This window comes from Prunus mume, linkage group LG4 (assembly GCF_029339155.1).
Source record: "Prunus mume cultivar Tortuosa linkage group LG4, ASM2933915v1, whole genome shotgun sequence".
Classification (NCBI taxonomy): Eukaryota; Viridiplantae; Streptophyta; class Magnoliopsida; order Rosales; family Rosaceae; genus Prunus; species Prunus mume.
In genome coordinates, this window is record NC_142701.1 from 3,657,458 (window position 1) to 3,729,115 (window position 71,658).

The 71,658-nt window shown below is 37.6% G+C and overlaps 4 protein-coding genes across 10 annotated transcripts in view; 2 read left to right on the forward strand and 2 right to left on the reverse strand.

Annotated features, from left to right (window-relative positions):
- Nucleotides 1-18,083, forward strand: part of ALA2 (aminophospholipid ATPase 2) — a 21,164-nt gene extending 3,081 nt beyond the window's left edge. Inside the window, exons 4-25 of the mRNA XM_008230788.3 lie at nt 526-642; nt 2,778-2,870; nt 2,992-3,166; nt 4,367-4,533; nt 5,552-5,656; nt 7,261-7,358; nt 7,464-7,606; nt 8,363-8,459; nt 8,583-8,692; nt 8,770-8,934; nt 10,427-10,581; nt 10,746-10,826; nt 10,994-11,114; nt 11,773-11,879; nt 12,315-12,446; nt 14,001-14,154; nt 15,468-15,585; nt 15,738-15,911; nt 16,062-16,113; nt 16,543-16,670; nt 16,934-17,084; nt 17,547-18,083. Of these exons, the coding sequence (XP_008229010.1) occupies nt 526-642; nt 2,778-2,870; nt 2,992-3,166; nt 4,367-4,533; nt 5,552-5,656; nt 7,261-7,358; nt 7,464-7,606; nt 8,363-8,459; nt 8,583-8,692; nt 8,770-8,934; nt 10,427-10,581; nt 10,746-10,826; nt 10,994-11,114; nt 11,773-11,879; nt 12,315-12,446; nt 14,001-14,154; nt 15,468-15,585; nt 15,738-15,911; nt 16,062-16,113; nt 16,543-16,670; nt 16,934-17,084; nt 17,547-17,885 (2,982 nt within the window). The 3' untranslated portion in view covers nt 17,886-18,083. The remainder of the gene's footprint in view (nt 1-525; nt 643-2,777; nt 2,871-2,991; nt 3,167-4,366; nt 4,534-5,551; nt 5,657-7,260; nt 7,359-7,463; nt 7,607-8,362; nt 8,460-8,582; nt 8,693-8,769; nt 8,935-10,426; nt 10,582-10,745; nt 10,827-10,993; nt 11,115-11,772; nt 11,880-12,314; nt 12,447-14,000; nt 14,155-15,467; nt 15,586-15,737; nt 15,912-16,061; nt 16,114-16,542; nt 16,671-16,933; nt 17,085-17,546) is intronic.
- Nucleotides 18,084-20,675: 2,592 nt separating this feature from the next.
- Nucleotides 20,676-22,375, reverse strand: LOC103328399 (zinc finger CCCH domain-containing protein 2-like). Its single transcript, XM_008230789.2, is given in 2 exon segments — nt 20,676-21,637; nt 21,640-22,375. Coding segments are annotated over 2 exon segments (1,287 nt in total). The 5' UTR covers nt 22,283-22,375; the 3' UTR covers nt 20,676-20,993.
- A 1,795-nt stretch (nt 22,376-24,170) lies between these two features.
- On the forward strand, nt 24,171-30,366 carry LOC103328400 (uncharacterized). Of its 7 annotated transcripts, none has more exons than XM_089050320.1 (11): nt 24,171-24,600; nt 24,882-25,052; nt 25,318-25,503; nt 26,185-26,370; nt 26,623-26,808; nt 27,052-27,237; nt 27,482-27,652; nt 27,891-28,126; nt 28,234-28,459; nt 28,858-29,034; nt 29,844-30,366. In XM_089050320.1, exons 1-11 carry the CDS (start codon nt 24,318-24,320, stop codon nt 30,179-30,181), a joined length of 2,346 nt encoding a protein of 781 aa, XP_088906446.1. In that variant the 5' UTR covers nt 24,171-24,317; the 3' UTR covers nt 30,182-30,366. The 7 variants fall into 7 exon arrangements, with proteins under 7 accessions (XP_088906446.1, XP_088906443.1, XP_088906445.1 ...); XM_089050317.1 differs by having other exon boundaries at nt 24,182-24,600; nt 24,882-25,067; XM_089050319.1 differs by having other exon boundaries at nt 24,182-24,600; nt 24,882-25,067; nt 29,853-30,366.
- A 23,066-nt stretch (nt 30,367-53,432) lies between these two features.
- LOC103328401 (double-stranded RNA-binding protein 1-like) lies at nt 53,433-58,559 on the reverse strand. Its single transcript, XM_008230794.3, has 6 exons — nt 58,196-58,559; nt 56,676-56,861; nt 56,168-56,403; nt 55,841-56,060; nt 55,296-55,475; nt 53,433-53,986 (listed from the first exon to the last, which is right to left on the reverse strand). The coding sequence occupies exons 1-6, from the start codon at nt 58,476-58,478 to the stop codon at nt 53,649-53,651; spliced, it is 1,443 nt and encodes a 480-aa protein (XP_008229016.2). The 5' UTR covers nt 58,479-58,559; the 3' UTR covers nt 53,433-53,648.
- Between the last annotated feature and the right edge of the window lie 13,099 nt (nt 58,560-71,658).

Below are 71,658 nucleotides of genomic sequence, written 5' to 3' on the forward strand. Positions count from 1 at the left end.
ATACAAAAATTGAAGAAAAAGGAAATCAATTGCCACCCCCATAACCAGAAAAAGGGAGTGCTAGTACATTGAAAGTGGTTGCAAGTTGTGCAATGCTTAGTAACTTATAAAGTGGATGATCATGTGAGGGCCTTGACATTTTTTTTCTTTCTGTTTTTCGTTGTTTATGTTATCTTATGATGTCTAACGTAAGATTTTACAACTGGGATGAATCTGTGGTGGGGAGGTCCCCTTTGTAGGAATAATAACTCCAAGCTGATTCAGTTTACTTTAAGAGATTCATGCACAAATGCTCATAGAATGTACTTACTGAACAAAAAGAAAGAAATAAAAAAAATGCCCATTATGGTATAGAAATAAACTAAGATTTTGTGTTATGTTTTTATAGAATAATTCTTTAGTTCTCAATTTTTTTTGATTCAACAGTCTCATGGATTAGATATTTGTCATCCACTTTTCCTTAGATTTTGCTGAACTAATAGCTTGATGTTTCTCTTTTCTTTGTCTGGTGTCATCTACTCTTAGATACAAGCGCAGGATATTCGTGTTGGTAACATAGTTTGGCTTCGAGAGAATGATGAGGTGCCTTGTGATCTTGTTTTGATTGGCACCTCAGAAGCACAAGGCCTGTGCTATGTAGAGGTAATAATCCAACCATTTGTCTGATTCTTATTGTGAATTTGGCAAAGTTCTAAGTAGAAATTTTATCAAGTCTCTCTCTCTCTCTCTCTCTCTATATATATATATATATATATACACTTTGTAGGCCCACTCCACATTGTATCTCAATGATCTGAACCGTCTATATTTCAACTCTTCAATCATAGATCATCTTTGAAATAAATTAGACAAATCTTTAACCATTATGATATCTAATTGTGACGAAATAAATAGAAAAACATTGTATGTCCACAAAAAACACTAAAATGACTGCCATTTAATCAAATGGTTATATGTTTTCCGATATATGGGTGACTTTTTGCAGAGATGATATTTGAGGGAAGACCTAAAAAATTGATCATTCAGATCATTAAAATACAATGGATCGTATGTCCTGCAAGGTCACATGTGAGCTTAACTCTAAATCTGCTGCAGTAATCCAAACCTCCCATTTGTTAGTATCAATTCAAGAAGCAACAATACAAAACTTCAATCAAATGAAAAATCATTAAGTTATCTTATTATGACCAAATAAATAGGCTAACACAGTGTTCCAATTAAAACTAAAATGTTCATGATAATAATTGAATGGTCAAACTATTTTCCATTTTGTTGATTTTTGCAGGCATAATTTTTAAATGGGGATGTAAAACTTATGACGGTTCAAATCAATGAACTGCATTGTAGAATGGCTCCAAAAAACATGATCCCTTTTAGATTCTCGTCTAAGGGGACCTATCTTAATGAGGGTCACCTTTGTAGGGCCCAAAATGTATTTTATTTTAATGACCCGAACGATTAGTTATTGAGGTCTCCCTTAAAGATGGCTTTTGCAAAAAATCTTCCAAACTAGAAACTATTTAATCATTGTAGTGTTTATTTTTTGAAAAGCCGTTTTTGTCTATTTATATTATCACAATTAGATGTCTTAATGGTTTACAATTTATCTGTTTTTTCTTCTCAAGTATGATCTATGAATGAGAACTTAAAAAATAGACGGTTTGGATCATTCAAGTACGATGCTGACTTGAGGGACGCATTGTGGGTGTGCACCTCCCAGTGTAGTTCTAGGATCTGATCATCCAATTTTTAAATCTCCATTCAAGAATCATCATTGCCAAAATTAGGCAAATGGGAAACCATTTAATGATATGATTTTTTGCACGGATGACCCTTGAATGGACTTGAAAAATGGACGGTCTGGATCGTTAAACCACATTTCAATATGGACCTACAATGCGATCCTTTAATAACGTAATTTAAGGGATCCCTCAATATAATGTTTGTGTGTGGACATATATATATATATATATATATATACAGTCCCCTTTTATTGAGGGATCCTCAAATAATTTTATTTAAGGGACGCCCTTTAGGATACCCTACAATTTTTTCCCCAATGATCTAAACAATCTATTTTTTAGGTCTTCATGCATAGATCATCCTTACAAAAAATTAGACAAATCTGAAATCGTTTCGACATCCAATTGTGTCTTACAAAATCAATGAACATGGTGCTTCAAGAAAGTATTAAAATTTCAATAACTCAATTGAGTGGTTAAATGATATCGGATTCAAGTGATTTTTTGTAGAGATGATCTTTGAATGAGTATCTACAAAATAGACGGTTTGGATTAGTGAAATACAATCCGGAGTGGGGCCTACAAGGGGTGTCCCTCAAATAAGCTTATTTGAGGGATCCCTCAATGGAAGCTCTCTGTATATATATATATATATATATATATATATATATATATATATATGATCAATGGTCCACATTCAAAGAGAACGTTTCCCATTATATATGAAATTAGTTAAGACAGTACCATTGAAAGCCAAGAGGACCCAAAATTTTAGAATCTTACCAAATATTCAAGCAAGCATGAAAAACATAATTGGATGAAATTCTAAAAGAGTTTATGTTGGGCTCTATTTTTTTTAGTTTTTCTGAATTATGATTTGAATAAGTCTAAATGTGACTGCAACTCTACAATTAAGTCATTACATTTTTTCCCTGTTCTTTTACTTTGTTGTAAGTATGATGTCCTTAAGTATTTGAAGGACCTAATATGTTTTTGCTCTCTTTGAAGGACCTAATAAGATAGCGTATTTTGCAGACTTCTGCCCTAGATGGAGAAACTGATCTGAAGACCAGGGTTATACCCCCAGCTTGCATGGGGATAGATCTTGAATTGTTGCACAAAATTAAGGCAAGATTTTCACATACCTAATTAATAATCAAAAGTAGAAGATTTCTTGTTCTGTTGGTATATTTAATCATCATATTATCATATTTTTTATTATTTACTTGTCAATACTATTTCCATGCAGGGTTTAATTGAGTGTCCTAATCCTGATAAGGACATCAGAAGATTTGATGCAAATCTGCGGTTGTTTCCCCCATTTATTGATAATGACCTGTGCCCATTAACCATAAAAAACACGCTACTTCAGTCATGTTACTTGCGGAATACAGAGTGGGCCTGTGGAGTAGCAGTCTACACTGGCAAGTACTTATAAACAAAATGTCAAGTTAGCTAATCATATGCTAGTTTGTTTTATTTGTGTCCTTCTATCTGGACTTTTTTTTTCTTTCTAATTCTTGGTGTAAAATTTAATAAGAATTGAAGTTGTTGAACATATTTAGTATTGACAAACATTTTCTTTCTTGACATTGAGTACTTAATTTCTTGGTACATTTTTCAGCCAATTTCCCCCCTGAACTTTACAGAACTGGTCAATCTACCCTCCACCATCAGAGTCCTGGCAATTCTTTCCAAGATGCCATCAAATAAAGTTACATGTTATCACTTTTGAAAGCCTTTTAGTCATTTCATGCCATATTCTTTACAAATAGTGGCCCTAAATGTCATTAAAATGAGGAAGTGATGAGTACCTGACTTTCCAAAATGACATATGACGCGAAATAACCAAGAGGCCATCAAAAGTGAGTCACGTGTGACTGCATCTTGGATGGATTTTCTAGGAATATGATGGTAGGGGGTATATTGACCAGTTTTGTATAGTTCAAGGGGGAAATTGACTGAAAAGAAAAAAAGAAAAGTTAGGGTGGGGGGAAATTGACCTCTTAAAGGTGATAAACAGGTTTTTGGTTATGAGTTTGTCCTACTTTTTGTTGGTTGACACTGTAAAATAAAGAAAGGGATTTGGGTTGCATGTTGATCCTGTTGGATGCAGTGAAGGAATGCATAGATTTCTTAGCTATTTCATGATTTAAGTTTAGCCTACCCCTTCAATTGTAGATTTGGTACTACCTGGTGCCAGCATGATAAATATGATTTCTTTTTTTTTCTTTTCAATTTTTATCCATTTCCTGCTGCGCTTTGCTTGCTTGATAAGGAAAGGAAAGTGGTGGGGAAAATTAACTTTCCTATATGTTTCCTGTCTTGCTTAGCAGGAAGGATGTGAGGTATATGCAACACAATTTTACCACAGGATCAAGCTTTCCCACAAATCTTATCGTGAAAATTTGATGGGTTTTTTGAGAAAATAGAAGAAATGTTATGAGTATCATTTTTGTAACTAACTTTTCTTGCCAAACAACCGTAATTTTATAAGAGTTTTTATCTTGCGAACCAAATCCAACGAAAGTACTCTTCTTTTATGTTGTTGTGCTTGTGATGATCTCATCAGTTAAAGTAGTTGTTGATTAACATCTCTTCTTTAATTCTGTTCTATCTTTTAGGCAATGAAACCAAGCTGGGTATGAGTGGGGGCATACCTGAGCCAAAGCTTACAGCTGTTGATGCCATGATTGACAAGTTGACTGGAGCTATATTTGTTTTCCAAATAGTGGTGGTGATGGTTCTGGGCGTTGCTGGTAATGTATGGAAAGATACAGAAGCAAGGAAGGTATGTCACAACTTGAAAGATTGCAATTCTCTTCGAGTGTTTGAATATAAAAACTAGTTTTGTATGCAACAGTTGAGTTTACATGTTTTAGAGGTGCAGACTATATATTGATCAAAGATGACAGTGAACTAAATGACCACATATGACACACTGAGTATAGGAGTTTCAGTTCACCTTCTATCATACTAATAAAGGCTTTCATGAATCATGATAGGAAGCGCTTTATGGCCACTGCTTGTCTATCATTAACTAGTTTCAATACATCACCAGCGACTTAAACTACAGGGATTATGGAAGTTGAGGGGGATTGGGAATTGTTCTTTCTTTTTGGTTTAATTGAAACTGGTTTTGATGCTCTTGGAAGTTGTCAGGTTATGGATGTTGTATTCAGTGGGCAGCTTGTCTGCAGTTTGCTGTACTTCTGTTTGTAGATTACAAATAAAATATTCGTGTTTCTCATAACAAAACTATTGAGTCTATTTTAATAAGATAATTTTCTTCAAAGTTGTGGAATGGTCAGAATTGAGCCATTCGTGAATTATAATCATACTGCCAATTAAACAGTGAACTTACTAATTGTGTGTGTGCATTGGTTTCCTAAGATGATTTCAAGCTTTTTCCACAGTTACGGGCCAGTTTTGTTCCCTACAAAGTTTTCACTTGAATAGCTGAAGTAATATGGTCTATCCTGTTAGTTAAGAATTGATTTGACAGACAAAATTATGTTTTGAGTGATTATGATTAATTTATTCTGGGCGTGTATCTGCAGTGGTATTATTGTGAGGATTGTCATCTTCAATTTTTAAAGCATTATCTTGTCTACTTGATTTTTTTAGCCGAGAGTGACTCAACTCTGATTTGATTGTTTTTTACATGCCCTATCTGAAAGCACATTGTTCTTCTCAAATTTTCATATACATGTACAGTAATTGGTTTCTAAAACGTCTTTTACCTTTCTCATCTATTGAATCTTATCATCAATCATATACCCAATTTTCATTTTTTGTTCTTTTTGTAGCAATGGTATGTTTTATACCCAGAGGAAGGTCCGTGGTACGAACTCTTAGTAATCCCTCTTCGATTTGAGCTACTATGTTCCATCATGATACCCATATCTATTAAGGTAAGCTTGTGAGTTTTATGCTGATAGTTTTGGTTGTGTGCACTGTTGTCCCGTGGTTTAGTATGTTGCCATTTGTTTGACATGCAGCCAAGGCCTGTTTTGGAAGAACATGTTTTTTTTAAGAGCTTAAGACTTTCTCTTATAAAAAAAGATCTTAGGACTTTCATCTTTTATTTTCTTTTGTTTTTGGTTTTTAACTATTAGTTCCCTGAGATATTTTTTGCTTGTAAAAATCAGAATATTGGTAAAATGGTTATTCTCTGTTTTGTATTTTAAATCCGTAACTCGTGGGCAGTGCAGTAAGTGACAATATATCTAGGGGTTAACTATGTACCTCTACCCAACAAAATAAATAAAGTTTGAAAAGAGAAATTTAAAAATTCAAAGGGTAAACTTTATACCTCTACCCAACAGCATGGACAACAAACCAAATTGCTACCTACCACAACCAAAATAATGATGATAATGAACAACAAGAAGAGGAAGTACAGTTACAAAGACCCCATATTTTCCTCATTTTGGATGGCAGATGTTTCTGATATGTGTCAATGCCGTAAAATTGTGTTTCCATAGATTGAAAGGACATACTCGCTTTCATATTACCAAGTTCCCAAGAAGATATGTGTCCCAGGGATTGGAATTAGTTGATAGGATAGTGAAAGAATGGTCTTTTCTCTCAAATATTGAAAGAATGGTCTTTTCTCTCATGTATGGACATAAAACTCTTACAAATCGTAGATAGTGTCCCAAAAAAATTTCAAACATAATATTAGGGAAGTAGAACTGTTTTGAGAAGAGTTTTGTCAACTGCACCCGTTTATGCATATAATGAGGGAGCCAAACAATCCTTAAAGGATGTACTTTCTCGGCAGGAAATCTAGGTGGTATTGTTAACATTTGATGAAATTTTTGGTTTGGTTTTACCAAATCGGTTTGAATTACAATTTGCCTGGACATTCCTGTTCCTATATAATTTGCGATTTCCAACTCCCACAGTTGACATAGGAAATGTCAATAAACATCTTTCATTCCCATATAAGAATGGGTTATGTGACACCCAAAATCAACTTCTTATCAAACAAATAGTTATAAGAAAGTAAACTTTGGAAAATAAATTCCAATATACTAGTTAATAATGTTCAAAAGATTTTTTCATCTTTTTAAATATATAGAGAACAACTTATTTTAAAAGTAAGAGTTTGTTTTGATCTAATGAAATTTAACTTTTTTTTATATTTTTTATAATACTTTATTTGTAGTTGGAGATAAGTTCAAATTAAAAAGCATAGGAACTGAAATTTATCAACTCTAAAGAACTGTAGCTGTTATGAGTTTGAGTTCTACATAACAAGTTATTAATTGCTGCAAGAACAAAGTTTTTTAAATTTCAGCGTAAGTTTGAATAACAGGCTGTCTGGGGAAGCCTGTTATGTCTTTCTTAGTCTGGATGTATTAACTATTAAGGTGATATTTATTCTTAATAGTTAATGCTTCTAAATCTGTGTTCTTTATAGTAACTACAGATTATTAATGAGTTTTTGCAGGTCAATTTTGTGGACTGCACTCCTTGCTTTTTAAAATAATGAAATGTTTTTTCCTCATAGGTATCTCTCGACCTTGTGAAGAGCTTGTATGCGAAGTTTATTGATTGGGATAATGAAATGATTGACCAAGAAACGAGTACTCCAGCCCATGCAACAAAGTAAGTTGAAGTGGTATTAAAAGAGCAAAGCCACTCATTTTTAGTTCATTAAATAATCAAGTAAGATTGTGATTGTATATAAGAGGTGTATGTTTTATGTGGCAGTACAGCAATAAGTGAAGACCTGGGACAAGTAGAGTACATTTTGACTGACAAAACGGGTACCTTAACCGAAAACAGAATGATATTTAGAAGATGTTGTATCAATGGGATTTTCTATGGGAATGAAAATGGGAATGCCTTAAAAGGTTTGGTTCTTTCTATTTTTGGAACTTTTCCTTGCTTTTCTGTTTATTGTCATGTGTTGTATTTGAACCTCTAGATTTGTTGTAAAGATATTATGTAACATGAGATGGCAACAATATAACTAAATCATTCTTATCCCGATATATGAGATAGCTAATAGATTATACGAATGACTTTCAAATATGGGCCACTTGGATATGCCTTTACTGATGAGTTGGCTAAATGGGTTTCTCCCTTAAAGAGTTGACTTCTGGTAGTTCAGAAATATTCATATTTTCATATATGTAGGGCATGAGTTGCTGACAATATTTTATAAATAAGTCTCTTAATTATTTTTCCATGTTTCCTGGTTGCGTCTCTGGTAGTAGAAGCTGGGATAAATATTGAAGAAAGCCGTCAAATGAGGTTGGATCTATAATTATAATTCCACCTGGTCATTGCTATGAAAATCTAGTGAGGCAGCCTTCTGATATTCTTAGGGGGTCTAACATTTGTTACATAAAGATTTGTTCCACTATTTTATTTTCCTTTTGGTTATTGTAGGATTGTGAAATTGTCGCTCTGTTAGGCGTCCATCCTATCAATGATCAATCTAAATGGAACATTAAGTGCAATGAAGCATATTCTGTTACAAACAGAGGAGATTCTTATTTGTACAGATGGATTTTTTTTTTTTGACAAATTTGAGGACCTCTTTCATATTTTCAGAACAATGTATGAACTTCAGTTTCTTATATATTCAATCCTTTGACATGCAGATGAGGAGCTCATAAATGCTGTTGCCAGTGGTTCTTCTGATGTTATACGTTTCCTTACAGTTATGGCAATATGTAATACAGTCATACCTATTCGAAGGTAACCCTCAGATTTTTCTGTTACTGATTGGATTTGAGGTACTGAGATTTTTTGTCTAAAACAAAGGCATACATTAATTACTTTTGATGCACTTATTGTATGCACCTCTTCTATTGTTTGTAGCAAAAGTGGAAGTATCTTGTACAAGGCGCAATCTCAAGATGAGGATGCTCTTGTTCATGCTGCGGCTCAGCTACATATGGTTTTTGTCAATAAAAATTCAAATACTCTTGGTAAAAGATTGTGGCTATTGTAGTAGATTGGTTCTACTTGTGGGAAAGATGATATAATTTTCACTAATAAATTGCAGAGATCAAGTTCAATGCTTCTACAATTCAATATGAAGCCCTGGAAATTCTGGAGTTCACTTCTGATCGGAAAAGAATGTCAGTAGTGGTGAAGGATTGCCAAAATGGAAGGATTATCCTTTTGTCAAAAGGAGCAGATGAAGCAATTCTCCCTCATGCATGCGCTGGTAATAGATTTTCTTTTTCTTTCTTTTTAGTAGTATGTACTTTGAGAATTCTACTTAGTGCTACTCATCACTTTTCGAAAAGTTTGTCTATGGAAAAATGTTAAATGTATTAGTAGGGATGCCATTCCAAACTAGGTTGCCAGATTTGATGATAAGTCATTCACACGTTGATTCTTATAACTGGCCTTGCCCGGCAGACTTAATATGGATCATATATTATCCTACTAGGTTCTGAGATTTGATGATAACCGACAAGTCAGTCACATGTTGATTCTTATAACTGGTGTTGCCCTCTGCAAGACTTTATATGGATTATATGTTTTCATAGTGTAGGTTTTTAGGGTGTCCTTTGAATATGTATTGTCATCTATAGTGATTAGAATAGTCTACTATTGTGGTGGGTAACTGGGAAAGGTAATATTTTCAGAGGATTGTTGGCTGGAGGAAGTTACTCTGTAGATGCTGTTTCCCATGTTGCATTCTCTTTCTAGAAAACATCATCTAAGTATTTAATGGGGATGCTATTTATTTTCCTTATAAAATAGGGATTAGGCTTTAGGAGTCTTAATTATTTGGAGGTGGAAGAGTTTGCTTCACTGGAAGGGGCTCATTTGTTTCCTTCAATAGCAGATGTTAGGAGTTGGAAGTTAGATTGGTGAGGGAGATTCCCTTGCAAATCTTATAATAGCTTCTTATGCATCAGAGCAGTTCTATCTCACTTGCCACCTTATACTCACATTTGAAAGTCAAGGGTTCCACTGAAAGTTAAAGTTTTAGCTTGGCAGGAGGCTTGTGAGAGGGTTAACACCTGTATCAGATACAGAAGAGAAGGCCCTACAATTTTTTTTTCCTCCTTACTGGTACATATAAAGAGGATGAGAAGAGTGTGGATCAAGTGTTTCTCCACTGTCCGTATCCTTAAATTTGTGGTGGAAGTTGTTTAAGGAAAGGAAATTAATGAGTGCTGGGTCATTCTGAAGGGGTGTTTCAAGTCTCTGGGGAAGGGCAGGATTGGATGCTTGCAATCTTTGGGTAATTTGGATGGACTGTAATAGGAGATTTTTCGAGGATTCCAAAGGGTTAGGTCTGGAAGATCTTTCGGCTATAGTATTTTGATCAGCATTGTTGGGATCAGTTTCTGCAGACTTTAGGGGGATTCTTTATTTGTCTATTCTGTTGGATTTGTTAGCTGTGGTTGCGTGATAATTTCTTGTGATTTGTTTAATTGTGGTTCAGTTTGTTCTCTGATGTGTGAAATGTGTTGTCAACTTAGGTTTTTTTTGCTCTAATTATTTCTTAAGTTACCTGTGGTTTTCTCATCCATGTGTATGTACATAGTTTTTTCCTTTACTACAGATCATCTCTTTTCCAGAAAAAGAAAAAAAAAAAGAAAAGAAAAGAGAAGGGGACATGTCAATTAGATTGAAAAGAACTTTTTTGTTACTGTATACCAATTACACTGTCATTCAATAATCCCAGTTTTATACTTCAGGACAGCAAACAAGGACATTTATTGAAGCTGTTGACCAATATGCTCAATTGGGATTGCGCACGCTATGTCTTGCTTGGCGGGAACTAAAAGAAGAGGAATATCAAGAATGGTCTTTGATGTTTAAAGAGGCTAGCAGCACATTGGTTGATAGGGAGGTAAAGTGCACATCTGAATGTGTGTTTCTAATATGTGATTACTTATGTATGTATTGTTACATACATATTTTCCATTACATTTGTGATTGGGTATGTACATACACTGATACACATCTATGTGCATCTATACATTTCCTTCTCTAATATAACAATTTTTTTTGCAGTGGAGACTAGCTGAGGTCTGTCAAAGATTAGAACATGACTTTGAAGTTCTTGGAGTTACTGCCATAGAGGATCGCCTACAGGTGAATGTTACCTTAGAGCTTTGAAATATAATTCTTCTTACATGTAGTTTGCTCAAATTTTTAGTGATTGCTGATTGTGGAAAGATGATCTGCTTAGTGTTGAATATTTTTTCCTGGTAGTTTTTGGATTCTTGAACTGATCATTTTGTTGGTATTTAAATTTTCAGGATGGTGTACCAGAGACAATTGAGACCCTGAGAAAAGCTGGTATAAATTTTTGGATGCTGACTGGAGACAAACAGAATACTGCCATACAGATTGCTCTTTCATGCAATTTCATTTCCCCAGGTAGTTGAAATTATCTCTCTTGGAGCACTTTATTGTATATTTGAGTTTGCACTTGTTCCAGTTTAATTGTATGTACTTTTTGTGACAAACCATTCAATGAATGAGTAAGGCTGTTTATAGCTGATTTAAAGCTGGAAGGGAGGTGTATAACTATCATGTTGATGACTCATATTTTAATGCCTCTTTTTCTTGAGAAGCTGGGCTAGGCAAATTGGTTAATTCCAATAAAAGCTTTAAGAAGCAATACAATGAATTCCAACCAATTAAATTCAGATAATATAATTTTCCAAATTGAGCAAAGCACCAACATTGGTGCAATTCAACAAACTCCCACCATTTATCTAGAAAAAAAAAAAACAAGAATTGGATAACAATAACAACAACATTATTCACAAAGTTGATGGCACAAACAAGACAAAAAAAAAACCCTAAGAACTCATGCATATAGTATTTCTTCTCAGTGTCAAGCTCATTTCTAATCATTTCACTACATTTGGTCTTTTTATATAAATTAACCAAAAGATAATTTCCTTATGGTGCAAAATTTTCTGGTCCATGTGACGAAGTAGATGCAAATGAAGTATTTGGTTTTTCCACTTCTACATATTCTTTGCACCATTAATCTTTGCTTCTTCATCCTCACTCTCTGACTGGACAGAGCCAAAAGGTCAGCTTTTGTTAATTGATGGCAAAACTGAAGATGAAGTTCGTAGAAGTTTAGAGAGAGTTTTACTTACAATGAGGATAACGACTTCAGAACCTAAGGTACAGCATTTACTGATGGCTTATATTATATATAATACATTTAAGTTTCCTTATTTCTTTTGCAATATAAGGGAAGTTGCAGATATTCTATGAGAAAATCTAAATCCTGAATTCGTAATTAGTTAGCCATGCTAGATTTTGGTGATTATTCTGTTCTGCTACAATTCCAGGCATTTTAGGCGATTGAATGTGAATATGAATATATATATATATATATATATATTTCTCTGAATTACTTCTGCAAAGTGTGTGCATTACGTTAGGCATATATGTGTGTATATATTTATATTTCTTTTTGGTACAAATGTGTAGCGGTTACACCATAATTTGTTCTAATGACTTCTGTTAAAAGTTTCAGGGAAGAACTTTCTTTAAAAAAAATTTTATCTCCCTATTTTATTTTATTTTATAGTTTATATTTTCCCTTCTTAACAGGATGTGGCATTTGCCATTGATGGCTGGTCCCTTGAAATCGCACTGAAGCATTATCGGAAAGATTTTACTGAATTAGCAATATTGTCAAGGACTGCTATATGTTGTCGCGTAACGCCATCACAAAAAGCTCAGGTGTTCTTTAGCTTTTGTTTCTTTGGTTTAATTTCATTTTTCTTTCCTAATGTCATTTTTCTTTTGAAGCTTGATCCATATATGCAGAATTTTAAGTGTTGTCAGTAGTTTTGTTTTTACTTAATCTTAGATAGTTATGTATTCTACAGTTCTAAAAGGGAAGTTTCCTATGCAAGAAAAATATGCACTGAATAAGAGCTGGACAATTATCCCGACCCTCAGTAGTTTACGAGTTTACGGCAGTCTCCTTTCAATTTCTCCCGTTAAGCCGTGTTGTGAAAAAGAAAAGGAAACTGAAACAGTTTTTGGCCTTGGACATAGATTTGTCCCAAAGATAATCAAAATGCGTTTTAGAAAAATCTTCTCTCATGGTAGCATGCTCGGTTCCATTGGAAAACTTTCATCGTTGGGCTAGCCATACACATTACATAGCAATTCACATTCTTTTTAAAAGAGAAACAGAATTTTATTAAGTAAGAAAGCTAATACAAAGAGTGGATAAGGAATCCACAATCTGAAGAGAAAAAAGAAAATACAATAAAAGACCACCTAAAGAGAGGTGAATTAGAAAGAAAGAAAAATATCTCAAGTGGTCTCACTTCACAGCTGCTGACAAATCCAACATTATAGAAGAATGCAAATAATCCCTAAAATCAGTAGAAACCAATGCCTATAAAGCTTCCCAAGACCTCACTCTGTCCCAGAGTTTGTAGCAATTCATCTGGCATCATCAACCTAGCACCAAAGAATGGGTCTTTCTTTTTGTTATCACTTCACCTTTCATAGGTTTTCCTAATCAATGAAGTCCTCTTCTAGCAAACTCATAACTCTGGTTTATACTGAACGGAAATGGGCTAGGCAAAGTCATGGGTCCAAATCATGTCATTTCTACCTATTACTCTAACTCTCGGAAGTAATGAGGCACCTCGAAACTAGTCGGTTTTATTGAGATTGGGGCAGATCTACATGAGCTTATCCCATTTTCAATATATTGATCTTGTAAACTTGACTTCTAGTTCATTGCTTAATAATTAGATTTCTCAAATAGAAAAGGCTTGAAAAATAAGAAAATAGACGTTGGTTCCTTTTTCCCTCTTATATTGATGATTTGCTGCCTGTGCATCTTTCTAGATGTGTAACTAATGTTTAAAGTTGCTGGAAATTAACAGTTGACATGCATCACAATGAACAGTATTCGTGATGAATTCTAGGATTTATTTGGCGATAGTACTTTCATTTTCTTGATATAGCATCATCGGTACACGTCCATTTTTTTAAGTGGTTTTAAGGGGCATCTGAATCGTGCTGGTTATAGATTCTTACAATTCTACTTGATAGATATGCTATTGAATACAGAATTCTTTCGAAACTATGAACATCTTTCTGCAATTGTAGAAGCTCTGTTTTTAATATACTGCAATATGTGTCATATGAATAATTTATGTTCTTAAATTGTATGATGGAACTGACTGGTATTTGATATTGTCTGTGTGATTCTGTTCAAAAGGAAATATTGGAAGACCATTTGATTTATGTACTGCTTATATTCTGCAGCTTGTGGAGATTTTAAAATCATGTGACTATAGAACATTGGCTATTGGGGATGGTGGAAATGATGTTAGGATGATACAACAAGCGGACATTGGGGTTGGCATTAGTGGGAGAGAAGGACTACAAGCAGCTAGGGCAGCTGATTATAGTATCGGGAGTAAGTTAACCGATACCTCTGTGTTTGTGTGGGGTGTGTATTTGTTTTCTGCGCTCTAAAGATATATTTTGTTCTGATTATATTCCTAGAATTTGGTTTGGCTATTAAGTTTGGACGCTAAGTGCAATATTTATGTACCTAGAAATAACTTCTCCACAACCCTTCCATTTGTTGTTATCTGTTGTATGTCTGAAGGACTCAACATGTTTCTTGTCCATGAACATCTCATGTTTGTTTGCAGTCAAAATATTAAACAAACATGATTGGATCATGTACATATGTTTGCTTTTTTGTTTTTTGTTTTTGTAAAAGCTTTTGTTTAGTATCATGAAAAAGAAGTAAGAACTGTTTACACTTGTGGTGTAGGGTAAGCTATTGAAATTGAGTTCATGTAAAAGATTTGTATTAAAAGTTGTAGATGAGAGACCTTACAAAGTACTTTTCTTGTAAAAGGCTTTACGATTCTTATTCAAAATATGATTGTCATATCACAAATGTAATTCAACTCTCCTAAGCATGACCTTTCCTTGCTTGGTACCTTTCAAACTTCTTTATGGGAAAATCAAAATCTTTATATGGCATTTTGATTATAATAGAGAAGGTTGAACTTGATGAAGGTGATAGTTATAGCATCCTAAATTCTTTAAAATCTTGTAAAATTCTCAATTCAAATAATTTGAATGCTAGGGAGATCTCTCTATCTCTGTCTCTCTCTCTCTCTCTCTCTCTCTCTCTCTGTTTTTGTTTTTGTGGTTCTTAGGAACTGTTACTCTTTGCTGTCTGTACTCTTTCTGGGTAGGGGAGTTAAGAATACAGTAGTAATTTAGGTGGTATGGGAGGAAAGAAACAGAAGGATCTTCGAGGATAGAGAAGATGTGGACTCTCTGTGGGACAGGAAGACATTCCTGGCATCTCTTTGAGCTTCCATGTCCAAGCACTTTAAGGATGTTCCTTTTAGTTTGGTCCATTTGGAGTGTCCTTGCTTTGATTTGGTGTGGGTCTTTGGGTTGTATTTTTAGGTGTTTGATTCTAATGGACTCCTTGTCCATTTTGTTATGTACTTATCTTTTCTCTATTCAATAAATGTATTGTTTCTTATTCAAACAATTAAAAAAAATGGGCACATGCCTGGTTAATTCTAGGATGAACACAACCTATGAATGAGATCAGCATTCTTTTCATCATATTGAATGCAGTTATCAATTGTGTAACTGTAACTATGTTTCCTGTCCAAAACATAAAGGATAAATAAAAAAATTTAAACTCTGTAATTGCAAGTCCCTGACTATATGACTGCTTCTCCTCATTTGCAGAGTTCAGGTTTCTGAAAAGGTTAATACTTGTGCATGGGCGTTACTCATACAACCGTACCGCATTTCTTGCCCAGTATTCTTTTTATAAGTCTCTGGTTGTCTGCTTCATCCAAATTTTGTGAGTTTCCATGTACAATTGTTATTATTTACAGCTTATTCTCAATTTCAGCTCTTCTCGATAGCATTTGTTGTTGGAGCTTTCCTGGAATCTTCTCTTCGTCTTCAGCATCATCACTATTTTCTGGTACACTGACTTTGGAACAATGTCAGTTTTTCCTTTGTTTCAGGTGTCTCTGGAACCAGTCTTTTCAATTCTGTTAGCTTGATGGCTTATAATGTTTTCTACACCAGTGTTCCTGTTCTAGTCAGTGTCCTTGATAAAGATCTTAATGAAGATACTGTGATGCAGCATCCACAAATTTTATTTTACTGCCAAGCGGGGAGGTTTGCTTTTAAGCTGCACTGTCCTTGTTCTGTTTACAGTTTATATGTGCAAAACCTTTTCACTTGAAATTTGTAGTGGGTCATCTGCTGTGCCTGCTAACTATTACTTCCTATTGGTCAATGTAAGTGAACTTTATGTTCTTGAAACAGGCTTTTGAACCCTAGTACATTTGCTGGATGGTTTGGGCGATCCCTTTTCCATGTGAGTGTTTGTGAACATAGTTTCATTCTTTCTGCAATTATTGTCACTCTTCTTGGTTTTAAGTCCAAAGTTTTCCCTTGAAAGTTTTGTAATCGCAACTGAACATAGAGGTTATTCCAGTGACTGTTCGTAATGGATAGATAGATAGTTGAACCGCACCGTTACTCATAAGAAGCTCATTAGAACTGTTAGAATTTGATGGTTACCTTGGTTAATGTGGAATATATATTTGACTTGTTAAAACTGTTGGATGTAGCAGTCAGATTCCAAAGACAATCTATCTGAGGTCACTCTGGCATGTCAATAAAAGGCTTTGTAACTCATGTCAAATCAGCTCTAGTTCCTATAAATTAGTTGTTCTTCTCTGGTTTAAATTTTTGCCCCTGTTACTTTTCTCCATTGATTCTAATACCAGTTATGGGTTGTCAGGCAATTGTTGTGTTTGTGATCAGCATACATGCCTATGCCTATGAAAAAAGTGAAATGGAGGAGGTTTCAATGGTAGCACTTTCCGGATGTATTTGGTTGCAGGCATTTGTATTGACATTAGAGACAAAGTAAGTTACATCATGACTGGCACTTGTATGGTGTTAACTTGTTTCCAAGTAATTATCGATCTTTCTAAGTCAAGGTGTGAGTGTCTTGGTAATCGCCAGATAATTGTTCAAGTCATCTCCTGATTAAAAGAATTATAGGAACCTTAAATGTAAACTCAGTTGATTTTTCTTGACTAGATGCTTCAAAAGCTTTAACTAAAAACTTCTGAGCAAAAATGATTTTGAGTTTGCTTTGACTGCCTGGGTTTGTTTGATTTCTACAGTTCCTTTACAATGTTGCAACATCTTGCTGTATGGGGAAACTTAGCTGCCTTCTATATCATCAACTGGATCTTCAGCGCCATTCCATCATCAGGGATGTATACAATTATGTTTCGCTTGTGTAGACAGCCATCTTATTGGATGACAATGTTGGTAAGTTTGCCTTTGCCATTTTTGCAGTTATTTGTTCAGTGTGGCTTCTTTCTAAATATCATCATCATTAGTTTCTCAGTTATGTATTTGCATCATTCAGAGTCATGTTATGTTGGGGTGTGTCTAGTCTCATAACTATTTTGTTTTTCTGGGCAATATTTTGTATTAGTTTAGTGGCTTCTTTTGGTTAAATTGGCGGGTGGTGATATGGAACCACCAAAATGGTCTACTGAGAGATGAACCATTCTTCACTCAGTTATCCTTAACTATCCAACGGAAGATTTGATTTCTACTTACAATTTCATGTTCTCATCTGAGTTTTGAGGTACCACAACAGTATTGAATCAAGGAACGGACCAATTGTACGTCCCCCTTGATGCAACCTGTGGTTGGTAACCTGGAAAGCCAGAATATGGTGCGTATAGTTCCTAGGGGCTGACGGAAACCTTACGTGCATTGCAGCTCATAGTTGCAGCAGGGATGGGTCCGATTCTAGCTCTGAAGTACTTCAGGTATACTTACAGACCAAGCAAAATCAATACACTTCAGCAGGCTGAACGGTTGGGAGGGCCTATCCTGTCGATTGGGAGCATTGAACCACAACCAAGAACCATAGAAAATGATGTTTCTCCGTTATCAATAACTCAACCCAAGAACAGAAATCCAATTTTTGAACCTCTACTATCAGATTCACCAAATTCTACTAGAAGGTCTTTTGGTTCAGGAGCACCTTTCGATTTCTTTCAATCCCAGTCCAGATTGTCTACTTCCAACTACTCAAGAAATTGTAAGGACAACTGAGTTGTATAATTCTTTTAGTGGCATTAAATCAAACACAACTCATTATACGTGCAGAAAGTTGGAACTGTAGTATCAATTTTTTTTGTAAATCAAGCATTGTACGTAGCAGGTATCGATGTGAATACACCTCAATTAAATTAAAGAGAGTAACCTCTTCATTTTTCAGGGTAGAATAAAAGACATTTCAATCACTGGAAATCTTGTGTCTGCTTCTCTTGTAGAAATTATTGTATGGTGTTGGAATACGTCTACGTGGTATAATCCATTTACACTTTATAACATGCATGGACAACATGGTTTACATTTCCCATTTTTAAGGATACATAATTAATAAATATTGACTTATATCATAACACATGGACTAGTTAAACCACATGGTCATATTCTAATACCTTCATATTTTGTGTTCTTGCATTTAAGAGCAAAATGGAATTGGGCACATTATTGTTTGCTTAATATTCGCTCAAAACCTTACCAATGTGATTTAAAAAAAACACAAAAAATCATTACCAGTTTGACTGCCAAGAAAACAAAAAAAGTTACCAATTTTGAAAGGAAAATGCCGTACTTCATGTTCTATGTTTTTTGGTTGCTAAATTTAGTGAAGTGGATGGGGAAACTCACACATACGGATACCTGTGGGAGCTTGAACTCACGTGGGAGCTTGAACTCAGGATCAATCCAACTGAAACCCTTCATATTGAGAATATTGAAAGCTAACGTTGTGAGGTGGCAATAATGAAACATAATTTATCTTGTAACAAAATACTTGAACAAAAATACCATTTACAGTTGCAAATGCACTGATTGGTCTAGACTAGAGGTATGCACTTCATCTTTTGGAACAAAATTTATCTTTTGACACAAGAAGTTTGGATCCCAAAACATAATAAAATTAAACACCCTCATATATTATGCTACTTGCAATTCAATTCATGTCATGAGCTCACAAGTTTGATCTGTCCATCTTTATTTGCATAAATGTCAGAAAGATTCACCATAAAAGTTCCTCTGTCATCTGTCCATGCAGAAATAGATGGACCATAAATGGCTGGGTCCACCCTCTTCACACAAAAATATACCCATTCACAAGTGTCAACCATACCTTAGCCATAAGCATTACTTATCAGCAGCATGGGCCTTTTGTCCCCAAGCAAGCACAGCTTTTAATTTGAACAAAAATAAAAAAAATAAAAAAATGCCAAGAAAAAATAAATTAAATAAAAATTGAAAGTTGTGACCCTTGGGGGTGGTCATTTTATCATGGGTTGCTCCCCCACACCCACACCATTTATTTGTGAGGGTGTTCCAAATCATCACCTAACTCAGCAGCAGCATTGCACCTAGCCAACAACAACAATAAACAAACAGGACCTACTAGAATTTAAAGTTGTGTATATTTTCTTTTCTTTTTTCTTTTTCTTTTCCTTTTCTTTTTCTTTTTGGGTACAGATGAGAGAAAAGTTGTATATTCCAAACACAAGGTCATGGGGCATTTCCCTACCATCCTAGCTGTGTTTCAGATAAGTAGCCCTCCTAGGAAACAAATAGTATGCCATAATAGAGTGGTATATAATTCCCAGTACTTGTAATCTAGTAGCACTGTTATGTATCTTAAGATTCTCACGCTCTATGTGAGTTTCAGTACTGGACTTTCATGCTCATATCATGGCCGTTGATGATCTCCGGGTTGTCGGAAAGAACAACCATGTTCGCGGACGAAAGGTAATAATGATAACAATACTCTTCGATCACTTTGTTTTGCCTCGACTTCAATTTGACAACTGGGATTTTCTCAATTTGATCATTGTGTTTGATTTTGAGAAAAATAAACTGCCGTAACCAAAATTGAAATCGAGGCAAAACAGGAATGACTAAAGTTGACTTTTAGTCTAAATTGGATTTTGATTTTGAGAATGATAATTCCTTATTAATTTGATTTGGAACATTACAAGATCAGAAACTTTAGACTACATGAAATTTGAAAAAGTAGTAATATTTTAGATATGTTAATTACTTTTAGTCCTTTTTTCGATTTTAGAAAGTCAAAATAATTGACGTGAACTTTTTAATATATCAAATGACAATATGAACTTAAAATATCTATACCTCATCCCTCCGATGTCATGAATTAGGACATGCCAATTGAGTGATAGGACTCATGGTGACAAATCGTTCATGTGAATGGGCTGCCGACACTTTCTCATTGTGCCGTGTTTGGAGAACACAGACGAATTCTTGTGTTCGATCGCGTGTGTTGCCAGAATATCGCTTATGTAAGAAAAAACTAAAAAGTCAAAACAGAAGAAAATAAATGAATAAAGCCCAGCTCCTCTCTGTCTGTCTTCCTCATCCTACCCTCGAGCAAAGCCTTCGGATTGTCGTGAACTTGAGAGAAAAAGAGGCGGCGGTCCGGCAATGATGCCGATGCCATTGACGGCTAGCTGTTGTGTGACTGCGATTTTTTTTTGGGGGGGTTGGGGGCTGGGAGAGAGAGATTATTTTCCTTTATAATTAGGCCATTTTTAGGCAAAAAATAAAGTGCATATGAAAACTTCAAATCAGGCCAGACCAAAAACGAAAAAGTACTGCATGCTTGCCACGTTGCTAATGATGAATCGCCATGCCACCTATTCACACAAAATCTCACCCCAATAAAAAAAAAAAAAAATCTTAATCTTAAGCATGATTTTCGAACCCATATATCTCAAGGGCTAATTAGGTTGGACACGCAATATATATGCAGAAAATTAAATTAACTCATTGAAAAACAAAAAATAAAGAAAGAAATGAAATAAAATCTCTTCAAGAATCCCAAATCCATACATCACATTCCTGTTCTCTAACTTCCTCTCCAACTTACAAAACAAACATCACAAAACCAAACATAGTAATCGACAACAATGCTTAAAATTTTCACACAATAACATCAAAAGCAATAATAATTTACACCCAATCCCGTACATATATGTACGGCTGGTGCAATATATACACTTGCAGATGGATGGATGGATGGATGGATGGATCGATCACCATCTTTTTATTCTGTGGCAGTGGCACATAATATAAATCATCACAGCGCCATGGCAGTCAGATCTGAGTCTTCCTTTACATCAAGAGCTCATTGACCCATCCAAGATCAGGGTCTGAGGAGCCAGATCCAGACCCTCCTCCTCCATTGATGATCTCATCATTAATATTGTTGGGCTTGTAATAATTGTCATCAAAACCCAACAAGCTGCTTTTTCTCGATGAGCCATTTTCATCCCCATCCGAAAAATTAATCCCACGTCCTCCAAACGGCCTGCTTGGACTCGGAGTAGACGGCGAAAGAATAAACTGTTGTTGCTGATCAAGATCATCAGTAGAATTGAATGAAACATCAACCCACCGCGGCGCATTTGGGTTAATAGGTGAAGCAGCAGCAGCTTCACTGAATTTCACTGCTTCCAAAGAGCTCATCAGCTCAGCTAGCACATCCTTGTAGCTCATCATTCCGCCCGTGCTTGCATGCATCTGATCCAACCCCAACCCCAACCCGCTACAGCGAGACATAACCGGTGAATTATGAAACCCGTTCACCGACGAGCAGTGGTTACCTGCTGGCGACAGAGGCGGCGACAAATGGGACATACCCAACAGAGTGGAAGTTGGAGACGACGTCGTCACGGCAGAGTGACAGAAGAGACAGCAGTACTTGTTCGAGCCCTGCGAGCCCACGGAGTTGCTCAGGTGGCCGTACTTCTTCTTGGGAGTGGGGAGAGCCCGGCCGCCGTATGATCTGCACAAGATTGAACTGGCAAAACCCGGAGCTGACGTGGCGTGTGTGCGAAGAAGCACACCTTCCTCTTGCACTGCTTCCCGTCTTTGCAAGCCTCGGTTCTGTACCTGGCCGGGTGGAGCCAACACTCGAACACTCCGTGAGCAAACTCGCAGCTGTCGCCGCGGCTGCAAGACCCACGGCGGTAGTCCGCGCACACGGTGCCCGAATAGTGGTAGCGACGAGGATCCCTGCGGCGGGCCTTCTCGCCTGGGTGGGCGAAGGGGCAGTCGGTCCAGTCGTGGCTGCGGCTGCGGGTGCAGCGGCGGACCTTGAACTCGAACATGCGGAAGTGGTCGGAGGAGTAGGGATCGGAAGAGTTAGCGTCGTCTTCATCGGAGTCGTCAGCTGCGGCGTTGTAGGGGAGGAACTTGCTGAGGAGGGCCTCGTCGGCGGTGGAGAAGCGGGGGGAGTACATCTCAGGAGAGGAGGAGGGGAAGTCTTGGGTTTGGGTGCGGCGGGTGAGGAGCTTTCTGGGTGGGATGTCAATGGTGGTGTTGTGGAGAGACTTCTTGGATGAGAGGAGCTGGTGGGAAGGGTGGAACTTGTGCTGCTGCTCAGCGCACACACTAGTCATATTACGTTGGGTGTGCAAATCAAATTCCAGGAAATAGCAGGTCAGAAAGAGAGAGATATTTGGGTGTGCAGAGTGATAATGAAGGTGGTGGTGGTGGTGTTGATGAAGAGGGGAACAAGGTGGGTTATATAGGTGTTTTGAGTTTGAGGGAGAGAATTTAGTGAGAGAGAGAGAGAGAGATGATGATGACAAGGATGGAGAAAGGAAGGGCATGGGATGGGCAGAGAGATACGTGGCTGCATAGCATTTGGGATCAGCATGCAAAATGGGGTATGTGGCAGCTTCACAGTTCACTTGGCACGCAATACTTTGGCTATGTGTTTCCTCAATGGGACATCCTCCATCTTTTTTCTTCTTCTTCTTTTTCTTTTTTATTTTGTTTTGTTTTGTTTTTCTTCAAGAGGTCGTCATCATTTAATTTATATCTCAGAAGAAAAAAGAAAAGAAAAAAAAAGGGTTTTTGGATTTTGTTTGGGTAATGTTGGGATTGGAGGGCTACACCTTACGCGTACTAATAAAATACATGGTCATATATATCACCAATCTCTGTGTTGGGATTTTTCACCCTAACATTTTCTTAAATCTTTCGACCAAACAAAAAACAAAAAACCTTTTCTTAAATTTGTCATTTCCGTTTTGGGTTACCGACTATCATGATCGACATAAAAAGGTTCTAAATTCCTTCTTTAGGGTCGGACCACCAATTGGGTAATTTCTAAAATACATTTTTAGTTTGGGTCAACTAAGTTGTTTACACTAACACATATTTTTAACTTCTTTCACACAACTCCTTATGGTTTCACAAATTGCATGAACACCCTTTGAGGATTCAAATTATTTTCCAAAAAACTACTTTTCATTTATTGTTCGTCCAAAACTTGATGTCATTTTTAAAAAAAGGTTAATTACATTTTTTGTCACTGAGGTTTGGTTCGAATTCAAATTTGATCACCATATTTGCAGTAATTAACAAATTCATTCCAATGCCTCAATTTCGTCAATTTGTTTAATTAAAAAATATTTAATATTTAGTTAAAAAAACAACATCAGTCATAGCTTCCTGTCCACCGCAGACGAGGCCCGACCCATCCCCAACCAACCGCAACTGCATACCAAACATATATTGTTCAAGTAAATTTCCGCAGGAATATTAGTAGGTTGATTTTTCACCCTTCCGCTTCCTTCTCTCTCATCTTCCACGATCCTGCGAAAAAGATCAGAGTAAATAGACCACTGAGGAGTGTTGGTCAAAGGTCATCAATGCATAAGTCAGTTATATGATCTTGAGAAGATCGAAAATAACAGAGAAGGTCAGTTTTCTCTACAATATGAGAGAGAGAGGAGCCATGTGTGAGGGTGGCGAGACGTGAGAGAGAGAGAGAGAGTGGCAAGAGAGAGAGGAGTTTCCAGGGCCAAAATTGGATTTCCTCGTATGTATGATGTAGCCGTGTATTTATAATGCTCCTGTCTTATGAGGTTTGAAGAATAATCCTACTAAATTTAAATTGAAACAAGTACAAACATCTCTTATAAATCAAAACAAATTGGACAATCAATTCAAAGTAATCAAACCAATAAAGAATCATATTTATGGAATACACTAAAACTAAAAATCAAACAATGTGCCTCCACCCTAATCGGGTGCAAAGATAAATATCCTGAATTATTTGAGCTACAAACTCTTGCACAACACATTTTGTAAACCCATGTTACGAAGGGTGAGTAAAATGCACATTTTGTTTATTAGCTTTTGTCCACGTGGTGCAAGTCATGGTACGAAATGGATCCCATCCTTACTAATCATTAATTTAACTGATGATGAAACAGTTGAATAATTTATGTCACATGTATTTCATTAATAAGTAAATCTATTTATTTAACGCAAAGTACTAATATTTGTTTTCAGATAACCCGCAGAGCACTCGACTTCAAGAAGAAAAAATAGTGATAGTACCATCTCCATCTTCTTCAAATTTCCCAAAACAGAGCAACCACCATTGCTTCATCAGTTGATCAACACACCAAAAGAGAGAGGATGTACAAGTCGAAGCTGCAGGAGCTGTGCCAGCAGAGGAAATGGCGCTTGCCCGAGTACAACGCCACAAAGCTTGGCCTCGACCACAACCCTCGCTTCTCAGCCTCCGTCACCATAAACGGCGTCGCCTTCGATTCGGTGCAACTCTTCAGGTCCTCCAAGGAAGCCCAAAACGACGCCGCTAGAATTGCCTTCGTTCACTTCTCTGATCCGCAACCCAGACATACCAATCGCAGTCCCAGCCCTTCCTCATTCCCTCAACCTTCTCTTCCCGCTTCCTCAGGTAAAAGGGTTGTAGGGTTTTAACTTTAATCTTTATACTCTGTTTGGTTGCTTTAAGTTGTTATTTCTTATTTTTCTTGATGTTTTTCTATCTAATCCTCTGTTTGGTAGCTGATTGGAAATAAATTTCTTCTGTTTTTTCTTTTCTATTTTCTTTAATTTATAACGGATCATTTTCTCTTTTCTTTTTTTCCTGAGCATTGGATATTTGGATTCAATAATTTTGTCTTGATGTGATCTTAAAAGAATCAGTTCATGTATCTTATGGGTGTATTATTCCAGCACTTCCTTCAACAACGGGCACCAATTTGACTGATACACATGCCACAAAACAGACATTGCAACCAGAGATTCAAGAAACACATGAAACTTCTTACGTGCCAGTTCAGTTGTGTGGTATAGCATCAGGTGGCAATTCTCAGGCGAATGGCAGCACATTGGGTATTGAAGATGGTAATCGATTGAGAGGTTAAAAATTTTATCTGGACACATTCTCTTTACTATTAATGATTGTAGGAACTGAGCTCCCAGATAAATTTTTTAATCTTAATAGTAGAGCTAGATTTTTTAGAAACTGTTGAAATTATACTCAGAGTTTGAAGGATATGTGAAAAAGAAATGGCACATAAAGTATATAATGCCTTAAACTCTTTCTCTTGATGTGATCTTATAAGAATCAGTTCATGTATCTTATGGGTTGTAACTTGTATTATTCCAGCACTTCCTTCGACAGCAGGCACCAATTTGACTGGTACACATGACGCAAAACAGACATTGCAACCGAAGATTCAAGAAACACATGAAACTTCTTACGTGCCAGTTCAGTTCAGTGGTTTAGCATCAGGTGGCAATTCTCAGGCGAATGGCAGCACATTGGGTATTGAAGATGGTAATCGATTGAGAGGTTAGAAAATTTTCTCTGGACACATCCTCTTTACTATTAATGATTGGAGGAACTGAGCTCCTAAATAAAAAATTTCATCTTAATAATAGAGCTAGCTTTTTTAGAAAGTGTTGATATTATACTCGGAGTTTGAAGGATATGTGAAAAAGAAATGGCACATAAAGTATATAATGCCTTAAACTCTCTGTCTTGATGTGATCTTATAAGAATCAGTTCATGTATCTTATGGGTTGTAACTTGTATTATTCCAGCACTTCCTTCAACAGCGGGCACCAATTTGACTGGTACACATGACACAAAGCAGACATTGCAACCAAAGATTCAAGAAACACATGAAACTTCGTGCGTGCCAGTTCAGTTCAGTGGTATAGCATCAGGTGGCAATTCTCAGGCGAAATGGCAGCACATTGGGTATTGAAGATGGTAATCGATTGAGAGGTTAGAAAATTTACTCTGGACACATTCTCTTTACTATTAATGATTGAGGAACTGAGCCCCTAAATAAAAAATTTCATCTTAATAGTAGAGCTAGCTTTTTTAGAATCTGTTTAAATTATACTCGGAGTTTGAAGGATATGTGTAAAAGCAATGGCACATAAAGTATATAATGCCTTAAACTCTCTGTCTTGATGTGATCTTATAAGAATCAGTTCATGTATCTTATGGGTTGTATTATTCCAGAACTTCCTTCAACAGCGGGCACCAATTTGAGTGGTACACATGACACAAAACAGACAGTGCAACCAAAGATTCAAGAAACACATGAAACTTCTTACGTGCCAGTTCAGTTCAGTGGTATAGCATCAGGTGGCAATTCTCAGGCGAATGGCAGCACATTGGGTATTGAAGATGGTAATCGATTGAGAGGTTAGAAAATTTTCTCTGGACACATCCTCTTTACTATTAATGATTGGAGGAACTGATCCCCTAAATGAAAAATTTTCATCTTAATAATAGAGCTAGCTTTTTTAGAAAGTGTTGATATTATACTCGGAGTTTGAAGGATATGTGAAAAAGAAATGGCACATAAAGTTTATAATGCCTTAAACTCTCTGTCTTGATGTGATCTTATAAGAATCAGTTCATGTATCTTATGGGTTGTAACTTGTATTATTCCAGCACTTCCTTCAACAGCGGGCACCAATTTGACTGGTACACATGACACAAAGCAGACATTGCAACCAAAGATTCAAGAAACACATGAAACTTCTTACGTGCCAGTTCAGTTCAGTGGTATAGCATCAGGTGGCAATTCTCAGGCGAATGGCAGCACATTGGGTATTGAAGATGGTAATCGATTGAGAGGTTAGAAAATTTTCTCTGGACACATTCTCTTTACTATTAATGATTGGAGGAACTGATCCCTAAATAAAAAATTTAATCTTAATAGTAGAGCTAGCTTTTTTAGAATCTGTTTAAATTATACTCGGAGTTTGAAGGATATGTGTAAAAGCAATGGCACATAAAGTATATAATGCCTTAAACTCTCTGTCTTGATGTGATCTTATAAGAATCAGTTCATGTATCTTATGGGTTGTATTATTCCAGCACTTCCTTCAACAGCCGGCACCAATTTGGCTGGTACACATGACACAAGACAGACATTGCAACCAAAGATTCAAGAAACACATGAAACTTCTTACGTGCCAGTTCAGTTCAGTGGTATAGCATCAGGTGGCAATTCTCAGGCGAATGGCAGCACATTGGGTATTGAAGATGGTAATCGATTGAGAGGTTAGAAAATTTTCTCTGGACACATTCTCTTTACTATTAATGATTGGAGGAACTGATTCCCTAAATAAAAAATTTAATCTTAATAGTAGAGCTAGCTTTTTTAGAATCTGTTTAAATTATGCTCGGAGTTTGAAGGATATGTGTAAAAGCAATGGCACATAAAGTATATAATGCCTTAAACTCTCTGTCTTGATGTGATCTTATAAGAATCAGTTCATGTATCTTATGGGTTGTATTATTCCAGCACTTCCTTCAACAGTGGGCACGAATTTGACTGGTACACATGACACAAAACAGACATTGCAACCAAAGATTCAAGAAACACATGAAACTTCTTACGTGCCAGTTCAGTTCAGTGGTATAGCATCAGGTGGCAATTCTCAGGCGAATGGCAGCACATTGGGTATTGAAGATGGTAATCGATGGAGGAACTGAGCCCCTAAATAAAAATTTTCATCTTAATAGTAGAGCTAGCTTTTTTAGAATCTGTTGAAATTATAATCAGAGTTTGAAGGATATGTGAAAAAGAAATGGCACATAAAGTATATAATGCCTTAAACTCTCTATCATCTGCACATAGTTTTAACTTTGTCTTGATTATCAAAAAGTTATTGAATGACAGAGAACTTATAATCTTCCAATATGGTATGTAGATATACAGCATTTGTACAAGAATCAACTGCAGACTTATGCACAAAAGAGAAATCTTCTTCTACCTGTGTACAGTTGTGAGCGGGAAGGTCCGCCTCATGCCAATCGTTTCAAGTGTAGGGTAACAGTTGATGAACATACCTATGAGGGTCAAGATTTTCTTCCTACAATGAAGGAAGCTGAACATGCAGTTGCAAAAGTTGCTTTGATGTCCCTGTTGCCAAATGGAATACAAGAGGTGGCCAATTTTATTTATATTCTCTTCATAATTTTCCCATATTCTGATAGTATAGAGCATCTCTGAATATATCTCGTGTCTTTGTGGTTTTCTTTTTCCTACCCTAGGATTATATCGGTTTATACAAAAACGTTTTACAAGAATTAATCCAGAAAGAAGGTTTTTCTATGCCAGTCTATAGCACAAAGAATTCTGGCGAAGTTCATGTGCCAATTTTTGTTTCAACTGTGGAGATAGAGGGAGAAACTTTTACAGGTTCAGAAGCAAGAAGCAAGAAGCAGGCAGAGATGAGTGCGGCAAAGGTTGCTTACCATACCTTGAGAGAGCGTAAGAGTATTTTTCGTCAACTTACTAGCTCCAAATTTGTGTTACCCTAGGATATTTATACTCTTTGTTATTTATTAGGATGTTGTCTCTTAGGAAGTGTAAGTGCTTAAAAGAGGTTAAGTTTCTTCTATTATTTTATCTCATAAAGTTGTATTTCTTGTAAAATAAAATAAAACTTAATATCATCATTTATGTAAATTTGTTTTCTCAATTCATTTGTTAGTCAAAGTACATGCGATATATTTCCTTTAGGTTTATGGAGTTCTTTCCGTTTCATGTTTATTTTCAGTAATTATTTTATGAAATAATGCTCACATGATGTGCATAGTAAGACCTTTTTAATTCAAAAATAATATCTGATGATCTAGGGAAATAAAAACTTACACATCCTCACACTCATTCAGGTAAGTCAAGTAAGATCCCTTTGGTCCGGCCCCCTGCTCAGAAGGGGCTAGAAAGGCCAGAGATCTTATCTTCAAGCTTTCATTCAAACCTAGCTACTGATTTACAACAAGGCAGGCCTAACGCCCCCATGATCGTAAGTCCGAGTGCGATTACTGGGGAACAGACAGAGAATAGTGGTATTGTTTTTCCCCCATAAGCTCTTTTGTTTTCCTAAAGCCTATTTCTATACTATCGTTGCCATAATGTCTCGTAATGTCTGTGATAGGATCATGTCCTTTATTGTTAAATTCTTTTAAATCCAGGCACTATATCTGTATGATGATATGATGTTTAACAGAAAGATGTACAATCTATTTGAGCATATATGGTTACATCTAAGATATAAGAGGATGTCTTAAATAGATAGCTAGAGATGACATATTTTTAACCAAGCTTTCAAATGTCTAAAGGAGCTCTGGTTATAAGGAGAATAGCAACTACTCTTTTTATCCCACAACTTGAATTTGTGTTGTGAAAATATTAATATTTACCTTTTGCTTAATTGATATATTTTTTTTGACGTTCTTTATCTGATATATTTGTTCCATCTAACTTCACTCACAAAGAATGTTCTAGTCAGTCTCACATTCATTCAAACTATTGTGTTGATTCAAATAATATACAGTTTATTCGACGACATGTAGTATAGATCATTGTCAAGTATAGATGCTGAAAATATAATTCCAGAAAACTGAGTTATTGAGTGTTGGCTCAAGATTTTGGGATACGTATGTATACTTTGAAACTGCTATGGCATGAAGTGCTCAGATGCAAACAAGCATCAATTGGTTTAGCTCAGAATTGAAATACAGTATGAAGATTGATAAAAGTAGATGTTGATATTCGGACATCCTCCCCCTTCTTTTTTTATGTACTCCATAAAAATAATACTACAGTACATAGAGCTTAATGTTTAAATCATTGGCCTTATCTTCTTTGATGTCAGTAAATGAAGAAGGGTACAGTCATCATCCTACCACAGTATCTTCACGACCTGGTGCTCTTACGACAAGCTGTGGATTCTCATCTTCTGACATTCTGTATGGCCGTGCACAGGAGTCAAACAGTTATAGCCTTTCTGTGTCCCGAAATGGCTCTTCTTCGACTTTGCCTTCTGATGCCTCCACTAACTTAGCTATGGACTATACTCTTGAGCCACCAGCTAAAAGGAGCATGTATAACAAGGTTTCTGTTTATCCATACAAGTCAGATATGAAATTTCCTGAGGGAAACACTGTGCTGCCCACGAGTGATGAAAAGTGGGTTGCTTTGTCGCATAGCTGAAGGAACGGATATATAGGCTTTCTCAGTTCCTAGTTTAATGGGCGATGCCCATAGTTTTACAAAGTAAATTGCTTGTAATGTTGTTGCTTTGCACACATTCATGAACTCAGCTGCGAATGGTTTGTTAATATACTATGGCCGTTGCCTTTCTGAGTTCTATATTGATGGTGGTGCTTTGCTTGAAATTCTTCTCAATGGAGATTTTGCATTCATTATACACTGCTGAAGAAACCATTAAAATATTGTTTCGTTTTATACCTGGAACTGGAACTGAGGCATGTTCCTGGTTAGGTAAGTAGAATGGGTCTCCAAGACGTTGTGCCTCTATTTTGCAATGGTTGAATGTGCTTGGAAAAATTTGCAGAAGACTTGTTTTTATGTCCTAAAAATTTTGCCGTCTCAGGGCTCAACAAAGTGGATTATAATTTCTTTCATTCTACAGAGTTACTAGCAAGGACAGTTAAAAATAGTCTAGTTAAAAAAAGGGAAACTTGCCTCCAACTCACTTGAAAGAAAATTGTCATAATGAGAAAAATTCTCTCTTGTAATTTGCATATGGACATGAAATCAACATTAATTTTGGTGCATTAATTTCCTCCAACTCTCACATACAGCTTCTCCTCTAACGTAATTCGTTCACTGCAAACTGCCCAAGAGTTCTCATTTTGATGGAAGAACAAAACAGAGACCTCATTTTGACTACGTAAAACTCAAGTTCAATTATGGTTTTTTGGTTTTTGTTTTTGTTTTTTCTTTTCACATTTGAGTTGGACAAGGTGGGCTCAGGTTGAGTCTAATTGCCTTAATAAATAAGAATTTTTGTTTTCCCTTTTTACCCCTCTGCTAATTAATCTACCTAGGCTTAGGCACGAGTCGGAACGGTAGATGGCTCAATCCGTTAACCGTCATCTAGGCTTAGGCACGTTCATGAATTCTGTTGTGAACGGTCAGTTACCAGATAGTTCGATTCTGGTTTGATAGGCTGATAGTACCATTTTTTAAAAAAAAAAAGACATACTAATTAGGTAATAAAAAATACAATTTATAACTATTTCACATGACATAAATTTCTGAACAAGTACTCAAAATTATATATATTTTTTTAGAACCAAATCATAACATTGCATTAAGAAGCAAGGATAACATCATCATTAATAATGAGAAACAACCATTCACGTCCGTCTTCCAACCAAACTATAAGGTCCGAAATAGAAAATGCAAAACGTGCAAGACTATAAGTCGCACGATTATAAGTACGAGCTCGAAACTAACCAAAACAACTATGAAATGAATTAGCCAAAACCTGAATTTCATTTACTAAAACTCCTTCGTAGCTTAAGTCTGCATCACATTGGAAAGCCATCTGTATACCTGCTTGTGCATCCGACTCTAAATATATATGTTGATGCAAACCCAAGTCCATAGCAAGTTGAAGGCCAAATCTTGTTGCAAATAATTCAGTGACGTTGGCCGTAAACATGCCACACACTGGTTTGGCTGCTGCAGCAATCAACTCTAATAACAACTCCGAGTCCTCTCATACTATCATCTGTCTTTAAAGCCCGTCCACATTAATTTTAAAAAATTGAGTAGGAGGCCTCTCCTAATTCACCACCAGATTACTACATTCTTGAGTGGAGCATGAATACGTAAGATTTTCATGATAGAATTCTTTTGCCATCTCATGCATATATTGATAACTTTGCAAAGCATTGAACTTACATGTTAGATTTCTGTAAGTGTCCATGATCTTTCACACAAGTTGAAATATATAGAAGACAAATATGGTGCCATCTTTCTTGAGTACACAACCTCTGAACTCATTCAACGCAGCAACAACAGGAGCAAAAAAGCATGAACGGCTTAAGGCTTCTGCTCTATCTTAGAAACTGTTTCAGCTCTCTTTATGATGAGATTAGGGGTTAGAGAACGTGTCTGATGAGAACAAGGTCTTAAGCTTATATAGGGTTAGGTCAAATCGTCTCTAATCATCACCAATAGCTGAACTTGACTAACACTCTAAGTACATTAAACAACAGTTCACGCAAAACGAAATACATAGGACCCCTTTAATTGGCTACAAAATTTCCTTATTTCACAAAGTCTTGGGCCTCAAGATATAACTTAATCTAAACTCTTATCAAACTGATATAACTTAGTATCTAGTGCACCTATCTAAATAGTAATATAACATTCTCCCACTAGATCAAGCACTAGACACTAGGCTTTTGTATTGCAAAAGTTTGATAATCTTTATTGGCCGTGAGATTAATTGAAACGACCTGACCTAAATTCCACTTTGGAATCCGGGTCGAACTTGTTTAAAACTGACACTGGTAACCGTGGGTCGTAAATGACCAAAATGCCCTGAAAACAATAACATAAACCTGAGCCCTAACTCGTGGCTGCACGATAATTGTAGGCTGCCTCGTACCTTCTTGAGGATCAAGCCACACATAGTTCTTTCTTACATTCTGATTTGTAAGCTGAATTTCTGTAAACCTAGTTCTAGGGTTGGCATTCTGGAGTATCAGGACTCCATTTTATGATCCGTCAAATACTATACGATCCTGGGAACATTTAGATTAACCTATCTGAAAATGGTTACGATCCGATGGTACAAAACTATTGAACCCGGAAATTACACCAGATGCGAGATCCGTTAGGGGTTCAAACGTTAACCAAATTGAGATCTGCAAAATCCTACGCGCTCGTGACTACACAAGGATCATTCTAAAACTGAATATGGTCTCCACCAATCTGCCCACGCGCCGCCACACGCAGGCAATGCGTGGGTGGCTTGATCAATTTCTGGCAATCGAAAAAACTCCGAACCACCAGCCCAAATTCCTAACTTAGGTAAAACACCCCATTTGGAACAACTTTTGTTCTTAGACATACCCCAAAAAGTGGCCGAAATTGGCCGGAACTGTGCTCTCAAAATCGGTGAAACCTAACTCGTAAATCGAGGCTATTTACGCTTGAAATTTCTGAAATCCTACCCAACCAGAAGCTAGAGCATGAAAAATAGATAGAAAACCATACCTCACTCGTCTGATTTGGTGGCGGACGACGGAGAACGAAAGGTTGGAAGTTCTGTCAAAACTGCTCTAGCACCGTCTGTTTCGTGGCTGTTTCGGGTGACTATGGCGGCGGATCGAGGCTGCGAAAGGCTGGGGCTGGAAGAGGGAAGTTTCGTGGTTCATTTGGCACTGGTCTTTCCTGAATCGGAGGTCGGAGCTGAGAGAAAACAGCTCCCAAAGTCGGCTGGTCGTGCCATCGAATCCAGAAATTTCTGAGTTTGTATAAACTGAAGTTCGAAATATTTACGGTTATACCATTGAACTTCTTTTAATCATAACTCCTTCGTTATAACTCCGATTTGAGCCCACTACGTGTCTACGGACTCATCTCGCTGAGTTCTATGCAACGGTATAACTGAAATCTCGAAATTCCTTCTCGGTCAAAAAGTCAACTTTTATACCATTAAAATATTCTAGGGATATAGTGGTCTTTTATTAGAATAAATTAATAATTAAATATTAATTAAGGACCGGGTTGTTACATTAATATAGTTAAGTCCTTCCCGTCAAGGTACAAAGAAAAACGATTAGACAAAACGAACTATAGACAAGAACTGCTCTCCTTTATAAAAAACAAGTCATGTATAATCACATAATGCTATCTCAAAACACATGAAGCACCTACAAATACGAACCTTAACTTGTATTGATCCGTAATATGAATCTTTATTCTTTTCAGTACACATACACCTTTATAACTTAGCAAAAGTCAATCTGCAATGTTATTAAAACAATAGTATCTCAAAAGAGACTATAAACTCACATACATAAACAAAATGCATAATAAGTTTAAACAGTTAAATAGTCAAAATGGTAGAAATTATTCTTGGGGCAATGCTCCTTCTTCAAATATCTTTTAGCTAACGGAACTTTCTGTTCAAAACACATACTCATGTCAAAACGTTTGAGTCCCCTTTCAATTTATGTTTTCAGTGACAAGCCTAGTAGACCTCAAGCTCTATCTCTCTAAATTTCAATGCCTGACACAAAGGCAGCTTCTCTCAAATCCTTCATCTCAAAAATGTTTGAAAGTAGCTCCTTAGTGTCCTTCAATAAATTGTGATCATTTGTAGCCAAAAACATATTATCGACATACAACACTAGAAAAATAAATCGGCTCCCACACTTCTTCATATAAATGCATTGATCAGTTATGTTCTCTTCAAAACCATACGATGAGACAGTTTGATGGAATTTTAAATACCACCTCATGCTTGCTTGCTTCAGACCATAAATTGCCTTGTCAAGTTTGCAAACCATATTCTCTTTTCCCTCCTTTGCAAACCCTCATGCTCACAATTCAAGAAGGCAGTTTTTACATCCATTTGATGTAAAAGCAAGTCATAATGTGCCACCAATGCCATAATTATAGGGAAAGAATCTTTGACGGAAACTTAAGAAAACGTCGCAATGTAGTCAATTCCCTCACTTTGGGTGAATCCTTTTGCTACCAATCGAGCCTTAAATCTTTCAATTTTTCCATCCTTATTCTTCTTTGTTTTGAACTCCCATTTCAAGCCTACCAATTTCTGGCTCTTGTGATGTTCAACCAATTCCCATACTTGATTATTCTTCATGCTTTAGAGTTCATTCAACATTGCTTCTCTCTATTTGTCCGCATTCGGACTCTCCATAGCTTCTTTAAAACTTGTTGAACCAGCTTCATCTTTAATGTCAAAATCTGTTTTATGTAAATACACATAATTTGAATTTGCTATGAATTTTCTTGGTCTGTCACATCTCCTCAATTGCACTGGTTCTTGTTGATTATCTGGCTCAAGATTTTTGATAGCTTGTTGTTGTTGTTGTTGATCCACTGGTTCTTCAAATTGAGGAGGTTCCAATGTAGTTTCACTTAAAGGAATCAAGGGTGTAATGTCTTATTCATCATTCTCGATCACAGCTATATCACCTTCTTCTTCAAAAATAAAATTGTTAATCCCAGTGGCATTCTCCTCTTGCTCTATCAACTTTGTAAAGCTAGTCTTAACAATTTGGGTACAATAATTTGGACAGTAAAATCTAAAACCCTTTGACCTTGCAAGATAAACAATAAAATCGCAGCTAATCATTTTAGGATCAAGCTTCTTCTTTTGTGGCTCGAGCTCACAAGTTTGTAGATATGTGGTGGGCCCAAATCAGAGTTAAAACCATGACGTTTTGATCAATAGAAGTGCGGTGGCATAACCATAAATATTTCAAAATTGGAATATATTTTTTTTTTTAAAAAGTAGGACAAGCTAGCCCATTGTTGAGGCTCAAAAAGTCACGGGAAGCCCAAAAGCCCGATATAATATATAATGTCGGTCATGCGTTAATCCAAGCTGTATTTTGCGATTTAATTTATTAAATAAATATAAAAATAGTGTACATGTCATGCCAAACTAATAATGCATTTTTCCATGCCGATCACCTATCAAGCTCACATGAACCCAAGTCATGTGGTTTACGGGGCTTACATGAGGGATTGTGGTGTGGAAGGTTATGGAGGTCCACAAGGCCTACGGAAGCTCTTGGATAATGGAGACTTTGGGCTAGCTACTTGGGAGCAACAAAGTCCAAGCCCAATACTTAGAGTTCTCCAATGTGGGTGAACAAATGAGATATTTTTAAAGCACTTCATTTTACCCATAGGAAATAGTCATTGTCCAAATACCTAGTGTAGGGGCTTTTTCTTTCGTGCAAATGGGGCAGCCGTAAAGAGAAATTGCCTCCTGTGTCTGAGTTCCAAAATCAAGCCCCAAAGGCTTGAAAGGGAGTAGAGCCTTAGGAAGGCGTTAGTTACCTTCACCAACGAAAATAAAGGCTGCTTACAGATGAGTTCTTGATGCTTACAGATAAACTTTTAAGCTTGACATGAGAGGCATGTGGCATGGAAGCAAAATTAGCATGAGTTGAGCACCAAAAAGGAAATATGGCTTCCTAGGGAGAAAAAGGAGTGTTTAAGGTGAGGAAGAAGAGGTTTGCAAGCAGATGTGGCTGAGAAGAGGAAAAGAAAGAACCTTGTTTTTCCAGCAGCTTGCCAAAAGAAGAAAATGGGAAGGAGGGTGAATAGTGCACGAGGTTCTTGGGCTTTTGCAGGCAAGAGAGGAAGCTTGCTCTCAGGCGTGGGTTGATTTCGTTGGGTATAAGAGGCCTCATTTTATAGGCGCTGGAAACCATCACTTCCTAAGAAACCTTTATGGCTTCTACCCATTTTGGCCAAGCTTTTCCCTTCCTTTCTCATGTCCTTCCTTGACTTTCCTTATCTTGGTAACATTTACTCTGCCTATTTGCACAAGATCATAGATATTTTGGAGCTCAAGGCCCCTTTTCCGCGACTGTTTCAGTGGGAGATTTCCATTCTCAGCCATTTTCTTCCTTTCTTTCCTCTTCTTTTCTATGGCCAGGTCTGATGGGGGAAGGAATTGGGGTATATATGCTGGGTTCGAAGAGTGCTTCTCTTCCTGGCAGCTTGCATGTTAATATCCTTTGTTTTTTTAGGGTGTTTTGTGCTTGGAAATTGTTCCTTCCCATGTGCTAGAGCCTTCCAGCAGCTCTACATATATGGACACTTTGCTCCCTACGTGGCTTCTGTTTCTTTTAGCAAAAGGGCTGATGCTTTTGCTGCTTCTTACCTCCAATTGTGTGGGCCTTTAAAGTAGCAAGTCAACCTTCCAAAAAAATGGGCTATCTTCATCTAACATTGGGCTATATGGGTTAATTTTAGTGGATCATTTTGGTTGGGCTTTTTGGTTGGGCTATTTTAGTTGAACTATTTTCCCATTTTGTGCTCACCCATATGTTTGGGCCTAAGAAATGGGCTTGGGTTCCGAGGCTCTTAAGCAACCCGAAACCTCCACTTCTCGGTCCATCAATAGGCCTCATGACAATTTAGTACCATCTATACCACAACCCACTCAAGCAAGCCCCGGGCATTTGAGTGGCTTGGGCCCACTTAGGCTTGTAGCGTGGTTGGGAGTGTAATAATGATTTCCTGTTTGGCATGGCATGTCGCTTGGCATGACTTATCACTTGGCATGCTTTTAATTATTATGCTCGACGGGATAATTAGCATGGATTTGCAAAGATAATGCATTTTATAATCTTAATCTTGATCCCTAGCATGATAGATTATTTCTTTGGCATGGCACGTGGAGTGTGACTCGTGCATGGCGAACTTTTGTGTGCTTCAAGTCGGGTTTTTTCTCAATAAAGTATTGCCTGGGCTGAGAATTCATTTGGGCCATGCCGTGGATTTTTTTGGGCCTTAACACCTAGCTTTACCCGTTGGAAACAAGCCTTTTCCAGCACTTCATATTACCCACTAGAAACAAGTAGTTTCCAGTGCTTCCTTTTACCCATAGGAAATAATCAATTTATGGTACCTAGCTTTACATGCTGGAAAATAGTATGCCCCAGTGCTCCCTTTTAACCACTGGAAATAGGTTGGTTCCAGCACCTCCCTTTACCTATTGGAAATAAAGGAAAACCCTCACCCTCTATAAATTGGCATTCATGGCTCAAGCAAAAGGGCACCAATTTTTCTTCAGCCAACACTCCCTCACTCGGTTGCTGCAAGCATCCCACAGCCACCAACCACCATAAAACATCACCTAGCTCCAAGCTTTTCATTCTTACCAAGCTTTATACACCATAGCCTTCAAATCTCAAGCTTTTCCTTCCATCCTCTTTCTCTTGACTCTCTTAAATCCATAAAGCATCACCTAGCTCCAAGCTTTTCCTTCCTTCCAAGCTTTAAACACCATAGCCTTCAAACCTCAAGCTTTTCCTTCCATCCTCCTTCTCTTGAAACTCTTAAATCCTCATAGCTATAGCCACACACAACAAATTATCAACGCCAAACTCAAATATATCCAACACCAAGCCAAGCACATGCATTCTCATTTGCTAAACTTGTGGGTCTTTAGCTCCCACACTCCAAGCTCTCATGTCAAGCCCATATAATCTCATATCAACATCAGCAAGTCATCTTCAACTCTTCGTCGAGCTACTGGAAACATCAACACAAAACACGCAGCCGCTGGAAGAAGAACAAAGTACTCCCCTAGGACTTGCTTCTCCCTCGGGATACTTTGGGCCTAGTTCTCATAACTCAGACAAAAGGGCAATGAAGTCTTCATTCATTACTCTATGGCGATCCAAGAATCAACAAAACTTGGATGAGCCTTCGAAAGAAAAAGACCCCAACACCCACATACGCGTCAGTTCTCCTTCTCTCTCTCTCCCCCTAACCTTTTCCTCCTATCTCTAGATAGTGTTGTTGGCGCCACCATGGTGTTGTCCGGTGACTGGTGAGGACAAGACAAGTAAGAAAATGACCGGCCAAGGTCAGGTATTTCGTCAGGGCCAGAGCGCAGCCCACCCAGCCCATCCATGTGACGACGTGAGCTCTAAAAGGTAGAGAGCGTTCGACATTTTCCATTGCCATTTCCAATGACTATGGTAGTTGTTGACGTTGATCTAGGTATGGATTTTGATCCTCTCTTCATGCTTTTGCTGATTGCAGAGGTGGTTAGGGTTAATTTTATTGATTGAGAGATTGAATTTTAACCCCAAAGTTGGCCAATGATTTCGGCCGTGATTTACCCCGTTCCGGCCACTTTTTGGGTATGAGAACAAAAATTTCTTCCCTTGTAAGTTTGATTGTGTTGGTATAGGGCTTCACCAGCGATTTGGAAATTTTTCGATTGTCGTAAATTTCTCAAAACACATACCACTGCCAGCGGTGGGTGGCAACCCATTTCATCCTAAAATGTTCCCCACGTCGTCCTGAGCACTACGGTATGCTCTGATTTGAAGTTGGTTACCATTTGACTATCGAACATATATTGTACCTTTTGTGCGATATCTAGGTTCGATAGGTTCGAATCGTTAGATTGGTTTCAATTTTAGTTATGTTGTTCCATGTACCTCTAGGATATTGTGGGAACTTATGGATTGAGAATCAGTGTCTCGAATACTTCGAGTCAATGATTCTCGGGTTAGGTAAACAATTATCGTCCGATCGTGCGACTGGCTTACATCCGACAGCTCGATCAAGACCACACCTTCAGGACTTGTTTAGTAGACTTTGTTGGTTGGACTAATAGGAGCTTTTGGATCAGAAATCAAAGGTTCTAGGCCTTGCGGGCCTAATTGACCTAGATGGTGGGCTTCGTCGGCCCGATTGGGACCAATTGGTTAGGAGGTGTTTGTGGTTTGGTTGTTTAATTTTAAAATAGTTTTATGCTATGAGAGTTTTATTAACTGTTCATGAACTATTGTTCAATCGCTTTTACTTTCCAAGCATGATATATCTATATTTATTTTTATATATGTGTTAAACGGTTTGAAATTGGATTGTGCTGCCTTCGGAAATATGGTTGCCTTTAGGAATATTTTTGTCTTCGGACATCCTGAATGCCTTTAGAAATATTGATTTCTTTGGACATCCTAGTTGCCTTTGGGAAATAAAAGTGTCTTCGAACATACAATTGCCTTCAAAATGTCTTTGGACATACAGTGGCCTTCAGAATGTCGTCGGACATATGATTGCCTTCATATTGTCTTCGAACACCCCAATTTCCTTCAGATTGTCTTCGGACACTTCAGTTGCCTTGGGCTTTGTCTACGCACGTATAACATTGCCCCACGAGTATCGGGAAGCCCAAACTCTATGGGGCTAGGATTTTTGTTCTCAAGTTGAGTATGTCTCCCTGAGTTCTACTAGGATTTGCATTCCCAGGTTGAGTATATCTCTCTAAGTTCCTCTAGAATTTGCATTCTCAGGTTGAGTATATCTTCCTGAGTTCTACTAGGATTGCATTCTTAGGTTGGCCATTTGTCCATGAGTTATGCGAGGATGTGCCACACATGTGGAGTGGACCGTTCCACATGTGTAATACTTAGAATTCTAAGCTTAGAATTGACGGATTGTCTATGGAATTGACAAATTATATTTGGGGTACACATATGTGCATAACAGTGCATTACTGGTATGTTTTGTAGAGTTAACAGGATATTCCTAGCCACCCTGCTCATGTTATCTGCACAGAGTTGGCCAGAATCCCTAGCCACCTGCCTAACTTGTCTACATAGGTGGTTGGCTTGTTTTCTCTTTCCCCGTTTGCCTTTAGATTTGATAGTATTCCCATAAACCCCTTGGTGGGTGATTGCAGGACATATGCACTATGCGGATGGTCGCAGATATGGCTTTCAGGTTAAATGTGTGGTTACATATGTGTTTGGATGTACAATGATAAACTAATTGAATAGTTAGGTACATAATTTCAAGACATGACATTCAGTTTATAGCTTGTTGAAATTAAGTGAAAAATGATTTTAGAATTTTATTGTTGGTTTTACCTTGAATATTTATGTATTATCTTAATTGTGGTTTTTGGTAGAAAGAACTACACGTGGCTTGATCCCTCAGTAAGGGTACGTAAGCAATCTAGGTTAACCTAGGTGCAGCCGGAAGTTTAAGATTTTTTTGTTATGTTCAATTATGACAAGAGGATTTTGCTGACTTATTTATGTTGGTAAAGGGGGGCTGAAAGCCCATTAAAACTTTTGATAATTGGTGTGTGGTTTATACTTTGTACTTGTCAATAAATATTTTTTGGTTTTAACACTACAACATAGAAGAAATAGAAAAGGATCGTATAGAACTATTTTCCCCTGCTTAATGGATACCATTTGCTATCAATGGAGAATTAAATTGTTTTTGCTGTGTTAGTAGGTTTTTAGTTTTAGAACCATTTTCAAGGGAAACTATGTCAATTTTCCAGTAGAAGTCAAACCCTAAAGTTGCTTTGGAATTAGGGCAAGAAGGTTATTTTTGTAATTTGGGTTGACAAATGCCTGGTGTCGGATAGGGAGAGTGTTTGTCATAGATTCCAAGGGGGAATTCTAGGTGGGTCCTTTCAACCTGGATAGTGGATTCAGGAGATAGCAGACACGTTTCCAATATATTGCAAGGACTAGCAAATGAAAGGAAGTTGTCAAAAGGGGAAGTAGTGCTATGTGTCGGAAATGGTTCCCAAATCTCTACGAAAGTAGTAAGCACTTTCCTCCTTAAGCTACCACATGGAGAGACACTTGAACTTAAAGATTGTCTTCACTTTCCAAGTTGCGTAAAGAACTTAATATCTGGTTCAGTACTGCTAAAAGAAGATTTCACTATAACATTCAACAGAATGGGATGTTCTTTGCATCAAGAGAGTTGAATCATATGTAATGGTACTATGATCGATGGTCTCTACCAAATACATAACATGGAAAATAGCATAGTTATCTAATAGACATGGAAAAGCCAGGACTTAAGAGGCCTAGAGAAGAAGTCAATTCGACTCAAGTTTGGCCCTTAAAGTTAGGACACATTGGCCAAGATAGAATTCAAAGGATGGTCAAACGTGGATACCATGAATCGTTGGGTTTAGTACCTATGCCCACCTTCAAATCATGTCTACAACACAAAATGCCAAACTTACCTTTTTTAGGAAAAGAGGATATAGCCACTGAGCTTCTTGAACTAATCCACATTGAAGTGTATGGACCATTGTCTACTACATCAAGAGAAGGCTATTCCTACTTCATCATGTTCACAGACGATTACTCTCGGTTGGGCTATGTATATTTAATGAAGTACAAGCCTAAGGCCTTTGAAAAGTTCAAAGAATTCAAGAATGAAGTGGAAAAGCAAACAGGAAAGAGTATCAAGACTTTAAGATCAGATCGAGGAGGAGAATACTTAAATACTGAATTCCTTGAATATCTCAAAAAATGTGGCATCCTGTCTCATGGACTCCACCTGGAACTCCACAGCTCGATGGTGTCTCTAAAAGAAGAAATCGAACACTGATGGACATGGTCCGATCAATGATGAGTTATACTGACTTACCAGTATCCTTTTGGGGATATGCACTCTAGACTATGACATATCTACTAAATAGAGTACCTTCCAAATCCGTGCCCAAAGCTCCATATGAAATGTGGTTGGGAGGAAGCCAAGTCTTAATCATCTTAAGATTTGGGGTTGTCCAGCTTATGTCAAGAAGCTTGACATTAGCAAGCTAGATGCTAGATTAGAAATGTGTAGATTCATTGGGTATCCAAAAGAAACTTTGGGATACCACTTCTACGATCCAAAAGAACAAAAAGTGTTTGTTGCAAGACGTGCAAGATTCCTTAAAAATGAATTTGTAGTGGATGGCACATGTGTGTAAAAGGTTGAGCTCAAGGAAAAGTCTAAAGAGCCTTAAGAACCTCAAGTCTCTGATCCAGTTGACAATCCAGTCCTTGTACCCACACTTACCCAACCTCTACGTAGGTTTGAAAGGATCAATAGAGCCCTAGAAAGGTATCTAAGTTTACAACATATTCTTCTCATGGGAGATTATATTGAAGATTCTGAAACCTACACAAAGGTAATTGATAGGACCTGCCCCGAATTTTTCCTCTAAATCCATGACAAACCCTGCTTCCCGTCTGACATCTAACCCATGACGGACCAGCTTTACCAAAAAGCCCTTAGCCCCAATTTAAATTGTAGACAATAAGACATCTACCGAAATTTCAGCAGTCTCCCCTGTAATTGAAACATTTCCCAATTACACTACCTGCAAACAAGTGCTTGAATAAACCCAACTTCTAGCATGCACAACAGTTAATACTATTCAAATGGGCTTCATGCCCTCTACCCAAACTCAAACGAGCAAGCAGAACAACTAAAGATTAAGTTTACAACCCGGGGAGAAATAAAATGTACAGTGATAATAGCACACTCCTACAGAGCAGATATCGATAATGCCTCGACGTGGTGGTCTCGTCTTGACCTCAGCTATCTAGAACTTGGGGGCGCAAAACAGAAAATGTGAGTGGACGAAAACAAATGTTAAACACCAGTTATATTCAACATAAATAACCCCTCCATTTTAGAAAATAATGTAAACTTGTTAATTTAATCCTTATTGTAAAACCGTAAATTCAACACCACCAAAGTAAACCCATTAATATGAAATATAATCATCAAAACCCAAAATCCTTTTTCCCGTAACTATACCCTTGTAAAAATACAATAAGCCAATAAATTTCCAAATATCTCATCTCAATTCCGAAATTCATTTCAAATGTTCATACCTGTGCAGAGTGCTCTCAATGCAGATGCCCAAGAAACCTCAACCTGGAAATAAATCCACATATACCCGTATACATATACATATAGACATGCACACACATTCACCACAACAAGATATGTACCAGGGGAAACAATCCAACTCGGGGATTGTTTGTTCTCAACCACATGTCGGGATCCTGCATCATACATGTGGCTAGGGATGAGCAGTCCAACCAGTCATATGCGTAGACTAACATCCTAACCCATCTCCCCAAAAGTATATGTGTGCCCTGATGGGTCCCAAACATCAACTTAAATTATTTTCCACAATTCCATCATCTTTTCCATAACGAACTAGGGGAAGGTACAACAAATGGTGTGTAACCACATAAATCTCATATTCCAAAATATATCCAATTTCATAAACATAACCACAATCCCAAATCCAACATCACCATAGTCCGAAACCCAAATCCATATACTTTAATAATAATAATAATAAATAAATAAATAATTCCTGGAAATCCCTTAATCTCATTAACCCCAAATAAACCAATTTCCAATCAAATCACATTTCAAACCCGACCAAAACATAGTTATGCATACACTTGCCAATATGAAAATAATATTCATTTGAAAACAAAGTCCACTCACAACAAGTCAAAAGCTAGCTCAACTGTGAGCGAGTTCAGCCTGAGCGATACATTGCGCCTGGGTACCTATTTGAGAGAATAAATAGACTTAATTAATTAACATACCCAAAGCAAACTTTAAATCAACACTCTAGTTCCCGGGTCTCAAAGTGTGCCTAACCCTTAAGAAGGTTAAAGGGTCATTCCAGCACTTCCTGAAGGATGAGACGGCCTCAGAAGACTCATCGTCAACTGAATGGTCAAACTTTCCATATTGGTCAATCGGACCCGGGGGGTCCATGACCTTATATTTCTAATCCGAAAGTTCTTATAGGTCCAACAAATTCTACTGATCAAGTTCCAAAGATTTGGTCTCGATCGAGCGGTCGGATCTAAGCCAATTGTACGATCAGACGTCGTTCCTTTCGCCTACTTAAAATCATTGATTTGGAATATCTGGAAAACCAATTCTCGATCCACAAGTTCCTACATAATCCTAGAGGTACATGGAATAATATACTTCAAATTGGAACCAATCGAACGGTCCAAACCTATCGAACCCAAATATTGCATAATAGGCGCAATATTCTTTATATAGTTAAACGATAACCATATTCAAATCCAAGCATACTGTTGTGCTCAGGATGATGTGAGGATCATTCCAAGTCTGAAAACAAATCATCGAAACAAGGAGCACAAGTCGCCACGCGCCACCACCAATTGAGTGTCTTGAGAAAATTTTGGCAAAGGAAAATCTCAACCAAAACAGACAAAACCTATACCAATGGCACGACTAGGGGAGCATCTTTCATAACTGCACAGACCTCCAATTTGGCCTGGAAGTGGCCGGAAAACCATCAAACTATCGATAATTATAGGGTTTTTAACCCACTCTCTCAAACTCCCAAAATCAACCTAAACCAATTTCATAAACAGGTATAGCACAAAAATTAGGTGAAGTTTCATACATCATGCATCGGATTCCGTGGTTGGAGTTGCCTGAAACGGCATCAGAAACTTCAAAAATCGTCGACACTTCCAGTCTTTCCAGTTCAAAATTCTTGGGTTTTCAAGTTGCGAAAAGGGTTGGATTAGGTAGGGGATGTCGATATGAAACTTTTGGGACCAATTTCGCCATAAATAGCCAGCCAAAGTTTTGGCTTGTTATGTGAGAGAGAGAGAGAGAGAGAGAGAGAGAGAGAGATGACAGAGAAGAAAATGTTCTAGCTTTTTAAAATCTGACTTCTCAAAAATTACGGTTGTGCCACTGCATTTCTGTAGATCATAACTCCTTCGTTTTAAATCAAAATTGAGCGTGTCACATGTCTACGGACTCATATTCACTAGCTCTAAGCAAAAACGCTACTCAATTCTCAAAATCTTTCCGAAACAAAAAGTGACTAAAGTGCCCCTACTCCTAAGGGCAAAAATATAATTTCACAATTAATTAAGTAATTAACTAATTATTTGGGATAAATTCTATGTATCCCAACCAAGTCTAGACTCTAGTTGATCCACCCAAAGTTATTGTGCCAATAGGAAACAAATGCATCTTCAAGAGGAAAAAGGGCTAATATGGTAAGGTAGAGACCTACAAAGCTGGATTAATAGCTAAAGGCTATAGACCAAGAGTAGGGATCGACTATGAAAAAAATTTCTCTCTGTTAGCAATGATAAAATCTATCTCGATACTTCTCACCATAGTAGCATATTATGACTCTGAAATATGGTAGATGGATGTAAAGACGGCTTTTCTGAATGGCCACCTTCACAAAGAGATCTATATGGATCAACCAGAAGGCTTCATATATGAAAATGAAGAAGGGAAAGTATGCAAGCTTCAAAGCTCAATCTATTAATTGAAGGAGGCTTCAAGGAGTTGGAATATTCATTTTGATGAAGCAATCAAGACTTTTGGTTTTAATCAAAATGGAGATGAACCTTGTGTATACAAGAAGGCAAGTAGGAGCACTGTCGTATTCCTCATACTATATGTAGATGACATATTAATATTTGGAAACAACACAGGCATGTTGACCTTGGTGAAATTATGGTTATCAAAGACTTCTGAATGAAGGATCTGGGTAATGCATCTTACATATTGGATATCAAGATATATAAAGATAGATCGAGAAAACTATCTTAATCCTTGTATGTAGATAAGGTACTCGGAAGATTCCGTATGGAACAATCCAAGAAGGGTTTTCTACCAATTGGACATGGTATCCACCTATCTAAGAATATGAGCCCTAAACCTAGAGGAGGTAAAGCAAATGAGCAACATCCCATATGCCTTTGCAATTGGGAGTCTAATATATGACATACTATGCATAAGACCTGATATCAACTACGTTGTGAGCATCACAAGCAGATATCAATTGAACCTAGGATTAGAACACTAGAATGCTATGAAGGACCAAGGACATGTTCCTAGTCTATAGAGGGAATCCATAATTGCTAAAGGATAGATACACAGACACAAATTTTGAATATGAAATCCACTTCTTGATATGTGTTCAGATTGAACGGAGGGGTAATTTGTTGGAGATATTGCAAGCAGAGCACTATTGCAGACTCTATGATTGAAGCACAGTATATAGTTGCATCAGAGGCAATAAAGGAAGCTATTTGGATGAAGAAGTTCATTACTAAACTTGAAGTGGTTCCAAGCATTGAGTCGCCAGTTATCTTATATTATGACAACAATAAGGCTATAACACAAGCCAAGGAACCAAGGTCTCATCAAAGATCCAAACAGATGCACTTTCACATAGTCAGGGAATATTGCTGATGGTGAAATCAGCGTACTCAAGGTGAAATCAGAAGACAACATAGCAGATCCATTGACAAAGCCTATGAGTCAGCTTCATCTAGACCGACACATGCAGAAGATGGGTATTAGTACATGTCAAATTGGCTTTAAATTGCAAGTGGAAATTGTTAGAAATATGCCCTTAAAGCCAACTAATTATACAATAGTTAATGTTAATGACATCTTTTATAATGACTTATTTAAGTAATTTATGGGCAAGACCAATTGTTTTAATTCATGATCATGTATCTTATGAAATACGAAACAACTGTAGTCCTAGGAATGTATAAGCGGACATGAGAATTATGTAATGAAATTGCATACACCGAGACTTTTCATGATCCCTAATCCTAAACATGTTCCTGGTCATAAGAGTATCAATTGGGCATTGATATTCTGCCAAGACCAGTACACACAGTATCTTCTTTATATGTAGAGAATGATGAGGTCTTGAGTCATTGAGTTTATTGACACAAAGATATGTGTATACACTGAACACTATCAAACACATGAGTTCTAGAATGGAAGTCTTTGCTCACATGTCAAACTAGAACTCATAGATTGCAATGTTGCAAACTAATCCTTAGACCTGAGACATCATAGATGTCTTGTGGCTATGTTGTTTGTCTTTGAGAACAATATATAGTTGTGTTGAAGAAGACATGACTTAAAGGTATTTATCATGACTTTGAATAAAGTTATGAGGGAAAATAAATGTACTATAAGGGATTTCTACTCTTAGTAAAGAGAGTGAATACTCCAAAGATATGATTGATCAAATCTTTGCGAAAAGTAGTACATAAGATTTGAAAGAAGAGCTCTTCAAATCTTATCAGGATAATCATATAAAGGAATAATTCACATTAGAATATTTGACATTAGATTCCTTTATCTAATAATATGAATAAAGAGTATCGTATAAGAGAAGGATTCAATTGCACAATCATTCCAATTTGATTAGGTTCTTCCCTATACCCTATTTAGCTCGGATAACCATGACATGTTGCTAGGCCTCAACCATGGTTTGTGGAAGTCCTGAAAGAATCAAACTTAATTGACCTTCACCAATAAGAAGAATTAAATAGTGAGATTTAATTCACAAGTAAATTCAGAGAAGTTGAGCCTACCCACTACCTTCCTAAAAGGAACCTATAGATTGCATACCCAAAAATGAGATTAGAGGAAGAAATGAAGAGAAAAGAAATTAGGAGTTAAAAGTCAACGGTCATGTCAAAGTCAACATGATTGACCGAGCAATTGACCAAGTCAAATGGTTTGATCGAGTCAAATAAGTAAGACTATAATAGTGATTTAAAAGTTAAATCATAATTCATAATTAAGAGTTAATTATGGAATTAACTTTGACATAAAGAAAAGGATTGGACTTTCAAATATTATTTAAAAGAAAAAGGCAAAATACCCAAAAGCCTATTGCGCTCAAGGATAAGTGTTGTATGACAACACAAATCCAATAACCCAAGCCAAGCCCATCTTCTCTCATGGCCGGCCATAGGGAGAGGATTGCTCTCCTTTCCCTTCGTGTGCTTTTTTTCCTATAAAAGCCAAAGATGACTCAACACCTAGTTCGGATTTTTGGCATTGCATTGTAGTGTATTGATGTGTAGATGAGACATCCTCCCTCTCATCTTCCTTAGCCAAAAATCGGACCAACCCAGAAGAAGTCTAGCATCTAAGTCTTCTAGGTTGATTTCTCTTCATCTCTAGTCCATTTTGGTGTAGTGAGGTAGAACGTTTCTACTTTGCACCTCTTGGTTGAGGTATCTATATTCTAAGAGGCCTTTCCAACAAAGTGATCATTCTTGGTTCTCCAAGAAAAAGGTACAAGGGTAAATGCTTAAACCTTTCTTCTCTTTTCTATTTTGTGCTCAAAGAGACTACATCATAAGATACTTGGGATAAATGAAAAAGGCTTAACGCAATTAGAATAAGCAAAATTAATCCAGCATTATGAATGTTTTTGTGAGATATGTTGTGACTAAATTCATTTCCAAGAAAAAGATATTTGTTTCCTTCATTCCATGCTCCAATTAGCATGATCAAGAGCATTGATTAAGAGAATGATTGTATTGCATGATAATTTCAACTCAATAGGTTCACAACCCCATTCTATATTGGCCTTGGGCAACCATGACTTGTTGGTAGACGTCACCCACGGTTTGTAGAAGCACTGAGAATAAAATATAATCTAGTTCTCATAAAGGGAGAATTAAAAGGGAGTTTTAATTCAAAATCGATCAATAAAGAGTTTTAAATCACCCACTACCTTGCCGATTAGAACCTAATGGATTCCACACCAATAAGGTTAGATGAAAGGAAATAAATATGATGTGCATAGACTTATTAATTTAATAGAGATTGAATTAATTAAGATAATGTTGTAAAAGAATGGTTTGGGCCTAAACTATAAAATCGGGTTGAAGGCCCATTGGGCTTGGACCCATTGGGTTAGTTAAGACACGTGGGCATGGTGGGATGACCACATAAGCCCAATGCAATTGTGACACCCCGACCCAACTTTAATTACCTAATTAAATTATTTAATTTAATTACTTATGAAATTACAATTTTGCCCTTGGGATAGGGTTATTTTGGTCACTTTTTAATCTGGTACGATTTTGGAGAAATGAATTACACTATTGTGTAGAGCACGTTGATACGAGTTCATAGACATGTAGTGGGCACAAATTGGAGTTGTAACAAAGAAGTTACGATCAATAGAAGTGTAATGGCACAACTGTAAATATTTCGAAGTGAGAATTTTAAAAACTTAGATTTCTCTTTCTCCCCCTCATGACCTCAACTCCCTCTCCTCTCACGCAACAGATTCCAACCGGCCATTCTTCGGCTGGCAGTTCTCTCATTCGATCACCAAATTTGAAGGGCGGTACCAAGCGTTGATCAACCACCATCTTCTTGACCCACCCCACCTCGACAAAGCCTGCAGCCCCACCATCGGAAAACCTCGAAATCCGGCCGATTTTCACTAGAAACTTCCGACATCTTTTCCAACGATTCCGGTCACCATTTTTGTTGATCTAGGTATGCTTTCTCATCTTTTCAACGTGATCTAGCTAATGGATGTGTTGGTTAGGATTGATTTTGAATTTTTGAAACTCGTCTTACAACTCAAAGTTTTGGCCTGTTTTCAACTCGAAATTCCGGCAAGTTTCGGCTAATTTCTGGCCGTGGCCCAAGAACAAAAGTTGCTCCACTAGTTGTCCTGATCACGTAGGTATAGATATTAATGTGTGTTTCGAGAATTTTTCGGTCGCCGAAATTTTCTCAAGACACCCACGTGTTGCCGGTGCGTGTGGTGGCGTATGGGCCATGTTTGGGTGGTCCATTTGGTCCTAAAATGTTCCCCATGTTGTCCCAAGCACAACGGTATGCTTGAATTTGAATTTGGTTACCTTGATTGTCGATCAGATTTACGCATATTAGGCATTATCCAGGTTCGATATGTTTGGACAGTTGGATCGGCTCCATTTCCAAGTATGTTGATCTAGGTACCTTTAGAATCGTATAAGAACTCACGAATCGAGAATCGGAGTCCCGGATACTCCGAATCAATGATTCAAAGATTACGTAAAACGGTGACCATCCAATCATGTGATCGAGAGCGATCCGGCCGCTCAATCTGGACCAAACTTACAGGACATGTTTAGTAAATTTTGTTGAACTCGTAGGAACCCACAAGCCCAGTTGACCATTATGGAAAGTTTGACCCCTCAGTTGACCGTGAGTCTTCCGAGGTAGTTTCACCCTTTGAAAAGTACTAGAATAACCTTGTGAACAAGTCTTTTGATTATTTTGATTATGTTGAGATTATGAGATTGTTTTATAGTATTTGATGGTTATTATTAAAGTTTATGAATTGGGTGATATTGGGTTGTTTATGAAAGTCTATTGTTTTAATTGTGGAATATAGTATTTTATGGAAATTTATGCTTTGGTGAGTTTATTTTCTTTATACTATGAATAGATAATTGGGTACATTAAACTATTCAGAATTTGGGAAAATTTGAATTAAGGGAGGGTATATTTTATATATATATATATATATATATATGGGTTGTGAATCTCACTATCATACTTACCTTCCCTATTTATTTTACCCACCCGTGGCATTGGATTTTTCTGCGTGTGGGCTTGCTTGGTCGTTAGTACTTTATTACACGTGACGTTGGATTTTCCGGCGTGTGGTAAGGTAGTCTGCGCGTGCATGGAACATGGTTTGGTTGGGCCACATGTGGCGTTGGACTTTCTGGCGTGTGGTAAAGGATCTGAACACTTTGATTGCTGTTACTTTACTATGCATGGCGTTGGACTCTCCGGCATGTAGTAAAGTAACAGAGAGAGGGAAAATGATTATTATACTATATTGGGAAAAAGATTCATGTTTAAAAGAGTTATGCTTAGCATATGTGAATTTTTATAGGAAAAAGGGTAGTTGAGTTATGAGTCCCAAGAATGGAGTGTGTAAAGAAAAATGAGTTCGTGTTCATGGGCTGAGATATTGTGATCTTATTTAAAAAGGGCAATGATGATTCTAGAATTAACTTGTTGATATTACTGAAAATAATTGTATATTATCTAGGTTCGTGATTATTGATTTAAGGATTACGTGTGGCTTGATCCCTCCGTAACGGTATGTAGGTAGCCTAGGGTCTCCCTAGGTGCAGCCGTGAGATAAACTATATTTTTGGAACGTTAATTTGGTCATTGGGATCAAATCCTATTTATTAGATTTATTGAGTTTGGTTTTGAAATTGTCGGTGGCCTGAAGCCTGATTGAAACTTAGGTGAGATTTAATGCCTGTGTATATTCCAGTTTTCACTGAAGGGATGTGGTTAAAATGTGTTTGTGGTTGTGACGGGGCTGAAACCCGTTTTAGATTGATGAATGATTGTGGATTGAGTCTTTACAACTATTTATGACTGTGCATGGATGGTAGGTTGTGCATGCTAAAGTTTGGGAATTTTTAAACTATGATTTTATTTTTACAGGTGAAAATAATTTGACAAATGTCCGTTTTTCAGGGGAGACTCTGCAAAAATTTTAGCAGAAAGTCTCGACCCTCTTTTTCCTTGTTGTTGGAGAAGAGGATAATGTTAGTAAGTGGGCTCGACATCGGGTGAATGTCAAAAAAACCACCAGATTAGTCACGAATTTCGAGAAATTCGGTGGTCCTGTCAACAATAAAGACTCTATGGCTGATTTTACCTAGAGGGAGACTTAGGTCTCCTTCTTCTGGGTCTATATATGTAAAATTTATCTCTTGAGAAAAGTTAGGATTTTTGAGCTAGTTCCAAGAGAGGACTTAGAACACCATCAAGCTCCTCCCACATTGCCAAAAATCTGTCACCTTAGGAAGTAGGCACTAGCATCCTTTTCTTCCTAAGTTGTATCATATCCTCCATCTTCCTTGGTGTGGAAAAGTTAGAGATCACCTCTATTGGTGATTTAGTGAATCTACTAGGCCTTCCATAAGGTGATCAACTCAATGGATGTCAACCTTGAGTAGTATTTCAAGGGTAAAGTTTTTACTCTCTCTTTCTCTTAGTCTATAACAATCTAAACCAAGCTTCAAGATACTTGGGGTTAATTATGTTATAGGTCTAAGATTAAATTTTAAAGCTTCTATTGCCTTAACCTTATCTTTGTGGTTAAATATAACTAGGATCTAATGTTTCCTTCAAAATCAAGCCCACAAGTCCAAACAAGAGCCACGAAGTGGCCCAATCCAAACTAATCTATTGGATATGGAATGGACAAGACTTATGAAGACTAGAGATGTTCTAATCTTCAAATGTGGAAATACAAATTTCAACTCAAACTTTCTTTCCCAAGCCAACATTTACTGGGTAGGAATAAGGTGGGCATCTTATCTGAAAAATTCATGCACCGACCATACCAAATTGACGGTTTGGTTAAATTATTATTTTTTATTAAAAAATTTAGCCGATTTGATCCGAACTGAAAATATAGTTAGAGGATCGGGTGGGAATATCTCTTACTGATGAAATCACCTACGAAACCGAATGTTTCAATTAATTTACTAGTTAGTTCTTCAGCCGTGTGTCAACAAGGGGCTGGAAAAAAAAAACTATGTCTTTTGATTCTCAATTGCATTCATATGAAATATGTTTATTTTTTCACTTTCATTATTGATTTAATCGTGTAGAAGGGTAGAGAAAGTGAGCACTACTATATCTTGAGTGGTATAGTTGATTAATCACCATTATTGTTGTTTTCCTACTGTATTTCTCTTCATTATTGTTGTTTGTAATTTGCAGCTATTACTCACTCTTTGAAACTTTAAAACTAATTTTATGTTGGTTTCTAACATTATTTGCTATTTGCTATTTTATTAAGTTCCAACAAGAAACCAGTAGAAATGGAGGAAATTAGTTCCATTTGCAGAATGGATTTAATTTCCTCCAGTATCTTATCTCCAGCTTTCACCAAAATTAAGGTTGACTTCATATCCATATGCAAATTACAAGAGTGAATTTTTCTCATTATGGCAATTTTCTTTCAAGTGAGAGTTGGAGGCAAGTTTCCTTTTTTAAAATTGTACTTATTTTTATCTCCAGCACTGTGTAATGAATGCAAAATTCCCACTGAGAAGAATATCAAGCAAGGCAGCACCATCAATGTAGAACTCAGACAGGAGACGGCTATGGTATATTAACAAACCATTCGCAGCAGAGTTCATGAATGTGAGCAAAGCAACAACATTATACGCACTTTTACTTAGTAAAACTACGGTCATCGCCGGTTAAACTAGGAACTTAGCAAGCCTATATATCCGTTGCTTCAGGTGTGCGACAAAGCAACCCACTTTCCATCACTCATGGGCAGCACAGTGATTCCCTCAGGAAATTTCATATCCGACTTGTATGGATAAACAGAAACCTTGTTATACATGCTCCCTTTAGCTGGTGGCCTGAAAGTAGAGTCCATAGCTAAGTTAGTGGAGCCATCAGAAGGCAAAGTTGAAGAAGAGCCATTTCGGGACACAGAGAGGCTATAATTGTTTGACTCCTGAGCACGGCCATACAGAATGTCAGAAGAAGAGAATCCACTGCTTGTCGTAAGGGCATCAGGTCGTGAAGATACTGTGGTAGGATGATGACTGTTCCCTTCTGCAGTTACTGCCATCAAAGAAGATAACGCCAATGATTTAAAAATTTAAGTTCTATGTAATACAGATTATTATTTTTTATGGAGAGTGTATAAAAAAACAAGGGGGAGGATGCAGAATATCAACATCTACTTTTATCAATCTTCATATCGTATTTCAATTCTGAGCTAAACCTGTGCCAAAATGATGCCATGATTTTCTGTGATGGGTGTGGGCTCTTCTATATATATATATATATATACATACATACATACATACATACATACATACATACATATATATATATGTATGTATACATCTTTGTGTCAACAGGAGACAATAAGGATGATTCTTTATATTAAGAAACTGAATTTTTAGCGAGAAGTCCTGCACTGCAAAGTCAACAGAGGGCACTTCACTAATAGTACCTCTTACAGCACTGATTTAAAGAGAGATAGACGTTGTAATATGAGATACTATCACCAGACATCGAAATGAGATATTGAGATACCACTTCTGATGCAGTGAGGAAGGTTTTACTTTAGTGCTGTCTTTCAGATTCTAATTTCCAGGTACATCATGTTTTTTTCAAGGAATTTACACATTTTAACACATTTTATGAACTCCATAGGGAATTTGCTTTTCTGTTGGCTTTTACTTTTATTAGCTTTTCACCAATTGATGCTTGTTTGCATCTGAGCACTTCATGCCATAGCAGTTCCAAAGTATACATACGTATCCCAAAATCTTGAGCCAACACTCAATAACTCAGTTTTCTGGAATTATATTTTCAGCATCTATACGTGACAGTGATGTATACCACACGTTGTTGAATAAACTGTATATAATTTGAATCTTTTCTTTCCTCCAACACAATAGTTTGAATGAATGAGAGACAAACTGGAACATTCTTTGTTAGTGAAGTTATATGGAACAAATATATCAGATAAAGAACGTCAAAAAAATATATCAATTAAGCAAAAGGTAAATATTAATATTTTCACAACACAAATTCAAGTTGCAGGATAAAAAAGAGTAGTTGCTATTCTCCTTATAACCAGAGCTCCTTCAGACATTTGAAACCTTGGTTTAAAAATATGTCATCTCTAGCTATCTGTTTAAGGCATCCTCTTATATCTTAGATGTAACCATATATGCTCGAATAGATTGTACATCTTCGTGTTAAACATCATATCATCATATAGATATAGTGCCCGGATTTAAAAGAATTTAACAATAAAGGACATGATCCCATCAAAGACATCACAAGACATTAAGACAACGATAGTATAGAAATAGGCTTTAGGAAAACAAAAGAGCTTATGGGGGAAAAACAATACCACTATTCTCCATCGTCTGATCCCCAGTAATCGTACTCAGACTTATGATCATGGGGGCGTTAGGCCTAACTTGTTGTAAATCAGTAGCTAGGTTTGACTGAAAGCTTGAAGATAAGATATCTGGCGCTTCTAGCCCCTTCTGAGCAGGGGGCAGGACCAAAGGGATCTTACTTGACTTACCTGAATGAATGTGAGGATGTGTAAGTTTTTATTTCCCTAGATCATCAGATATTATTTTTGAATTAAAACGGTCTTACTATGCACATCATGTGATGGCATTATTTCATAAAATAATTACTGAAAATAAACATGAAACTGAAAGAACTCCATAAAACTATAGGAAATATATCGCATGTACATTGACTAACAAATGAGTTGAGGAAACAAATTTACATAAATGATGATATTAATTTTTATTTTATTTTATAAGAAATACAACTTTATTAGATAAAAGAATTGAAGAATCCTAACAAATTACAAAGAGTATAAATACCCTGGGGTTAACACAAATTTGGAGCTAGAAAGTTGAAGAAAAATAAGCTTACGCTCTCTCAAGGTATGGTAAGCAACCTTTGCCGCACTCATCTCTGCCTGCTTCTTGCTTCTTGCTTCTGAACCTGTAAAAGTTTCTCCTTCTATCTCCACAGTTGAAACAAAAATTGGCATATGAACTTCGCCAGAATTCTTTGTGCTATAGACTGGCATAGAAAAACCTTCTTTCTGGATTAATTCTTGTAAAACGTTTTTGTATAAAACGATATCATCCTAGGGAAGGAAAAAGAGAACCACAAAGACACGAAATATATTTAGAGATACTCAATACTATCAGAATATGGGAAAATTATGCAGAGAATATAAATAAAATTGGCCACCTCTTGTACTCCATTTGGCAACAGGGACATCAAAGCAACTTTTGCAACTGCATGTTCAGCTTCCTTCATTGTAGGAAGAAACTCTGGACCCTCATAGGTATGTTCATCAACTGTTACCGTACACTTGAAACGATTGGCATGAGGTGGACCTTCCCGCTCACAACTGTACACAGGTAGAAGAAGATTTCTCTTTTGTGCATATGTCTGCAGTTGGTTCTTGTATAAATGCTGTATATCTACACCCCATATTGAAAGATTATAAGTTGTTTGTCATTCAATAACTTTTTGATAATCAAGACAAAGTTCAAACTATGTGCAGATGGCAGGGAGTTTAAGGCATTATATACTTTATGTGCCATTTCTTTTTCTCACATCCTTCAAACTCTGAGTATAATTTCAACAGTTTCTAAAAAGCTAGGTCTACTATTAAGATGAAAATTGTTATTTGGGGCTCAGTTCCTACAATCATTGATAGTAAAGAGAACGTGTCCAGAGAAAATTTTCTAACCTCTCAATCGATTACCATCTTCAATACCCGATGTGCTGCCATTCGCCTGAGAATTGCCACCTGATGCTATACCACTGAACTGAACTGGCATGTAAGAAGTTTCATGTGTTTCTTGAATCTTTGGTTGCAATGTCTGTTTTGTGTCATGTGTACCAGTCAAATTGGTGCCCGCTGTTGAAGGAAGTGCTGGAATAATACAACCCATAAGATACATGAACTGATTCTTATGAGATCACATCAAGACAAAATTAATGGTCATAGCATGTCATTAATACTTCAACTTGATAATATATGAATTAAAAGCTTTTCTTTCAGAAGATGGAATAAGAAATCCACAAAATAAACTATAGGTTTTCAATCCTTCTCATGTCTGGTCATCCATATTTTTGTTAAAAGTCTGGATTTCCCATTTTAGTCTTTGGATACATCAAACGGCTGCCTGATACAAAACCTGTTTTAAGAAAAATATTTAGCACATCAACTGACTGCCAAAAACTATATCTAAGGCTAAACTAGGAATTCTTGGACTTTAACAAGAACCAAGATGAACAGATGCTCGGATGTGAGAAGGTTGTATATATTTTAGTAATTTTTTCCTATATATATAGTCCACAACCCTCCTACAGGTTCTGCGTGGAACCAAGTTGTTTATAAGCAACTTTGTGTTTTGGCTAGTTTTAATAACTTGAAACATACTAAAGCTCCACACAAACTATCTACATCTATACAACTAAATTCCCTTAAGGAAAACTGTTGTTTTAGACTTGTTGCATGTCTTACAACAAATATTCACCACATTCATCATATTACTCAATTGATTAACAGTCTGAGATCACTTCTATTCCCTTAAGGAAAACTGTTGTTTTAGACTTGTTGCGTATGATGGGACCTAAAGCTCTGTAAACTAGCGTTAAAATGCCTTTTATCCTTGTTTCAAGAAAAGCATAAGGAACGTTTCCCCCCTTAACGCCTCTCTCCTTTCAGTTGAGCTGGGTTAATCCCCATTTATAATCAAGTTGCACTACACTGACTGGTGTTTTATACAATCAACAATGGTACCCTTTCCAACACAAAACTGCTAGGCGCTGTCCTTGTCCTAATAGAATCCATAACTGTATCAAGTACCCTTTATCAAATTTCTCATGTTCGAATATTAATTTCCATTTTTCACAACAACCAAAAAAAAAAAAAAAATTGAGATATTTCATGCAAGGTAACTAATTAATTTTAACACCCAGTTAGTCAACATTCACAGAAGACAACTTTCAATTTCAGCATTCAATACGTATTAAATCCAAATAGAGAGCCCAAATATCCAATGCTCAGGAGAAAAATAAAAAAGAAAATAATCCGTTATAAATTAAAGTAAAATAGAAAAGCGTAAAACACAAGAAATTTATTTCCAATCAGCTACCAAACAGAGGATTAGATAGAAAAACATCAAGAAAAATAAGAAATAACAACTTAAAGCAACCAAACAGAGCATAAAGATTAAAGTTAAAACCCTAAAACCCTTTTACCTGAGGAAGCGGGAAGAGAAGGTTGTGGGAATGAGGAAGGGCTGGGAATGCGATTGGTATGTCTGGGTTGCGGATCAGTGAAGTGAGCGAAGGCAAGTCTAGCAGCGTCGTTTTGGGCTTCCTTGGAGGACCTGAAGAGCTGCACCGTGTCGAAGGCGACGCCGTTTATGGTGACGGAGGCTGAGAAGCGAGGGTTGTGGTCGAGGCCAAGCTTTGTGGCGTTGTATTCGGGCAAGCGCCATTTCCTCTGCTGGCACAGCTCCTGCAGCTTCGACTTGTACATCCTCTCTTTTTTGGTGAGTTGATCAATCACTTCTTTTTTTCTTTCTTAAGAGATTGTTGAGTGCTCTGAAAACAAATATTAGTAATTTGCATTAAATAAGTATATTTACGTGTGAATGAAACACATGTCACACAAATTAATAAGAGAACAAAAATAGAAAGCTTAAAAACAAGACAGGTAGCACTCCTCCAATTTAAATTATTCAACTGTTTCATCATCAATTAAATTAGTTTTTTTTGGGGTCGAAATTGCAATTCATTGCAAACCCACAAAGGGGTAAAGAACAGTACAAATAAAGCCAAGCAAAAATACTGGCCAAAAAACTAGAAAACAAACATGAACAAATCTAGCTAAAACCATTATAGTATAGCATAAAGATCATGTTCCTGCAAACCAAAAAAAAAAAGAAGATCATGTTCCTGAGCCGAACCTAAAATGTCAAAAACCAACAAAAAACATTTAGCCCACATAAAGGCATATAGCCACAAAGAGGCATTACACCCACATTAAGCAAAAAGCCCACATTAAACATAGAATACATAAAATAAAACACATAAAACCTAGCTGCCACAACCAAAAAGAAACTCCAAGCCGCCACCTTGACAAGAGAAACTCACTGATTGTAGATGAACACACCGCAGTCACCACCATGAAGACCCAAACACCGTAGGTCAGCAAACCAAGCCAAAAATCACACATAACATAGCCCACCTGAGATTCACAAACAAATCCAGAATCAACCCAACCAATGCATCCAAAAGACAGTAGCCAACAAAAGGATGAAAACCCATTCCATAGCCAGGAGGAAAAGAACCGAGAACCTAGAAAGAGGTGGTGCAAGCACTCGAGCTAGAGCTCTACACACCTTCCAATAAATATGCGTCAAAATGCGTTTAAAGTTTGTAGCTACAACCCAAGGATAAGGCCAGATCAAAGGGGAGGTGAAGGAATCCAGGTGAGCCATGGATTTTGGGTCAGTATGAAACAAGGCCTGCTAGGTAGATATGGTGATGAAAGGGGAAATCATGCCCAAGGTCTTCATCCCACCAGATTGGAAAAAGGAGGAGAATGAGAGAAGTGAAATTCAAGGAGGAAGAGGAGGGGAGGGGAGGAGGGGGAGACCACCTCCCCTAGATGCATCCTTTGGGGGTTTTGTTTTCTGCTAGGGTTAGAGAGAGATGCGGCTCAGTGGGTATCAGTTAAATTAGTTACTAGTAAGAATGGAACCATTTCGTACCGTGACTTACACAACATGGACAAAAGGAAGCATTTTTACTCACCACATTAACCAAAGGTGTATGCTCACCACTAGGGATGTATAAGATTCAATTCGATCCATCCAAATCGACCGATCCAATCCAATCAAATTTCAATCAGTTTCGATGATTTGACGGATTGGATTGGGTTCGTAATTTTCAAAATCGACATGATTGGATCGGATGATAAATTTGCTTATGAGAATCCAATCAAATCCAATACAATTAGTTTTATGCTTATTTTGCTCTTGTATGTATTTGTAGTTGAAAGGTTATGAATATTTTAAGTCATTTAATGGAGTGATGTTTAGTATATTATATAATCAAAATAATTTTCTCTATTATTTTATTTATATTTACATTGACGTCTACTACTATGTTTGATTAGATTAAACCTAAGGATAAATGTTTAGTATTTCATTATTGTCTTTTCCATTATCATACTGGATTTAAACATCTAACATGATTGGATCGAAATAAAAAAAATCACAATTCAATCTATATTGGATAGGATGTAGATTGACTAAATTGTATTGGTTTCGAATCGACGTACACCCCTGCTCACCATCATCCTTAAATGGTGACACATGTCCCTTTATTAACCTTAGTTAACTTTTATGTGAAAATTAAAAAAAAAATATTGATAAAGGGCCCACAACCCATCTTCCCCTCTTTCCTCCCTCCTCCCCCCTTCCCCCTCCCCTCCTTTCTTTTTCTTCTTTTTCTTTCTTTCCTTTCTCACCCCACCCTTTTCTCTCTTCTCTCTCTCTCTCTCTGTGTTACCGCCTTCCTATGTTTGCGCCATTGAAAAAAAAAATTCCAAAACACCAGAATCCAAACTAAATTGCTCAAATTAAGAGGAGCCTAGATGAAAAAATTAATCTTTTTTAAACCATGAAGTAGAATTCAATAGAAAATCCAAGGAAACTGAGAAATTGGTAACTTAAACCTATGTTTTCCATTGAATAGAAATTCAAGCTTGTCCCAACCAAACACTACAGCATAAAGCCTAAATTTTTTTTTTTCCACTTTCTCGCCATTAACTTCTCAAATAAACGAACCTTAACTCAAGTATTAAACTCTCTTAAGATTGAAGAGAAACATAGATCAAGTAACAAGCTGGGACGAACCTACACAAAGGCTAACCTGGGCTATATAGCCCATGTGGCTTTTCTTTCACCAGTCCAAAACATCTTACCCAACCCACCTGAAAAATAGAAAATATTGTTGAAACACTACAACCACAATTGTACACATGTTAGATTTGAACACTTGACCTCCTCTTCTAATCATGATGAGTCTAGATCTTCTATCCCCATTTTGTCTGTCTCATCTTTGTCTCCTATCTAACTTTTTAACACGTGTTTTTTTAGTTAACCCTAATATAACAATGATAGACTTTAATAAAAATAAAAATAAGAAAAACTAATAATTGAAGAAAATCAAAAACCAAACAGCCACCAAAACTCTCACCCACCTAATCCCGTCAGTCACCCTACCCCACTGGAGACGACCCCCTCTCACCCACCTAATTCGTTGAGCTCCTTTTTTTTTGCTTTAGCTAATGCAACTGAGCCTTAATCCAACCCGTTTTGTCGTCTCTTGCCATTAACCACTCAATACATTCGGCTACCTTAACAAACGCAACCCATCTCCCCTCTTTAACCCCTAAGTTTGGTGCAAACTATACCTATTGTTGATGCCCAAAAATCCAGGGTTAGACCCAAATAAATTCTCGGCTCAACGCAATGCCTTATTAAGAAAAAGACCCTATTGGGCATGCAGAATTCGTCATGCACGCTTTCACGAGCCACGACCACGTGCCATGCCAAATTAATATGCAATTTATCACGCTAAGAATTAAAATGAGCCTATAAAAGGCATTGGCTCTACAAGCTCATGCTAATTATTTCGTCAAGCATTATGTTACTTTTCAAAGACTATAAAATTCAAGCACACCAATTGACATGCCATGCCAAGCAGGAAATCATTATTTCACACATAGCCACGCTATAAGTTTAAATGGGCCCAAGCCACGCAAATGCTCGGGGCTTTCTTGGGTAGGTAGTGGTATGGATGGTAACGAGCTTTCATGGGGCCTATTGGTGAGTTAAGAAATGGAAGTTTTGGGTTGCTTGGGAGCCCCAAAACTCAAGCCCATTTCTTGAGCCCAAACACATGGGTTAGCATGAGAGAGGGGAGAAAATGATCCAATGCCTTAGGAGGATATCTAATAGTCTGCCATAGCACTTAGACAAAGCCAACATCAATACAATGCCTAAAATCAACAAAGCCTTTTCCAGCAGTTTGACGAAAACCCATCGCACGCTGGAAATAATAGATAACGACCCAATATTGCACACGAGCCCAACCTAGCGACTTGTAGAAAAGCTGGCGCCGTGCTCCATCCATGTTAGGACACCAAGATGGTCAAATAGGAAGTCATGACAGAGACCAACAGAAATCCATAAGTGTAGGAAGAAGACCTAGCGGACAAAAGCTCCACCTATCTCCTCTCCACCCCTATGGAGAAAAACCAGCTGTGCCAAAACCTTGGAACCACAAAGAACTCCTTACCCATGCGCCTTGGATGTGAGAATTTCACCAAATAAGGTTGAGTGGAAAGAAGCAACGAAAAAGGGAGGAAAATGTTAGATGAAATAGGGTTCTTCAAGCCTATAAAAGAGAGCTTCTTCTACCCAGAAAATCATCATCGAGAGCCTAACCAAGCTTTGTCAAGCATCTGAGAATTTACTCAAGCCACCCAATCTTCTTCTTTGTTTGTTTTCTTTTTCCCTTAAGGTAGAAATCGTTCTAATCTTCCTCTGCCTACTGCAAACCCTTGTTCTCTGTAAGAAATGCATGCTTTTCTCTCTCTCAAATTGCTAAACTTGTGAAAGCTTAGCTCCCATGCCACAAGCTCCTCAAGCTAAGCCATTAATCAATTTATCATGTTTATTTGACTATTGGTTAAAAGAACCTGAAGGTGTTTTTCTAAGGTTTCATCAAACCTTTCAAAAACTCTTTTAGGAGCTTGGTTTCTGAACTTAGATACTTGGGAAACTTCTGTTCGTTTTCTTCTTATGGCAGCCTAAGCCCATTCGTCAGGCTACTGGAACAAAAAGACTCCCCACATAAATTGGCGACTTTGCTGGGGACCAGGCTGCCATTTTCATTAATACCTCCAAAGAAGAAGACCATAAGCAATACCATGTCTTCCCAAGACGGATCCGACTATGGTGACTCCGAATCAAAGAAAAATACCTCTCATAGAGAGGAATAACATGCAAGTGAAGGAGCTTTCACCCTCATAGACTTCGTTGCAGCCATCCATGCTATAGGGGAAACCCAAAGGAAGATGGCGGACACAATTAAAGAGCTAAAAAACTTAGTCTCCAAGCCAAGCAAAATAAAAATAAAAATAAAACGAAAAACATCCCCAAGAGGAGTTTCTTTGTTCTTTGGAAAAGAGTCTGAACAAAAGCCATCTTTTGTTACCCAAGGGGATGTCGTTGCCATGCTGGAAAAGGAGCTTAGCCGAAGCCAAGAAGATTGGAAGTACATTCCTCAACCACTATATCCATGAGCTTACTCCAACAGTCATATCCTAAAGGTTACGAGGCACCAAGCTTTGTCATCTTCGATGGAAGGAAAGGAAGCCCGAAGGAGCATGTCAACCGCTTCATTGATGCTTTGGGACCACACGCTGGTGATCATAATTTCCGTCTCCAGGAGTTTTCAAAAAGCCTTACCGATCGTGCTTATAAGTGGTACATGATGTTGGCACCAAGCTCTGTTTGGAAGAAAGAGTTACTATCACTCAACTCAACAACACTCGCCAAAAACATGACGAGGATCCCGTGGACTTTGTGCGCAGAGTTAGGACTGGCGTTGGATTGCTCACGATGAGAAAGATGAGGAGGCGCTTGTCGAAATTTGCATCAGCAATATTGTGACATATTATAAAGTTTATTTGGAGAATATTGGCGTCAGCCAATTTTCTCCGGTGCTTTGGAAGCAGTAAGAAAAACAAGCATATCGGTTAAGCTAACTAGGCAGGAAGCTTGGAAGAGTGAAAAGGAAGAGCGCCACTTGGGGGCTTCATTTGGTCAGCAAGATTATTGAGAGACAGCTGCCGTAACCTCTCATAAGAGCCGCATAAATCAATCTCTGATTAATTGGGTTATGAGCCGCATGCAAGTAAAGCAGCAGTTGTGGCTATGTTAAATATCACTATAGAGCATGGCAGCCTAGTATGACACATGCCAAATACATGCCAACCCAAACCTCAAGCTTTCATGCTATTGCAAGTCATGCACACTCCTTGGCCCTTTCATACATGGGGGCTTGATTTTATTGGAGTATTCATCAATGCAAAGTGGCTTAAAGTCTTACTACTACTGAGTTGCTTTTGCACATATCCTTTTGTTTTTAGCTTTTCAACTTTATTTCAAAGATAAACTCCTTTTATGTTTTCACCATATGCTTTTACGACTTTCGTAGAATGCACCACCATTATGGCATGCCAAGGTGTAAGATGATATTTGCAATGAGCATGGAGTATTTTGGAAAAATGAAAAAGCCTTAAGAATTCTTTCCTTGCTTTTACCTTCTTTTGTTTTGCAAAACATGCTCTTTGAAAAAAACAAAATTGACAAGCAAACTTTTCTTTAAAAAGCTAAGCCTCTCAGTAGTAACTATACCAAGCAAAGCCACTTAGATGGGACCCCAAGCTGTTAACAAGCAGCATGCACAAGCAATATCATGTGTTAATCTTGAAAAGAAAAAAAAGAAGGTCATGCTATCAAAGAAAATCATTCCAGCCCCTGCAATATTTGAAGAGAGTGTATATGTTGGGGTACTGTCAAAGAAAAATCAGATCACATAAGAAAGGCCTTGTGGAGGTAGAAGAAAAAAAAAATGCAGAGGCAATGAGGCTAACACTTTTGTGGTCCTGTAAAAAAAATTGGCAGCATGTACCTTGCACCTACCACAACCCAACCTGTTAAAATCTCAAGCAACTCATGCATTTCACCCAAGCAAAGTGTACAGAACAAGCTGGAAATTATTATCTCAATGCATTCCAAACCCCAACAATTTATGCATTCAATCATTTCCAACCAAGCATGGCGTAAAAACAAGCCGAAGCTTAATATCTCAAGCATTCTACATCAATAGTTCTGACAGAAAGTATGCAACAATGTTGTGTTTCAAGTTTCCAACAACATGAGCTTTAGGCTCTCCAAAAAAAAAAAAAAGGGTTACAACTCAAGCCCAAATGTAGTCAACTATGGTAAAGATAGATACAACCGGCAGCTTCAAAGGAAAAGTTACTACATGGCAGGCGACCAACTCACCACAATAAAGAAATGCCACCTGCAAAGCGAAATAAGGACAAGTGTTAGAGAAGGATGGTGCTGGAAGATATGGCCTTGCTAAAAAAAAATTATATATGTAACAACCCGGTCCTTAATTAATATTTAATTATTAATTTATTCTGGTAAAAGACACTTATACCCCTAGAATATTTTATTAGTTTAAAAGTTTACTTTTTGACTGGGAATGAATTTAGGGATTTCAGTTGTACCGTTGCGTAGAGCACGACGAAACGAGTCCGTGAACACGTAGTGGACTCAAATCGGAGTTGTAACGAAGGAGTTACGATCAAAAGAAGTTCAGTGGCATAACCGTAAATATTTCAATCTTCAGTTTATATAAACCCGGATTTTCTGATTTTTGGGGGACGACCAGCCGACTTTGGGAGCTGTTTTCTCTCAGCTCCGACCTCCGATTCAGGCAAGACCAGTGCAAAACGAACCACCAAACTTCCCTTTCCAAGTCCGACCCTTCGCCACCTCGTTCCTCATATAGTCGTAGAAAAAAGCCGTAAACGGCGGTCTTTGGACGATTTTGTGAACTTCCAAGCTTTCGCTCTCCGTCGTCCGGCCACCAAATCGGACGAGTGAGATATGGATTTCTAGCTATTTTTCATGCCCTAGTTGCTGGTTGGATAAGATTTCAGAAATTTCCAGCGTAGGTAGCTCGATTCTGAGCTAGGTTTCAGAGGTTTTGGGTCACTATTCGGCCACTTCCGGCCAGTTTTTGGGGTAGGTCCAAGAATAAAAGTGGCTCCAAATGGGGTGTTATACCTAGGATAGGAGTCTTGAGCCGTGATTCAGAGTTTTTCCGGAAGGCGTTATCGCTTTAGGCACCCGGCTTGCCGTGCGTGAAGCGGCGAGTGAGCAGCGGCGGGGACCACAATCAATCATAGAATAATCTCCTAGTCCCCACGAGAGCGTAGGATTTCGCAGATCTTAATTCGGATAACGTTTGAACCCCGAACGGATCTTGCCTAGTGTGTGATTTCCGGGTTCGATACGTTTGAACCGTTGGATCGCATCAATTTCAAGTATGTTAATCTAGACTTTTCCAGGATCGTATAGTATTCGACGGATCGTAAACAGAGTCCCGGTTACTCCAAAAATGTCAGCCATAGAACGAGTTTTACGGATAAATAAATCGATTCTGAATAAACAAGCGGTTGCGGATCGAGGAGCGAGCAGGCGAAAGAACTCGTGTGGCTTGATCCCTCGAAGAAAGTGCGTAGGCAGCCTACATTTATCAGTGCAGCCACGAATCGAGTTCCTCGGTTGTATTCTGTTTTTCAGGACATTTTGGTCATTTACGACCCACGTTTACAAGTGTCGATTTTAAGCGAGTTTCGACCAGGATTCCAAAGTGGTCAGTCGTCTCAATATATATTACGGTTGCAAAACAAGGAGAATTCATTACCTCAACTATATGACAGTGCATTACTAGAAGAAGCGCAGAGAGATGATCCTTTTGATGTTTCCACCACGCGCCAAGCGCCATTACCAATAGCTCATTTGTCAAGGAGAAAGTCTAGTAGTTTACGACACTGGTTCTTCAATTCGTGTTCCTTACGGCTCAACGCGTGCGACAACTCTTACTTAAGGGGATCAGGCATACATCTTCATGTTACAAGCAGCTCGTGCTCTAAAAATTGTGTGTGCTATAACTTCTTTTAAGTATCCAACGGGAAGTCCACGCAATGTCCTAATAAGACACATGCTCAAGCCCTTTGACCTTGGCTGCATGTAGGTCAAAAGCGATGTTTCTTTTGCAACCTTCAATCATTCGCAAAACATCGTTGGTTGTACATCAACTTACGGTCGAACCACTATGGCCAGCCCTTAGTGATGCTGCAAGGGTATAGGAAAAAATCGAGAGGGGCTCTGGAAACATGCATTCTTCTATACAGACTGGAAAAAAGGCGTAGCCTCCAAAGCTTACTCAGCGCCTATGATCAATTCTTGGCAAGTGTTTCTAAGTCATCTCTTCTTCAGCCCATCGTGCAAGCGGAAATAGGCCATCACTCATCATAGAGGTCATTGTGACTTATTACATGAATCCCTGCAAGAATTGCCAACAAAGAATATGCTGCAAAAGGGCAAAGTATAACGTTAGTTCTCTGTGTTAAAGCCAAACAATTTCCACACTAGCATGCAAACAATATAAACTTCACATGCCAAGCAAAGCAAGCTATTTCATGCCAAGCGAAGTGCATAAAAAATTTTTTTTTGAAGCATCATGCAATCTATTATTTGAGCTCATGACAAGCAAAGTTCCCATTTCATGCTCAATCAATCATTCCAGCAGACCTTTTTTTTTTTTTTTTTTTGAAAAAGCAAGTGTTACAAATTGAATACTACTTACCTCTTAGTAACCTTTTCCACAAAAAAAAAAAAAAAAATCCTATGAGTTACATGGCATTCTTGCAGACCCATCATACACAAGCTTATATCTATCCCTTGTAAGCCAAAAAAATAAATAGTTATCCATGTCCAAGCTCTAAGCTCATAAAAAGAAACCAATTGTGCTTTCCTCAAGCTTTCAACGGCCTCTAATCATATGTATTAATCAATGATTACAAGCACACACTCGTAATGCATATAGTTCAATAACAATCAAAAAAGCCGGTCAAGAACGTAGCACATGCAAAATATACGCCAAGCATGACAAGTCAAGCTCACATAAAAGAAACGCCTAAGCAAATACCCAAGCAGTATGCAATCTACCCATGGCAAGCAAAATTCTTGTTTCATGATCGGCAAGCAATTCCCATGGCAAGCAAAATTCTCTCCAATAATACAAAATTCAAGCATTTCAAAACATGCATTATGTCAGTTTCTTAACAATCCTTTTCCCGCGACATAGGAGAAAGCCCAAAGCTAATCAAGCAAGTGTTCACAGGAAGAATGAGCCTAGGCCAAACACCAGTCTATGTCTATTCCTACAAAGCCAAACGAAAGACTCATGATTCTAATAAAGGAGCAGAGCTATTTATTGAGAAATCGAGATGGAAATCCAAATTGCCAAGTTGCGAAATTGGTACACTCGAAGCTTCCAACAGCAGGGAATACAACGCAGGCTTTCGGCGCCTCTCCTTTCCTATGCCAAAGACGTACAAAATCTACAAACACAGGAGCAGTGGATCACACAAAAGTTAGGTTTGTTTTTTTTCATTAAGCACTGAGGGGCCCAACAAGCAATGAAGAAAAAAGGAGAAAAGAAAAGGATGCAATCCATACCAACGATTTCTTCTCACAAGGTTCGCACTCTTCCAGCACTTGCCACAAAGAAAGAAATCAAAAAGGGATAACCCCAAAAGCTGACCCAAACCCTTCCTTGCTAACGATTACTCAAACAAAAGATGGATTGGTCAAAAGGAGTGGGTGTTTGGCTGCCAAAATAAAGAGCAGAACCTATAGGCATGAAGAACCTAACAATTTCCTCAATAGATTCAAGAAATTGCAACAAAAAAAGGCATACCTTGTTAATCCTCTCAAATGATAGCCTCAGATGCACCAAGAAAGAAGGAATTGGGAATTTTGCAAGAAAAGTCTACACAGAGACAATCTCATCCAGCAATAGCAAGTGGGTTTCTTCATGTGAGGAATAATGGAGTCGGGTTTGGCTTGAGCTCCCTTCCAATGGCTGTAGACAGGTTGTTGTTCTTGATTTCACTCTCTCTCCCTCTCGCTCTGAGTTCATTAGAGGAAGAAAAGGAAAAAGAAGATGAAGGTGATAGGGAGAGGGTTACTCTAGTATGCGTAAAGAGGAAGGATAAGAAGGAAGAAATAATAAATGAAGAAGAAGGAGGAAGTTGGTATCGGGGAAACCACAAAATAATTGCTAGAGCTCATGAATTTGAGTTTTTGGTCGGGTTTAATTATTCGGCCCATTCCAACACTTATCCATGGCCCTCATAATTAAAGGGGCTAATGTTGAGGCCCAAAAATAAAGGGTTGGGCCCAAATAAATTCTCGGCCTAACGCAATGCCCTATTAAGAAAAAGACTTGATTCGGAGCATGCAGAATTCGTCATGCACGCTTTCATGAGCCACGACCACATGCCATGCCAAATAAATATGCAATTTAGCACGCTAAGAATTAAAATGAGCCTATAAAAGGCATAGGCTCTACAAGCTCATGCTAATTATTTCGTCAAGCATTATGTCTCTTTTCAAAGACTATAAAATTGAAGCACACCAATTGACATGTCATGCCATGCCAAGCAGGAAATCATTATTTCACACATAGCCTGACAAGCTTAAGTGGGCCCAAGCCACGCAAAATGCAGGGGCTTGCTTGAGTGAGTTGTGGTATGGATGGTAATGAGCTTTCATGGGGCCCATTGATGAGCCAAGAAATGGAAGTTTTGGGCTGCTTGGGAGCCCCAAAACTCAAGCCCATTTTTGAGCCCAAACACATGGGTTAGCATGAGAGAAGGGAGAAAATAATCCAATGCCTTAGAAGGATATCTAATAGTCTGCCATAGCACTTAGACAAAGCCAACATCAATAGAATGCCTAAAATTAACAAAGCCTTTTCCAGCAGTTTGACGAAAACCCATTGCACACTGGAAATAATAGGCCAACGACCCAATATTGCACACGAGCCCAGCCTAGTGACTTGTAGAAAAGCTGGTGCAATGCTCCATCCTTGATAGGAGTCCAAGATGGTTAAATAGGAAGCCATGACAGAGACCAACAGAAATCCATGAGTGTAGGAAGAAGAGCCAGCGGACAAAAGCTCCACCTATCTCTTTTTCCGTTGCAAGCTCTATTTTGAAAACCAAGGAGAAAATAAGGAGGCGCTCCACCCCTATGGAGAAAAATCAGCTGTGCCAAAACCTTGGAACAACAAAGAACTCCTTACCCATGCGGCTTGGATGGGAGAATTTCACCATATAGGATTGAGTGGAAAGAAGCAACGAAAAAGGGAGGAAAATGTTAGATGAAATTAGGGTTCTTCAAGCCTATAAAAGAGGAGCTTCTTCTACCCAGAAAATCATCATCCAGAGCCTGACCAAGCTTTGTCAAGCATTTGAGAATTTACTCAAGCCGCCCAATCTTCTTCTTCGTTTGTTTTCTTCTTCCCTTAAGGTAGAAATCGTTCTAATCTTCCTCTACCCACTGGAAACCCTTGTTCTCCGTAAGAAATTCATGCTTCTCTCTCTCTCTCTCTCTCTCTCAAATTGCTAAACTTGTGAAAGCTTAGCTCCCATGCTACAAGCTCCTCAAGCTAAGCCATTAATCAATTTATCATGTTTATTTGGCTATTGATGAAAAGAACCTGAGGGTGTTTTTCTAAGGTTTCATCAAACCTTTCAAAATCTCTTTTAGGAGCTTGGTTTCTGAACTTAGATACTTGGGGAACTTCTGTTCGTTTTCTTCTTACGGCAGCCCAAGCCCATTCGTCAGGCTGCTGGAACAAAAAGACCACCACACCTGTCATAAGCTTCTTGCTCCCAGTAGGAATCCTTCATCTAACACTGATTCTCTAAACTACTACGGGTCTAGGGAAGTGAATGGAAAACTAGTTTCTGGAATTTTGTTACTTCCTTTACTCCAAGATAATGTCATTCTTGGAAGTGATGTTAGTTGCTCAATGGGGTCTAGGAACCCTATTGTCTTTACTGATGCAGCCAACGTTGGCATTCTAGAACAGGGCAAATCACCCCCTTATGAGAAGCTGTGTAGTAGCTATGCTGAAACTGTTGGCAGATCTAATTGCTCCAATCAGGGTGCTTTGCAACTTAGGTTTCATAAAATTATTTTAAAGGGTTCTCGGAGAGTGGTGGCTTCACCAACTAATCTGGTTGTTGATGGTGCTAAAGAATGGCATTTCTACTTGGTGGGCTATTTTGTTGATAAACATCTGCCACTTTCATTTGTGAACACTATTGCTTGTGAGTTGTGTGGTGTTCAGGGACTCGTTGATGTCTTGGAGTGTCGATGGGCTTGGTTATGTTCCCAGTGTAGTTGGTAAGCCATTATATGTTGATTCCTTGACTAAGTCTAAAAGAAGATTATCTTATGCAAGAATTTGTGTGGAGCTGGATGCCACGGATGAGCTTATTGACACCTTCAATCTTCGAATGGTTGACCCTAATGGGGAGGTCCAAGTTAGGGAGATATGTGTTAAGTACTAATGGAGGCCCAAAACATGCCTTAATTGCAAGGTGTTTTAACATTCTGATGCCTAATGCTAAATGAAAAATGTCACTTTAGTTAATGATGCAAGTGGCTCTGTTAATAATGGAGGGTTAAATGGCTTACCAACCTCTCAAACCAACGTTGTTGATAAAAAGTTGCTCAAAGATCCACTGCAACTTTTGTCTTCTAGTCCTAACTTTGAAATATATATCTCCAAGGAATATACCCCCAGTATTTCCATTATTACAAATCAATCCTCCACGCTTGCTTCCAAAGTAACCAAAGAGAATACCATAAAAACCCATGTTATTGAAAAACGTCCCTCCACGTCCTCTAATCTGGAAAACATTGTTGCCACAAAAAATTCTTTCTCCACTCTATATTCAAATGAATTGGACTTCG

Excerpts from the sequence above, each read along its gene's own strand:
- LOC103328401 (XM_008230794.3), bottom strand. The coding sequence starts at position 58,478 with ATGTACAAGTCGAAGCTGCAGGAGCTGTGCCAGCAGAGGAAATGGCGC. Across the intron at positions 56,061-56,167 it reads TGCCAAATGGAGTACAAGAG|GATGATATCGTTTTATACAA; the intron begins GTGGCCAATTTT and ends TTCCTTCCCTAG. Across the intron at positions 55,476-55,840 it reads TTACCATACCTTGAGAGAGC|GTAAGTCAAGTAAGATCCCT; the intron begins GTAAGCTTATTT and ends ACATTCATTCAG.
- LOC103328400 (XM_089050317.1), top strand. The coding sequence starts at position 24,318 with ATGTACAAGTCGAAGCTGCAGGAGCTGTGCCAGCAGAGGAAATGGCGC. Across the intron at positions 25,068-25,317 it reads AGATGGTAATCGATTGAGAG|CACTTCCTTCGACAGCAGGC; the intron begins GTTAAAAATTTT and ends GTATTATTCCAG. Across the intron at positions 25,504-26,184 it reads AGATGGTAATCGATTGAGAG|AACTTCCTTCAACAGCGGGC; the intron begins GTTAGAAAATTT and ends GTATTATTCCAG.